The sequence below is a fragment of the Musa acuminata genome, chromosome BXJ1-4, assembly GCF_036884655.1.
Source record: "Musa acuminata AAA Group cultivar baxijiao chromosome BXJ1-4, Cavendish_Baxijiao_AAA, whole genome shotgun sequence".
NCBI lineage: Eukaryota > Viridiplantae > Streptophyta > Magnoliopsida > Zingiberales > Musaceae > Musa > Musa acuminata.
The window spans coordinates 28,823,524-28,895,612 of NC_088330.1; the positions used below are offsets into that span (position 1 = coordinate 28,823,524).

The window sequence follows — 72,089 nt, forward strand, 5'->3', positions numbered from 1 at the left end:
TTGAACAGTTTAATATATATTTATTTTTACTTCTATCTCGATTTGTATTTCTTTTATTTGGTTTGATCTTAGGTCATTAATACATTTTTACTAGTATTTGAGAAATGATTATACTTATATGTGATCCCTCCCTTTCTTCACATGGTATTAGAGTCACCACATTGATAATATGTACTTTAAGATTTTCTTAATAAAAAAAAATGATATTTTTCGACTAAGAATTACAGTAGTCGAGTTGGTGAATTTGATATTGAACTTATCAATCTGTCTAACTAAAAGATTTGAAAGACTTGTTTGGAGTCATATCTCATACAGGAGAATCTATGAGATGCGATTAATAGCAAGCTAAATTTATGTTAAAAAGATCTTTATCTCTTTGAACATATTATTGGTTGTTAATTAGGTTCAAAGATTTGAATCAAATATATTACTCAATAAAAAGAATATGATTCGACTTTAGTATTTAGAGAATAATTTAGCAAATACTATCCAATGTAATCTCTTAATTTCTTAATTTTTTTGAAGATTAAAAACTTTATATTCAGATATCCAAATGAGCCTATTCAATATGTTACATCTATTCAAGGATGAGTTCTAACAACTATCTTTAGTAGAGCTAGAAAATCTTCTCGCTTCTCATTAATCCGTAATTTGTCGGGAGTCTCTACTTCAAGGGAAGATAAAAATACTCATTTTACATATAAGAAAAGGGATAATGATTACGATAAAGAGAAGAAGAATGATGCTAATAGTAAGCCGTAGTCTTCTTCTAACAATGTGCAAATCTAAAGAAGATCAAGTGTTATAGGTGTGGTAAGAGGCCATGTTAAGAAAAAAATATCATTTTAAAATCATTGAAGAAAATATTACAAATAAAGAAAATTATTCTAATGCTACTGATGAAGATTGGATCAAATATTTTATGATTAAAATTATTATAGTGGAGGCCATGACATTTATCAACTTCAAACATGACTTAGATAGTTAATTGATCATCATCTTACCGGTGATGGTACCAAATTTATCAATCTTCGTAAAGGTTATAATGCAATTATCATGATAGACAATACTATTCACTAAGTAGAGAAAGAATGCTTCAACATAACATTAGATAAAGATAACGATTCTATTACATTGAAGAGTGTGTATCATGTTTTAGGTACCAAGAAAAATCTTTTTTCTATTATAAATATAGTTGATGTTAAAAAATTATATTCTTTCTAGTCCTTATAAAGTCAAGTTTCTTCATAATAAAAAATAAATAAATATTAATATAGTACACACTAGTAAAAGGATTAAAGATTTATATATTTTGTCAGCATCTAACTCTTATGGTGATATGATGAGTACAAATGATTATATATCAATATGACATACTAGACTTAGTCATATAAATTATCTCACATTAAAGGTCATGATATAATCTAAATTAATGGTAAATTACTTTCGAGGTATAACGTTCTATTAGAACTTATTCATAATAATCTAATGGGCCTACTCAAACTCCATCTTATTCATATTTTTATTATATACTTCTCTTTATTGATGATTTTACAAGGTTCACTTAGCTTTATTTTGTGGAAAAAAATCAAAGGTTTTCACCAAATTTCAAGAGTTAAAGTTAATAGTTGAATGTGATTTTGAAAGAAAAATTAAAAAGCTACGCATTAATAACGAACGAGGGAGAGTTCACTTTTGCTATATTCTTCTCCTTTTGCAAATAGCATAGCCTCAAAGTGAGTTCACTTGTATAAATACACCACAACAAAATGATGTGACAAAATAAAAGATTCAACATCTCATATAGACTTTTAAGTATTGGTTTTATGCAAAGAATTTACCCAAAGCCTTTTGGGTAGAAGGTATGACATGTATAACTTATATTATTAATCGAAGTCTTATTAGCTCAATCAATTTAGTCTTCAAATGAGCTCAAAAGAAACTAAATATTAAATATTTTAGAGTATTTAATTTTTCGATCTATGTTCACATACCAGTCTCAAAGAAAAATAAACTCAATGCTAAGACCATGAAATACATATTTATTAGCTATAATAAAAAGAAAAAATATTGAAAATATATGAATCCATAAAAACATAGATATTTGATATCTCAAGATGTGTTTGATAAGTTTATTCGTATTATCTTTCACAACTAGTTTCTTTTGGAAATATCAATCACAATAATAAAAGTGATATATATTCAAAGTACCCCTGTAAAGTTTAACTTATAGAGATGGAGACAATGTACATATCTATCGTTATTTCTTTTTGGAACTAATTGATGATCTTGGGCCTACTTAAGGAGTTAAGTAATGCGAGAGTACCATAGATGAAAAAACAAAGGCTTATCATATATATGAAATTTGGAATCTTATGCCAAAGCTTACGAATATAGATCCAATTACTTGCAAGTGAGTCTACAAGGTAAAACATTAGTTAGATGGAAGTATAAATCACTATAAGATAAGACTTGTTATAAGGACATTTTTTAAAAAATATGGAGAAGATTATGAGGAAATATTTAGTCTTGTAGCCAAGATTTCATTTGTCTTGGTGGTAATCTTCTTAGCAACTAATCTTGAGCGGAAGTTTTGGCAACTTTAAGTGAAGAATGTCTTCTTATATAGTAAAATTGATAATGACATTTATATAAAGCAACCACTAAGGTATATTTATATTTTTAAATCAAATTATATTTATAAGCTCAAGAAGACTCTTTATGTGTTAAAACAAGCTCTTAGAGTTTGATATGAAAAAATTACTTAATATTTATATTTCTATAGTTAGTTTTCTTCTCATTTAAATCTTAGTTTATTCATTAAAAAGCAAGAAAACCTACATATTATTATTCTTCTATATATGGTTGATATGATTATCAACGATAATAGTATAGTCGATATTTCAAAGCTTTGTGGTGATCTTTCTTTTCGATTTGAAATTAAAGTCTTAGAGGAGCTCAATATTTTTGTTATCTAGAGGTAATAAATATAAAAGAAGTCATATTTATCTCTCAAATAAGTTATAAAAAAAAATATTAAAAACATTTAGAATTAGTAAAAATAAAATGGTTTATACTCCAATCGATATAAATATAAAGCTAAGTTGTAACGATGACAAAGTTCTTTCTCATCCCAGATCCTTTTGTGCTCTTGTTGGTGAATCACTTTATGTAATCTCCAAGAAAGTTACATCTTAAAGCAGCAGAGAAATATTAAAATATATTAATTGTATCCTTGATTTAGGGTAATTTTATAAGAATTGCATAATTATGTAGATTCACTTCTAGCTATCTTTTTGTATAGTTCTACTCAATCTCAAGATAAAATAAGAAAAAAAATTACTTTATCTTTCTACAACATAAGTATATTTTTTATTTGTTACTCAAGAATGTGCTAGTTACAAGTGTCTTGCAAGCCAATCACGTGAGTGATGACACATGTGATATGCTGCACAGTCTTTTTGCTTATGACACATGTGATATGCTGCACACATGTGAATGTTGCTTGTTATATATATTGTGATGTCATTAGATATGTATAATAAAAATTAGATCATGATGAAATCATGATAATGAGATTAATTCACCTATAAACACAGACCCTAAATATTTCCGATCATAGGTTACTCGAGAGGGACATCAAGATAGCTAGACAGATCGATATACTATATACCTATTCATATGATGGAGGTGACTGGTCTCATAATTGCTTGTGTGGGGACACTACATTAAAGATGCTCTGTATGAGTACTCAACTCCTTGATACCGGAGTTATAGGTTTGGAAGTTTCAGATCTAGTATAGTTGGTCATCGAGAGTAGTAGTCAGCCTTACGAGAGCGATTGAGCATTGATAGAGGATCATTCACTCTCAATATTATGATAGAAATCTCCCATGTATTCTCACTCAAGCAAATCCCTAGCTTGGGTTATTCGAATTGAGGGAGAAAGAGTTCTTCAAGAAAATCCGATTAGAGTAAGACTTGAGTAGATTTCGTAGGAGCATGATAATACCATACCCGATATATGATCTATGGGATATTAGATAGATGAGAAACTATAGATACACGGTAATTGAGGATAAATAGGTCCAATAGATTAGATTCTCATATATTGTTTAAAAACTATGGCATAATGGCCTAGTGCGTCCATAATCGATGAGTCGAGTGAATTATCATGGAGATAATAATTCATTGAGTTAGAAAGAGTTCTAATAGGTATAACTCATAGCTTACTCGATATTGAACCTAGAAGGTCACACATATATGGTAGATGTTATGATGAGTAGAGGTTTGGATATAAGATATCCGTCAAGCCCCTATATTATTAGATTTTTTGGGTGAGACCCAATAAGAGCAAATAATGATTATTAGATAGAGATCCATTAGTACATTTAGGCAATTGGATAGAGATCTAGTACCCAATAGGGCAAGATCCATTAGGGTTAAGTTGATAGGGACCTCTATAAATAGGTTTAGGTAGTTGCAGTAATGATCATTCTAAGACTATGAGGATTCGCATAGCAAAAAGAGGAGTGTCACTACTTCATCTGCCATGTGGATCACCACTAAAGAGGAGGACATCTGACATCCTTCATCCAACCAGTTGGATCTGTATTTTTTAGGATATACAATCTTTCGTAGGTAAATCATCTCATATGTGTTATGCAATTTTTTGAATTTAGTATATCAATCTTCATACGATCATCCGATATTAGATTCTTGGGAAACTAGTTTTTATTTTTTATCCTTCCACTATGCATGTAATACTTTATTAAAGTTATCCAATGGAATATATATGGTTAAGTGTTTGATCGAAGTTGTTTACTATAAAATTACTAATTATTTTATAATGTGACAATCAAAGTGCCCTAAAATTAGTTACAAATATGTTTTATTATTCAAGAACCAAACATATTAAAATTAAATATTATTTTATCTGGGAAAAGATGCTTCAAGGAGTAATTGAACTAAGGAAGATCAAGAGCAAAAATAATATTGTAAATATCTTTATCAAATCTCTCTCTAAAATATGGTTTTGAAGATGTTCAAAGCAAATTGGGACTTATCTCCGAAAGTATATTTTAAAAGGAGTATTTAGATTTGAAGTTATATCTTTCTAGAGGATTTTAAGATTCGTATCTTCTGTCTTATCATGATTAAAAGATAATTATCTTTTAGATAAGTTGACTAAATAGTCTTTTTAGTTGTTTAAAATAAGAGATGTGATAAGATTCTCTTAGTTTAAGTTGAAATCTACATATATAGATCCAACCAAGTCTTAAGTCTCGAGGCCAATAGGGCTTAAATATAAAGTTAGATTTAAGGAATTTTAATATATTTTTACGTCTACTTTTGTCTCTTTTTTTTTCTTCTTCGAATGAAGAGGGAAGGTACCAAGTTAACTTTATTGATAAGGTCAACATAAGGTCTGGGAATTCGTTTGGAGCAAGACTAGTGGGAGCCTAAGTTCAAGGGCTTTTGCTTTTTGTAAACCTTTTGAGTATAGCAAAGCCTTCGGCTTGTAGTGGGGAAATGACATTATAAGATGACGCACTTGTTGCAAGACAAATTCCTTGTCTTCTATGGTAAAACCAAAACCTGCACAAACCAAAGGAGGGTTGAGTGAAGCCATCGCAAGTGATGAGAAAATTGAAGTTGATCCATTGATTTGTGGTTGAAGAGGTTATAGAGTAAGGTTGTGGGATGGGAAGCGAAAGCCTCTTATTTTGTACTAAATCAGATAAAATCATCACTAAATGAGATCACCTTTTCCAAAGGATGGGAGCCTTGGCTCAATGGTTGCAAAAATATCAATCAATTCTATTTAGACAAAGGTTCCATAAAGTGATAGCAATATTTTTTCTAAGAAGAGAGGAGCCAATGGAAGCAAAGAATAGTGATTCAAAAAGCCAAGATCCAATATGCCAACTACCAGAGTTTGAGAAATCAACTTTCAAACAATACTTAAATAGTATTTTCAGAGCTCAAAAGCCAATTCACATTCAAAGAAAATATACTATGAACACTTGCAAATATGGCAAGAGTCAATTTGTGAGTGAAAAGTTTTAGAAAGATACAAAGAGGTGGCAAGTTTTTTGTAGAGATGTTTTCAAAGAAAGATTTTAATTTTTAGATAAACCTTGAGGACCTCCTTAAGGTTTTCTTTCCTCGACAAAAGGATCAAACCCACTTGTACTCATTGGGGCTTTCGGCTAGATGAATTTGAAAGATTTTTTTAGTAAAAGAAGGGTAGAAGCCATGATGGTGGAGAGAGGTGTTCTATCCATTTGGAGTGATTAGATCAGTCATCGATTGGAGTGAATCAAGGATAATAAGGTTAACAAAAGTGGGTCATTTGTCGAAAGGAATATTAGACATATAGGGGTCAAGAGAGATTAAAGTATTTACTATAGAAGATAAATTAATGATGTGGACAAGTTATAAATGCCACTTCATTTGGTCCAATCTTCATACTTTTCTTTCATTCATTAACCTTTTCTTTTTAGAACATAAATACTCATCACCATCAAGAATTTGCTAGCCTTGTCGAGAGTTGTTTAATGGCCATCATCTAAATGTGTATTCTGAGTTGGAAGTGATCAGGAGGATAAGAAGAGCGCCATTATTATAGTAAGACCTACCTTAAATGTTGTTGATTTTTAGGTGAGATGGTACATGATTTTTACCAAACTTCAAATACTCATTTGAGAGTCATCTGAGTTGACATAATCTAATTCTTGAAAAATATAATTTTGCATCAAAATGAAAAATCATCTATGTAGTTTTATATTGTTACTCCTAGTCCTAATCAAGTTTTTGAGTTAACATATATGATCCTTATAACTGAGTTGAGTGATTAGTTCTCTACTAAAATCTAACATTTAAATAAAATTTTCGTAATGATATTATTATGTATGAACAAAAAGAAACAAAAACCTACATATAAATCATCTCCTGGCTTGAAGGTACATAGAAAGATATACAAAACTACATATAAAGTCTCTCAACATTTTTTGTTAGACTAAGTTCAAACCTCATAGTGTTTGGCTCATTTAGAATAAATGGTGATGAGATGATGGCTTTCTTAACCAAATGAAATTTAGAGGTACTCACTCGGTCAGACCGAGTTTGAGTCAAGTTTGAGCTAGTCGAGTCGTCGAGCTTACTCAAAATTCTTCTTGATTGAGTTATTTGTGTGGCTTCACATTTTAGTTAGTAATTAAATAAGCTGGTTGTAGACAACTATTTCAAATAAGCTCCAAAATTAAGAGAAGATGGAAGGCTTAGAACCATAATAATGATTATTAAATTCAGAAATCATATATGTTTAAGACTAATGTAAATACAGAAGGTATATAGCATATAATATAAATATACAGAATTCAGAAACTATTATTGTGTGTCATTTTAATAATCGACAGACAGAGCGTTCTCAAAGTCGTCACGAAGTTTGACAGCTTGAGATGAACCAATCGGAAGCCAAATCTGTGAATAATCAATCAGAATCATCCACCAGGCTCAAACACCTTCGGCAGTGCTGCACATTTGGCATGTAATGAATGCATCGTTCATCTTCTTGACCACACACACTCAGTAGCAACAATTCCCTCATGTCACTCCTCCAATTCGTAACCCGAGCAAAGCAACCGTGAGGTCATCCCCTCCATCCTCCTCAGGATTAAATACCAAAACAGGTTCCTCACTAGTGGTGTAATCCACTGCTTTACACAGTAAGGAAGCGATACGAGGATGACGATTGCCATAACGACAATCATTTATGTGATTCCATAAGATTCAGCACTCCTATCCGCGTTACTCAGGTTATTCCTTCGTGCCACTCATCAAAGAAACTAAATGTAAAGGTGAGTCTTTGTCACAAGAAAACTTCAAAAACTCGGAATCAATATTATGCAATGCAAGTAGGAAGGACAAGGTTGAATAAACGAATTAGAATGCCTAGACGACCCCTCGGAGATGGACAAACCATGTTAGAATTAATGTAGCCCACGTAACCAACTTGATATAGGTGATGATTTAATACATGACTTAAATGTTATTGATTAATGAGGAAGATAAATTTGAATTGAATTATAGATATTAATTATGAATTGATGTCTTGATGGAAGGCATCTTTTATGTCACTATATATATTCAGAATCAATCTAGTCCTCTCTCCCCCCGTAGAACAGAAATGATATTTTCATTAATAACATATGTCAAAATAAAGGGGTAAGGGAGAGAAACCAAAGATGTATTTATCTGAGTTGTTCTTTAGAAAATTGGAAGCTCTTTAAGGTATACATTGAGGATGGGGGTATGTTTTTTCAATTCAAATTTATATCTGTGAAAATCACTGAGTTCAAAGATCATGGGATTTATGTTGCGCATCTTGAAGTTTTATTTGTGCATAGATTTAAATGTATAGGCCATGTTTTAGGACTTTTGATTTTTTAATATTGAGTTTTTGTTCCTCTTATGATCGATTAAAATTATGATTTTGTTGTTTTACATTGATTTCGATTATAATTTAACTCATAACAATCGAATTTAACTTTGTTTATATTGTACCGCCCATGAAACTTGATTTTCTTTCATTTTTATGAAATGGATGATTATAAGTCATATAGTTTTATTTTATATATCATGAGTTAAAATTATGATTAACTTGATTGATATTTATGTTTATGTGATTTATTAGTTGCTAAAGTGGTTGAACATTAAGATCACATAAATATAAATATGATAATCGATATATTCTACTAGATTGCATTGTGTATTCAAACATAGCAAATATATATGGTTTGAATATATTCAATTGTCAAGTAAAATGAGATATAAAAAAGTATCATTACATTTGTATATTATAGTTTCGCCCAAAGGAAAATTTTGATATGCATTTACAGTTTATTTGCAAGTCAGAATCTGATTTATGCAATGGTGTTTACACTCAAAGCATTAATGTGAGATCATTTACCCCTTCATTCGTATGCCTCGTTGTTTCCTTATTTATCAGATTAAACTTCTCGATACTGATTGATTTTTCCATATGACCTTTATTATTGATTTTTATAGTATATTTTGATGGAGAAAAATATTTTATGACCTTTATTATTGATTTTTTATATTATGATTATATTTATCTATGCATAAAAAATATGAATGAATGGATGTCTTGAGTGTACATTAATGAGAGGTAATTAGATAAAAAAATTAAAAACTAGAAGATCAAATAGAGATGGTGAGTATTATTATACGTATAATAAATTAGAACAATGTCAAGATTTATTTGTCAAATTCTTTGAAAGTCATGACATATGTGCTTAATATACTGTCAGGTACAATGCAACCAAATGGTATAATAGCAAAAAGGCATAACCACATCTTGATGGATATGGTTAAGAGTATGTTAAGTCATTTACCTTTACCCATTTCATAATATACATATAATATATATATATATAAATAATAGAGTTTTTAATAATATAGTTTCAAAGATTTTATTTGAAATATGAAATAGGAAGACATCTAATTTAAAAGCACAAGTAAGAAATTATAATTTATAAGAAAAAAATTTATATTTTAGAATGACCAATGGATTTTTCATTGGTTATCTAGAAAAATCCAAATGATATAGATGTTATTATCCTATTTGTTGGGTCCAGTCCTCATGTGGGCTTGGACAAATTTGATTGTTCGAACCTAAATCAAAGAAATTAAAGAAATAGAGAGAGAAAGGACAAAACGAGGAAGATAAAGATTAAAGCGTACAACGTGCGGCGTGCAAAGAAATAGAGAGAGAAAGATTAGGTTTCTGAGTTTTCTACTTGACGATCGGTGGCCAAACGTTATCAGTTTCAACCCAAATTTTATGTGGAGAATCCTTGCACAAACTCTACAATCCTAACGGTGTTGATCTACAGTTTACCCTCTCTAAGGTACTTTCCTGCTATATCCACTTTGTGAGACCTAGAATTCTTTTATGAGGAGATCCATTTTATGTGATGAAGATATGTTATTCTTGAGCCAAGATCTATGATCTTGATGTTATTCTGGTCCTCTAGTTATTCTAGAGAAGACCTACTGTAAACCTATTATCATTACTATTGATAGTGGAAGTTTGAGGTGGACTACGGTCCCGTGGTTTTTCCCACATTGGGTTTTTCACGTTAAAAGATTTGGTCTCACTATGTGATTGATTTTTGCTCTATTGTTTATGCTGTGCTGATTGATATTTTCATTTGGATATCAAGTTGGTATTTTGATGAGGAACCCATTTTGATGCACAATGAGGAAAAAGAATATTCCGCTTTAACAGGTTTTTCCCAACAAGTGGTATTAGAGCAATAGGTTATTTGGTGCTAGTTTTTTCTTGTGTGATTGAAATGGAGTAGTCAGATGGTATGATTAAATTGAACTCATCAAATTATTCCACTTGGAGGCGTCTGATGGAAGATTTGCTCCATTGCAAAGATTTATATAAGCCTATCAAGATTAAAGATAAACCTTCTACTATGGACGATGAAGAATGAGAAGTTCAACATAGAAAAGCTATTGCCTATATTAGAAGATGGATGGATATAAACTTGTATGAGCATATTTCAAATGAAACCAGAGCTGATGTTGTTTGGTAAAGGTTAGAAAATCTCTTTGCAAAAAAGACAGTGGGAAATAGAATTTCTCTCCTCAGAAGACTTGTAAATTTGAAGTATAAAGATGGTGGTAACATTGTTGAGCACATAAGTCTATTTCAGAGTCTTGCAAACAAGTTGGTTACTATGAAAATGAATATAGATGATGAGATGCAAGGATTATTACTTCTCAGGTCTTTACTAGAAAGTTGGGAAACGTATGTGGTGACTATTTACAACTCCATGCCAGAGGAAACTCTAACTATAGATATGGTTAAAGATAGTTTGCTAAATGAAGATGCAAGAAGGAAAGAACAGGATGAATCTTCTTCTAGGGCATTTGTTACTGAATTGTTTAGGAATTAAAATATGTGATAGGAATTAAAATATTTCAGGATAAACCATAAGAATTGTTTAGGTTGTGTTATAAAGTAAATATTAATAAAGTTTTTAAGGGATTTAAGATGAAAAATTGTTCAAGGGATAAAATTAACTGTCCAAATAATGAATTAGAATGAGAACAAATAAAAAGAATTCCTTATACATATATTGTGGAAGCTTAATATACGTTGAAACTTGAATCAGGCCAGACACTAATTTTACTATCAGAATATTGAGCAAGTATCAAGGTAATCCTGAAATAAATTATTAAAAAGTTACAAATAAAATGTTAATATACTTACAAAGATTACATGCTCAGTCATAGGAGATCAAATGATCTTGAAGTGATTGGATTTTGTTGGATGTGTTAATATAAAAGAATTTATTCCTTTAAGTTTGAGGAGTAATTTTATAGAAAAGTGCAAAGTAGTCTATCATTGCTACGACACTATAGAAGTCAAAGTTTGTGACATATTTTGAAGTCATAGTTTACAGATTATGATTACAAAATTTTATTTTAGAATTTAGGATTGTCCAAAGCATTACCAAGCTATTGAAAATTTATTTTGAAAATTCTACAGTAGTATTCATCCTAAAAATGATAAGTATTATAAGGAGGACTAAACATATGGAAGTAAAATGCATTAGCACCGCTCTTATGATTATAGATGTATTAACAAAACGATTGTCTCCCAAGTTATTTAATAAATATGTCAAAAGACTGCATAATACATTATTATTGATATTATGTTATGTTCATGAATGATTATTTGACACTCTAAGCTCATTTATGTGTTTATGATTTATTCTATTTTACATTGTATAAGTAGATGAAACTTGGCCAGATTTATCTTTAATAAAGATACTATCATTGGACCATTATGAAAATATCATAGTGGATTATGTTAAGTAAAAAACTAATGTTGTGATATGTAGAAAGAAATATATCGAATTTTAGAATTAATATGACTCATATATCCTTTTTGATTCCTTTGATATTAATGATGATATAATAAATAACTTAAATTCTATTGATTAATGAGGAAGATAAATCTGAATTGAATTGTCATATTTATTAATGATAAAGAATGTTAGTCTTAGGTAGATGTATTTTCGAAATGGATATTATGGTTAGATATTAATCCTGAATTAATGTCTTGATAAAAAAAAAGCACCCTTTGTGTTTCTATTAATTCAAAACTTGTTTCTATTAATTCTATAGAATAGTATTTCAAAGTAAAGAAGTATGAGAGAGAAATAATTCAGATTTCTCGAAGAATAATTCCTCCGAATCTATTTATAGAGGTGTTTGTATTTCGAGTTGTATCATATGGATAAATCAGCTAACTTATTAATTTGATTCTTAAGTCTAAGTTACTGATAGTTGATTGTCTTAGTAGCTACAAGATGATTATTTGATAGAGTTCTTTCAAATAGGACTGTAGCAAAATGACAATATAACATTATTCAACATTTTCAAACTTCTCAAACAAATTGATCTTGGTGGATGTTTGGAATGACCGGCCCAGCCTGGCCTTTTGCCATTCCGAACTATTATCCCACCTGGTGGTGGTGGGTGATGATGATCGTTGTGTTGAGCCCTAAGTGTAGATGAGTCTAACACTTGTTATCGTGGGTTGGGAATTGACACCATATCATTGCCACCACTTAAGACTAATCGGTGATAAGTTAACATTTGATGATTATTGGTATGACTCCGTAGGCTCATGAGACTAAGGATAAGAGTAATCCGACGGGTTTATAAGTTTTTGATTCTCTTATTTTTCAATTAATATGATATGAGACTAAATATTCTTATCAATTGATTAAATACATAAGCTATGTAAAGTTTATGTTAATAACATAAATCATGTATTATTTCTTATCTATGATAATGGCCAACAATATAATACAATATCCGACAAAAATACTTTATATTTAAATCTTATTTTAGCTATGTATTAAGAAAATAAAACTGATTGTTATAAGTTTCAGTCAAACTGATCAAAGTTTCAAGTCATATACTAATTTTATCCACAAATTTAAATTTTTATATTACAGGTCAAAGTTAATATATGTAAGTTGACTCTTTTGATTCTTAGCTATATGGAATTATGCTCTTAGTATATCTCTTTTTATTTTATGTACATGAATATTTTTAATAATTTCATTATATATATGTGTGTTGATTATTTTTTTGTTACTCTTGAGGGTTCATACTTAGTTTGTATTTTTTTTAGTGCTATGAGATAATTCACTCATTCACATCTACTCATTCAATTAAACCCTAATATGATTGGCTCAACTCATTTTTCTAACTTTTTTTTTTACTCATTCAAACCAAATTTTATCTAAAAACATTAAAAGTTTATAAATTATGAATCAAACCTAATACATGTAACTTGAGACTTTCCTCTCAATATATATCTTTTGATCTCATACATATAAATATTTTTAATACTCTAATCAATCTAAGTTATACATATTGGATTTAAATCGATCTATCAATTTAAGTTTTATCGTTTGCGGTATAATCTGATGGGTTAAAAATAAATTGATGTAAGATTAATATGATTCCACACTTCTTTTCTATATCAACTGCAAAGCTATTGAATTAACTCAACTCAAGCACAAATCTTTTTGTACACCTTTTCAAATAAATCTTTAAAAAAAAATATTCTTTTTTCTCGCATCGTAGAAATACACATGATATTTATATAATAATTAAATTTTAATATTTAAAATATTCTTTCTTTATAAGGAGTCCTTCTATAGTTATGTACTAACATTCCTTCTAAAACATTTGCCTCTAAAATCCCAAAAAATATATCATCCAAAAAAAAAATTTACATGTATAATCTTAAAATCTTCAGTTTTGTAGTATTTCTTTGGATCTCTTTTTCTTTTTTTTACCATGTATTTTTATTTTTATTTTTTCTGGTGGTCTATATTTTATTATTTCTACCATCTTTTTTGCCGTATGAACAATTTGGCACAGAAGAAACAAAAAAGTGTTATACACAAAAGTTTGAGAAGCTGGAAACCGATAGCGACCCTAAATCACCCCCACCCCACAAGACAGCCTTCTCTTAGTCCACATCTCATCTTGTTCTTCGAGCTACGGGAGTCAATGTCTCGGCTCTGACCACACGGGAAAAGACATCACAGCAAGTTAAAAAAGCTTTCTTGTAACGAGTGCCATATCCTTGAGATGGCACAAAGCTGCAAACGCGGATCAGGTCGACACCTTTGACTTGTGTCACACTGCCGTCGAGGCCGAGGCCAAGGCCGCAGCAGCACCGCTTCCCAAACGGGACGTTACGGGAGCCGAGAAGGCGAGAGAGGGGGCAGATTCCGCGGACCGGAACGACTCAGGAACCGGACCGGTCGGCCGGGAACGAAGCCCGAACCGGACACGGTTGATGTCAGACTGCCTCGGCACCCCATGTCGTGTCCCTCTCGCCGTGTTGGATCTTTCAACGCCCAAGCTTCGTTTTTTGCTGCGAGAGGAGGGAGGCCAAGGGCGTGGTGGTTTAGGCAAGTGCTTTGGGTTTACCATGTTGTTTCAAGGCACTGAATGCAAAGTGGCATTTGTTTCTGTGCACAGCATTCGAGGACGTCTTTGACTCACCCAGCCAGTCTCCAACAGACAAATATAGATCATGATGTCGCTATAAAACATAGAAGAAATCCATCAATAAAAACGAGGATGGAAGTAAGGAATGCGTGTGTCCCCGATTCAATTCCCTCTTCCTCGTTGCTTGTGCCGCGCCTTGAACTACGGCGCTACCACCGTTCCCGGTCAACGGACAGGCGGGGCCCACAAGACGGCGTCGCTGACCTGTCCCACACGTGCGGGTCGGACCGCACGGCTACCGGTCCGGTCCGGGCCTATAGCATTCAATTTCGTATGTTTTGTTATTATAATCGTGTCGGTTCGGCGATCCCCAAGTCTGACGCAGTAGTTTATTCCCTATCCCTACGGTTGCGCCGAGGGAGATGGGAAGAATTCGCGGTGCAGTCTTCGACGAGGCTCCTATTTAATTCTGTGTGTTTCTGATGGGATTCTTACTATTATAATCTTGGAATCAAATCATATGAGATTTACGTGCTGATTAACCTCATGTCACATCTGCTGGTTACTGTGTTCATGACCGACGACACAGCAGTTGGGAAACATTCGTCGGTGGAGCATTCTTCAGTGCATTGGTCTCTTGATGAAGGAAACACAGTCGCCAATTGAAGAGAATGCTACCTACCTCGTTCGACAGCAACATTTGATGAAATAGAAAGTTGCAAGTAAGTAGAGCCACGATGGTTATTGATAAGGACAATTTGCATCTACGTCCTTCAAAGCAAACATGCTAATCTTGCTTGAAAAACACAGTTCGAAGAGTGCGCTACTTAGCTATTACAGGTTCACAAACGCAAAGAAAAGCTCGAAACAGACCGTCTATCACTTGGCAAACAAGGAGACAAAATGAAGAAGCAACAACCAGCATTAAGGGTTTGTTGAATACATTCTCTACTCGATTTGTATTTCTTCCAACTCCAGACAACTAAACAAAGTCCATGCAGCTCCCCACGGCTTTGTGAATCAACTGCAGCACTGTAGGTTTGCGCTGAACGATCCTGGTAGCATCGATCTGAAAACCAAAAAAAATAACAATTCCAATCGATCAAAGACACCAACATGTCTCAGAAGCCAAATGTTCCTTTGAAGACTATTGTCTTTTGAACTAACAACAACCATAACCAGGTTCTTATCAGGTTCATCAAGAAAAGAAATAGACTTTACCTCTATGAATAACCAAGATACAGATGAATGTTCAAGTAGTTTATAACCTCCATATATCTACTATACAAAAAAGGACATCAGAAAGCTTGCACTTTCTGAAAGCATCAAAGCAATGCCCAGGAGAAAAAGGAAAAAAAAAAAGAATAGTCCTGTAGGTAAATTAATCTGACATAAATGACCAACGCTCGAAAGCTCATCTCAAACAAAATGATAGATAAGACTGGATTCTGGATCTTAAAAATACTTGGAAGGAAAATTGTCCAAGGAGGAACACTGAACAAGATGCTTATTTAAAAGTAAATTCTGACAATTTTTCCTACCTTCCTATGTTATCACTGCCCGAATCTGTTAATATAGTCAGCCTCCGTGCCGTTTTCATAAAGTCACTGCAACAAGACCAGAACAAGTTCCATCAGAAAAACACTCTTGGGTCAAAAAGACATGTTCACATTTCTTAAACAAATGAGTGCCTCCTATCACATAAACACAACTGAAAGTGCAGCCCACGAAAAAACAATTATCTGTGACATAGTCCATGGAAAGAAAGAAGTTACAACCAATTACAGACTGAAAACTATGACACAGTTTGTGAAACTCTACAAATTTGAACTGGTGTACTAAAACAAGCTAACTAATCTCATGGATCCCTTAATAAGACTCAAGTTGAAGTCATCAGTTATAGAACCATACCACGGGTTGAACAGGCAAACACAAAGAAATCAAGTGGGAAAAAGCAAGAATTAAATAGGTGTAATGTTCAGAGAAATTTTGCCCCAATTTATGGAAGAGGGATGCAGATTGTTAAGTATGGTCTAAACATATAAATGTTCTTCAACAATGAAATGACAATCTAAAACCACCACAAGAGAGAATGGACACTCCAAAAACTTGATTGTGGCTGTTATCGGAATCCTAACCTGAAAGGTTCATCTCCAGTGAGTTTAACTGCACCAGCCGCATCCTTATAAATCACATGGCTCATCATCTCAGATTTCTCAATCCCAAACATGTCGGCTAGCCTTCTGTATAGTTCTTCATAAGAACCAAACACAGAGAGATCAAGGGTGCGGCCAACATCATCTGATTCCATAAAAACCTTGCAATGTCCAGTCTCCAGACCAAGGTCTGATGAATGGTGATCCCCATACCACTCAAATCTGTTACAAGATGAATTATCCACAGCCACATTTTTGTTAGTTGCAGAACCAGATGCTTCTGGAAATTTGGTTGTCTTCTCTAGATTCCCATCAGGAGAACTGTATCCAGTGGCTCCAGGGGAGACCATATCCCCAGAGTTGCTCAGAGAAATTTGCTCCTCGGTTAGTATTGGCTTCCCAAAAAGCATTAATTGTTGTGGCTTTGCATTGCAGGGATTCTTTATGCTTTGGGAAGTATTGCCAATTGTTAACAAACAAGAAATGTTTTTATCAATGGCAGGACTATCAACGGATACACCTGCTGATATTCTTGAGAGTGAAGATGTGTGATTAAAGCGGTGAAAGCCAGCATGGAACAGACCTGACTGCAGTTTGTTATGGTGGAGATCTGATAAAGATATACCAAATTGAGAATGCCTGGCTCCCTGTATGCCTGCAGGAGTACTGTCTGGGAAACAGAATAGAGGACTGGTGCAGTGACCAAGGGGATTTCCGGGGAACATTGGTGTTGAAAGTTGGCCTTCAAGGGGAAAATCAGGGTGTTGAGGGATGCGGAGCTTTTTCCTCGGCGGAGAGAAGGGAGCAAGATGGATAGCTGGCATGTTTGAGACCAGTTCAACTAGCCATGGGTTCACACGGTTCACATTTTGTAACAGATCTGGTTCATCCCATGTGACCTGCAAAGGCAGTTTGAATGATGGTTACATTTCAGCAGGGAAGTGCAGGAACAGAGAGAGAATGAAACTAAGAAAAAACAACCAGAAGTCTTAAGTCATAAAGCAAATAATTCATTTCTAGTATATGCAAAGCATGATAGTGCAAACATTTCTGGGTAATACACAAAATACAATGAAAACTTACAGAAAACAAAATATAACTTGTCAAAAGCAGCAACATAACTATTTGAGAAGGAGAGGTATCAAATGCATGAAGCCTTGATGGATTTTTTTCCCTTTTTCTTGTTTCCTAGACTGGCATATTCTAAATCAATTTTCTTTGTGTCCAACTAGAAAGCACAAGACATTTGCTTGATGTTTCTACTGAGATACTATATGTCAAAGGAGACAAGCAACCTTCTGCCAGGTATCTTTTGAAGAGACTTCCTTTACGCAAAGTCATTATTGGCTTATCACTAATTGAAGAAATCCAAGTGCTACAACATAATGATTTATAAATAGATGAATCATTGACAAATGATCCAAATTAGAAACAAATTTTACAGTAAATTTGTGAATTTTGTTAGGTGGGTTCCACAAGGAGCAAGGATGTATGATACTGAAAGAAATCAATCATCAAGATATATGTTCAAGGGACCTCATTCATCATGCCTACTAAGATAGCCATTACTTATGCTCTAGAACTAGAAACTCCATCTGGTGCCTCCATCGGTGGCATGATTATCCAAGAAACATAATGCCTATAATCCAAAATCAACATTAATAACAAGCAGATAATCATAGGTACAACCATGCGAAAAGGGACCATAAACAAGAAAAGAGGCTAACTAACAAATCACAAGCACAATTAGTATGGGAATGGAAGTAGAGAGAAGGAAAACTATTCAACACTAACCCTAATTTAGTTTGTGCTACATCAATTAAGCTATTGATCAGAACAATGATGTTTACATATCAGAAAGGTGAATAGGAAGGTTTTCAACAAAAAGAGATCAAGCACAGAAACTATGAATAATCTGTAAAAGATAAAAGAAAATGAACAAACAAATTAACACTATAGAATAACAAAATTATGTATTTTATTTTTAATGACCTATAAAGAGGATACCTGCAGAAGTCTCCAAGGCGAATTAGGCCACCGTACAGGATCTGCAATCTGAACAGAAGATATCGTCCCCATGAACCAACTAATCCGCGAGGAATCCTCAGTTTCAAAAGCCATCTTAAATCTCATCCCTGGACACCATTGGATCCTCATTGCAGTTTTTACTGATGCAGCCTTCACACAGAACTCTGGTGTACTTGCTCTAGGATAATACACAACCTCAAAAGGTTGCCCATTAGCCGCAAGTGTTGCTGCCTCGATGACAGAATCTGCCCTTACTCTTCCACTAATCCTCATAGCCCCACCAGCACCACCACCATTGCCATTTCCCCTCATCAATTTATTTTCTTCCTCCCTTAGGAAGACAGAGAAGCCCCCATAGCTAGATGCACAATTCCCACCCGGTGGGTTCCATCCTGACGGGATATCTGGACCCCCACCAATCCCACCTCGTTTAGCCCGTCGGATTCCCACACAGAGATCCCCATTCTCTGTTCTCAAGAACACAATTGAATCGCCTGCCACAAGCTTCTTCTGGTTAACAAAAGTGCTCCACCCAGTTGTCAGCAAATGCCGACGAGGTGTCCCCCTGTATATGTGCCTAAACTTCCAAATCTCACCATGCACATCCTTTGCAAGCACGGTCTGCACAGGAGGGTCAGCCGAGTAGTCCAACCTCGGGAAGATGGTCTCAGCACAGTAACGTGGGACAGAGAAGCCCCCACCATTATTGGCATCCGATTGTGTCAAAGTCTTGGCAAAAGATGCCGGCTTTTCTTGTACATCAACTCCATTTATACTGAGACCCAGTCCATCATCTTCTCCAAAGTCTGGCTCATTGGGCCTCAGTGGAACCAGGCTGATTTTTGCAAACACCTCGTCAGTCTCCAGATCAGCCATAAATTTCACAGCAGTTACACAGCAAAGGATCAGAGGTGGGATTCGCTGGGAGGTCCCAAAATCCACAAGCCCTTGGGCATGCTCCGTGTGACCCTGTGGGAAGTAGTAGACCTTGGAGTTCACTGCCGGCATCTGAACCATTCCACCGGCGCAGGCATGCCACAGCTGGGAGTCCAGGCACTTGTCACTTTGCTTCATTGATGATTCTTTCATCGATTTGCTAAATGTGAGCATGGGCAAGAGCAATTCTAGCTAGTTTCAAAAGAATGCTGCAAAAAAGAAGAAAAAAAGGAAAGAAGAAGAAAATTCTACTGGTTTCAGGCACAAGTTCTACAGAAAGAACTACACCAGGAAAAGGAAAAACATGAGATACAGCAAGGTTCCAAAAATTCTCACCTTTTAGCCAACCGATGTATAGATTCAAAAGACTCCCACCCTTTTCGCGATCTCCTGAAGATAAGGAATCAAAACAGGACTTAGGATCCCTAAGCTACAAGAACAAAGTGACCCAAAAGTAACCCCGAAGGTGGGTGGGATTCTGATACCTAAAAGAAAGAACAAAACCTAGAACTCATTCGGAACCGCAGTAATCAATAAATCGAATCAGTTTCTTACCTTTCGGTGCGCAGAACTGCTTGGAGAGCAGAAAAATCAGATTAAAGTGGAGAACCGATCGACTCCACTTGTCCTCGTACTTCCCTTCAGAATAGCCCAACAATCTGAAATCCGAGTCACCTCCACCGAACACCACTCCCTCCCTTCTCCACGAAACCTAAGGCACAAACAGGAAACAAACACCCCACAACTCAACTAAACGCCTCGATACTACACTCCCGAACCCTACAAAACCCAGTCCATGACTACCGAAATCCCTATCTTAAACCGAAAAATCTCAACTTTCGAAACAAAATAGCACCATTTCTTCACCCATGACTCCAACGGCCCGAGACGGACACAAATCCACCACCAAAGACCGCAGGTATCATCTATTCTAACTCCAGATTCAGCAGACAACACTACAAAAGGCGGAATATTTCTCCTTCTTCGTCCTCTCCCGACTAAGATCCACCCGATTCCAGCGAGAATTCAGAGGGCATCGCCCCCGAATCCGTTGCTAATCAAAAGGGAAGAGAGAGAAAGGGATCGCCGCACTGGTACCACTCTCTCCTCAGATCTTAATGTAAAGAGCCCTCTCCGCCCGTAAAAAATAGAACCCCAGAATGAGACTTTTGCATATATATTCTCACCAAGATCGAAATAATGTCGTTGCCCCTTCTCAGGGGTAATATGCAACAATTTCTAGAACTGTTCTCACTCCTATATATATATATATATATATATATATATACGAAATTAAGATCTTCTACGGGGGTATGTTAAAAAAAAAACCGAGAACAAAAAAGAAATAGAGAGAATTATTATTGATGTCATGTCGCTGTCATGGACACTGTAGAAGTGGCAGTAGAGGCATGGGAGGCAGGATCAGCTGTCCTGTGCGTCTACGCTGCGTATCTTGCAAGGGGATCCTCTGTGCGACGCGTGTACCGTCTCGGTTTCGCGCTCTGGACCACTCCGATCTTTTGGTCGGCGGACGGTTCGCCAATTCCTCGCCGATCCGGAGGACTCGGGAGACGCGCGTTTTCTTCCACGAACCGCCGGTGTTGGGAGACGGCAAACATGTTTGAGTTTTGGCAGTCATCTTGAAGAAGAATCAAAAACCCAAAATCCATCAAGAGACGACTAAGTGTTGTTTTCTTCATCACACTCGAGTCTGCTGGATGAACACAGTGAGAAGTTGTCAAGGTTCTTGAAAGGTTTGACCTTATCTCATAATTGATTGTCAAGCTGACACCAGACTATGTAGCATGATGTCAAATTTGAAGTCAGTGAAAATTTTATGATACATTTTTCTTTATAGACTTGGGTTTATGAATTAATTTGAGGAATTTTAGATCATTAATTAGCCTTTTTAGTTTTTCGTGACATTTTTTCTCTAATTATCTAATTAACGCGACATCATCATAATTTGTTTTATATTCTATGCATCACACAGCTTCTCTTCCTAGTTATTCTATAACCTAATCGTTGATTAGAATTCCCAGTTTTATATATCAACGTTCTTCGAGTTATTCACTGGCATTTATCTGCTCGTAAATTAAGCTCATAAACTGAGGTGCAAATCGAAACTTTAAAATCTAGATTAAAAAGCCATAGTATTTAACTTGAAGATACAAACCAAAAGCTATCATCTTAAAAACCTTGTACTTGTTAATTATATTGTTAGGTTTAAGTGCAATAAATCACTTCACATGTCACAGATGAACACTGAGGTTTGACTTCCGTTTCTCGATAACCCACCATTCTACTTCTGAAAGATCAATCAGATTTTACACATGTCGGATGATATGGTGCAATCTAGCTTTCTTGATTCAAGGATAAGATATCCCTTAAGATTATGTCTTGTTTCGATGGCACCTATTAGAATGATCCTTAATAGTATGGATAAGTCTTATTGTAATTGTAGATTGTTGGGATAAGTCTTATATGCTGTCGTGTCCGACCAACAGCTGATTGATTCTGTTGTAGGATCCAAGTAGCATGTTTGAGGGATGCCGACATGATTACTCCCTGTAGCCAACTTAATGCATGAAAACCCAGTTCTATCTCTTATTGACCATGTCAAATACACGAGAATAAATGGAAGATGTTGCAAGGATTGTAGCAGTTTCTACTCTCACATCCGGATCGAACTTTTTGTAGAAAAAAGTGGTGTAGAGTGTCCTTTATATATATATATATAGTACTTTGATCATAATCTCAAGCTAAAACTTCATCTTTGTACAGTACAATATGGTTGGAAGAACAAGGCACCACGTCAAAGAAACTGACAAATGAATAGAGATGAATGCGTGCAGGATCAATCATTTGTGTTCTCACTTTGTTCGCCTTTCCTCTTCCCAACACTCCCATCTCCCCCAACAGCTGTACTGAACCCATTGTTGCTTCTCTTCTTCCCCAGCCACAAGGTCTGATCTCCTCCCCCACTGTCTTGTCCTTTGTCTTCTTAGAGAGGGCCCTTCACAAACAGTAGTAACCTCTTCGGCACAGTCGGTCTCCTGTTTCATCCCAAAGAAAAAGGCATCATTCTCTGGGATATGTATGTAGACTCACTGCGCAGTGTGCCCAAGCTAAACGTATAAAAGCTAGCCAACTGCATGCATACCATGGGAGAAGACCTTCTTAAATAATGTTCTGATGCTTGGAGGTTGTTACATGTCAAAGTCAGTGGACAACGCCACCCAAACAGTTCACTTCTTTAACTTGGTTTTCGTTCCAAGTCAATCTCTCATACATGCAAGGGGGAGTTCAGCCATGAGAAGCAAAGATGGCCACGATCTTAAATCTGGGGGAAAATGGTTGGCCTCCGATGGCCACGAGCTGTGTCGGCCGGCCATGTCAGGTTTGCATGCTGGCGTTGCCGTGCGAAGTTATGGGATAAGACGTGTACGAGCCGCGCCAGCTTTTCATGCTGGCCTCCGACATGCCACGAGTGTCGATCCTGTGCGGACATCAGATGGGCAGTCGTCGTCGTCGTCGTCGTCGTCCTAATGGCTTCGCACCAAGCAACGTGATGCATGATCGCGTAGCATCATGTGGAGACGCCATATAAGAGTTCAACAATGACGAACCAAACGAACGTGTCTAAATCTGGTCGTCGTCAATCGCCGTCACAGTTGCTGTTTATGTGGTTGCGTTAAGATCTCGGTTGGTTGACTACTCGTCGATGTGTTGACTTTTGCTCGAGAGAATTTGAGATACAAGAAGGGTGAAGGAGAAGCTCAATTGTGCTTGAAGACTCCATGCTTTGGTGTCAAAATGAAGCTGAGGAAATGATGTTTGATGTGTTCCCTGTCCCTATTGATCAAACAAAGTGTAAATTAGAAAGAAAAAAATAGTGAAATGTGTGTCAGCAGTAGAAAAGGGAAATTTTAGGATTAAAAAATCTATATGATCTGATAAGTAGAAATATTTCAAATAATACATTATGTATTTTTAGATTTTTATGTAAGTTTTCTATTCCGTGAAAAGAATAATTTAAATTCCAAGAACATGCATCCTATTCATCATCTTCACCATCGGATAATTACTCCTCAGCACCCATCGGACATGACATGATACTTCAACAGTCATACATTTGACTATTTCCTAGCCGTACATTTGACTATTTCCTACCAATTAAACAAATTCAATTTTGCAGCCACAGTCCTTTGTATGTCATGTATGGTTGGCTGTACATGACAAGGATATGTCTTGTGACCTTTTCTTGTTGCAATTATTGTTTTCAATAACGAATAACTTCCAACGGCTTGATTAATAACACTTTCTTATTTTTCTTATGATTTTTCATAGTTTTATTTATATTTTTTTTCTCAGAGAAATTTGTTATTTGCAAATCCGATTCCGTCGATCTAAAGTAAGTTCTCCTCGTTGACCTCGACGCCATTTCCACGGGAAGATGTCTCCTTGCTTACATGGCGATGCTGTTGCTCTATGTCATCCAAAGACCGCAGCGTCGATCGCTCAACGATTCTGCTGTCTTTGGAAGTTCAAATCCCGAGTTCTTTCGCTCCTTGCAAAGACTCGACCAAACAAAGTCAACCACGCATCTTATCATCTTCTCCATCCCAAGCAACATAACAAAGCACCGAAGTTTCTGACCAACACATGGAATAAAGAAGGCAAAACATGCACATGCAAATAGTAAGTCACGCAACAACCATCAAACGGAGCTTTCATGTGATGGCGGCCTTAAACCTATAGCTTTACCAAAAGAGAAGCTTCACGCAACGCGTGACATCTCAACCACTCTTCAACCCACTTATTCTGTGTGCAGTCTACTGAGAATTCCATGTCCTCCTACAGACCCTACTCTTGCGCCGCAAGACTGGGAACGCACTGCATCGGGATCGCCCAAACAAGATATAAATTTATCTTGGCGTTTAGGGAAGGAGAAGGGGAGAGGAGCTTCAATATTCATTGTGGGGTGCATGCAGCTTGCAGAAAGCAAACCTGATTGTTTAATGCCGGGTAGGTCGTCATACGGGGTGGGCTGTCGTCGTCCCACGAACAAAGATTCCCGGGGTTGTGTGCAGGCGTACCCCACGTGACCGACGTCGTCTCGCGTGCGCCGCCCCCGGTGCCGCCGCCTGTTCATGCGCGTGCCACCACCGCGCTCGATCCACCGCCGATGGCATCGGTGACATGATCTCTTCCTTGTGACTCTTATCATCGAGGTCTCTACACACATGAAACCACACGACACATGAGATGTTTGTGAGACTGTAGCAAAACATATGCTGATTGTCGATGGATGCATGAGATCGATAACTTTGCTTGAACGAAGAAAAATAATTGATGTCTACAAATTTATTAGAAGCAATTACATAATGATTAAGGTGTGGCATTATAAGAGAAAATGTGCTAAGTTGGCCATTTCTATGTTCTAAATGACCTTTGAATTTGTGAGATTAATGGCACATTAAGGCTTAATTAAGTGGCTGCATGTGCTTGGATGTTATAACCCCACATTACTCTTGCCATGTTTTATGGCGCCAAGCTAGCTTATCGATGGTGCCATTAAGATGCCCCAATGGGAGAGGAGAGGAGAGGAGAGAGAAGGAAAGGAGACACGGAGGCAAAGTTGGGTTTTCCAACTTTGACTAGTCTAAACCGTGTTAATTATTAGCATTGATGATGAGTGAAGAAGATACACCAGACAACTTTCGATTTGGTAGCCATGCTCAGGGGAAACTGTTTGAATGAACGCCATCGAGTATGTCCTTTATTCTTCGTATGGTCTGATATCTTCTTTTCTTTCAATAGCCATAGCGTGCTATTTGTTTATTTGGTTATGTTCTTGATATATAAATAAATAGGTGAAATTGAGAACGGCTATTATTTAATATATATTGTTATATTGATGACATTTTGATGGTCACTCTTTTTTTATTTATTTATTTTTTATTAATATGATGTTATCGATGGCTTTTCTGCCAAACTAAGTTTCTGATTAGTTTCGGAAAGAAAAAAATAACTTTCTACTTATCAATTAATAATTGAATGATTTTGAAACTGGTTTGTTCTTTTGCTATTATTAACTTATATTTTGTTTACTCAAACTTATGTTATATTACTTTTTGGCTTATACAAATTAATTTCTTTTGACTTCTTCCAAAACTATTATCATTCATTTGCTTATACAAATAATATTTTGTCGACTTTAGCGTCAATTAGCTGTTGCCATCAAGAAAGTTTTTCAAACAAATGAACTTGCAACTTTGGAAAAATGCTACTCAATATGCTTGTGCCATTATTTTCATGTTTAGAGATTTGGAAATTATCTTGAATCTTAGCACTTGTCATGTCCAAATTGTTGATCCAATAGAGTAGGCCAAATGGACATCCTTAGCTTGATTCAAGTGAGATTACTTATAAACATGTAAATAATAACTCTTTTTGTTCTTTTGAAGGATTTTACTTTGTGACTAAATATTGCAAATCAAAGATCAAATTCTATGGTAATTACCAACCGATTGACAGGTCAACAAGAGTCGAAATACAAAGTAGTTGTTCGCATCGTTACAAGTTGTTATTGCACCTCTTATTGAGGCATACATTACTTGCTTCGATGTCGAACTTCTATCAAATGAAAGAATCATATACAGGTAATTTGTAATCTGCGAAAGAAAAAGGAAAGAACATGGTAAGTGTGCCGATTTCAAGTCATGAATTCACTTAGTCATAACACTTACCATGGGTTAATCGGAACCGCTTTGGAAGCATCAAGATGGTTCAACCTGCAAGTTCCAAGAAGAAACTCAGGAAGCTCTTCTTCCGTGTTACCCTGCATCGAAATATTGAAACAAATATTTATGTTCCTGCAGTACCAGAAAGTTATCAAATATCCTAAAACATTATGCAAAAGAAATACACATAATAGTGATTTCTATTTTTAGTGTTGTATATTAAATGTAAAGCCCGTAAAGAGTATAAAAATGTCCCAAAATACCATGATGTACTTTCATTTATACTACTGGCTTGTCCTTTATTAAGTGAAATGTCCAATTTATTTCCATGAATGTTTGTATGTTCAAGTGTTGGAATGAAACAAGAATGCAACAACTGATGCAGGTTAAGCAAGCTAAAATTTGAACTTGGAATGCATACCTGAATTAGAAAAGCCATTTCTATCACTAGATTGGTCAGATAACCAAGAACAAGACTTACAACGCCCCTAGCAACTGTCGATGAGCCAACGTCGACACCAAGCTGAAAGTACATATACATAAAATGTCATTGCTGATCTCATAATAGTGCTCCGTGATAATACCGTAAAGAAGCTTCGTATATGTTATGGATGATAATTAACCATCCAATGTAAGACTACTCATATATGCCGTAAATTGTATCAAGATGCATTTCCATGACAAGAATTTAAACATGTGGGCACTTGCCATACATAAAAACAGCAGTTACTGGGTTCAAGAGACAATACTTGATTAGGGGGCATTTAAAGGACTAATCAACTTTTCCAACATGGGTTGCTGTCAGATCTAATATCGCAGATAACCACCACCAGATCCAATGATACACATCATAGTCCATCCATTTTGCAGATATTTAACCACAATGGATTTAGCAGCAATGGCTAACTGCAGAGTGATATGAATTATGATGATCTGCAAGTGCTACTTGGTGCTAGTGGAACAAGAGAGACACAAAATAGGGTAGTTGAGTTAATAAAACTGGGTATTTTAGGCTACTGAGCCTTGTAGATAGCAGCGACAACTTGTGGATGAGTTATGATAAAGCGCTCAAGTTGACGAAAGAGGAGAAGCAGCTGGATACAATAGTTCGATCACGGGTCAAGGATAGAAGAAAAGGAGATATTGTAAAAAGATTATATAACAAAAAACTGCATGTTATGTTCATAACTTACTTTTCATGGGCTCTTATCCTATTTGTATAACAATAGCAACTCAGCAATGAGCGATAAAAATTGTTGGATGATTTTGAATTACTTAATATTCACAAGTGTCCAAGGTGCACAAAACAATCTTAAACTTGTACAAATGAAGCCTATATTGCCGTGTCATTCAGAATTTGGACAATAAAGAGGGGCCAAACAATAGCCATCAGAACTTTGGTCTGAAGCTTGAGAACCACACAAAACAAAGCCACAAAGAACAGGATGGTTAATGGTCTCAGAAAGACAACAGTTTCCCTAAATAAAGCTAAAGTGACAAACAATCACACGAGAGTGTTAAAGTAGTTCAATAGACAATCTGTGGCAAAAAGTAAAAAGTTGGAAAAGGAGTAACAAAAAGTCACCTACAAGGTTTCTCAATGCCACATCAAATTCATCTGGGTCCATGTACATGTCAGATATGTATATGTAAGCCGGATATATGTCAAGAAGACAACTCCTATTCCAATTCCAAAGAAGCAATTTAGATGATTACAATAGACTAATTTTTCCCTTTTGGTTATCTGAGGCTTTTAGTCAAAATTATCTTCTAATACTTCAAACAATAAGGAGCTTAAAGCATAAGTATCGAGATCATGTTTCATCTGTTGAAAATTAATTTTTGGACACATGGAAATTTTTTACTTCTGCCTCGGGTTTATATCTATTACTACACTCCTTTCGATATCTTCATCCAGTTTCCATTTCTCATTCTCCCTTATCCTGAGGCCATAGCCAAGGAAGTCCAACAACTCGAGGTTTATTTACTCTTCAACCGGAACCTGCGAACTAGTACTGACAAGTCATATGCTGGCCAAGTCTCACAATAGTACTGACAACAAAAGGAGTCATACACTAGCCAAGTCCCTTGACCGTAATGACATAAAAGAGTCTCCTCTTTTCGAAAAGCATCCAAACTGACACCTGCTCACAAGGGTCAACCTCTGTTTCAGCAGATTAGTATTACAAATAGCACGCATTAATTATAATGAAGTTTGGTCACTTATATGAAACATCTACTGCTGTTTGAAGATACTTTGCTGACTTATTCACCAAACTGATAAATTTATTAATTTTAACTGCAGAAATGTTACAGAAAAAAACATGGCTTACATAAGCCCATGGATAATCTACAATTAGCTGAGTGAACAAATCCTATGTATATAGTCAATGTGGTCAAACATGACAACAGATTAGTTAAATAATATGCAAAAGCTCAGACGACAGAGATGGTGCTGCCATGTTTATCTCAGTATACCTCAATATAATTGCTCCCACAGAAATAGTTGATATCAAGTGCTTGACCCACCAAACATGCTTTCTTTCCCACACTTTGCTTCACAATCCAAGAACCCTACAAGTAAGCCGAACAGAGAAAAAAAAGATTATATAACAAACTTCAGCATAATTAGTAGATATTAACACAGAACGGCATAGAAACAATTATATTGCAAAAATATACCTTAGAAATATATGGAATGAGTTTAAACCTTGAATTCCTATATGCATCATCACCTTTGACGAATCTTTCTAGGAGGGGAAAGCTTTCAAGTGGACTATCCATCATGTAATATAAAGCTAAGCTGTATGTGGTAGAACCTGGAACCTGCCCACATGACACAATATTTACATCTTATTTTTAACATTACTGTCTCACTATTGTTTTCTCCTCACTTCAGCAGATATGACAAACAGTCTTAGCCACTAACCTGTATGTGTACAATAAAAAAGAACTCACTGCCACCGTGTGCTGAATATTTCTGCAAGAATCAAAATCTAATTTGATCGCATAGAAAACAAAAGAATAGGGTCACAACATATTTGTTTTTGAGAAACACCTGAACGATTCCCCCAGGTCGACCACCGAGGTCATCTTCACGTTTATCAGATTTTAACCAATCAGCAGCTACCATTTGCATCAAGGTACCATTGGCTTTTATCTGTTGGACAAGAAAATAGATTAAAATAAACATAAACTATTATTACTCGTAAACACACAGGACCAGCTCACAAAACAAAATTCAGTATCTCAAAGTTTGAACAAGATCATAAGTCATTTTTAAATAGGTAGTTCACAATATTAAGTTATTTTGTATATTCCATTTATTTGGCAAAAGAAACATGCCACCAATATTTTAGTTAGTCAACTTGTCTCCTAAACAAATCTGTGTGTGTGTGTGTGTTCTCATGACATGATTTATGTAGGTAGAAACAAAACTTGATCACAGAATTAGAAGTAATTACCTTTAGATGATCATGTAGGTAAGATTCACCACGAATTAAAAATGTTGAAGGATCTGTCATTGCCCAACTGGAAGGCAAACTGCAACATGGGTCTTTTGGAAGTGTGGCTCCATAACTACATGGCACACTTTCTCCTGTTGAGGCTTCCTGTAAGTCAACATAACCTCTTTTTTGAACTGCAAAGAAGATAAGAGAATGAATACAAATGCAATTAAGAACTATATAATAAGGCATGAGTATATATGAAGATTTAAAATAAATCTAATGAATCGACCTGCAATATCATGCAACTTTCTCACGAAAACTGCAGCTGTTGACAGCTTGGAATGGCGCTGGTCTTGCACTAACTGTTTTAAGAAAAAAAAAAACCAGGAAAAATTAACTGTTTGACCATGCAGGCTCAAGTTTAGATAACTAAAATGACAGATAAAGTTAATGTAAGGACAAATAGAAATCTAAAAGAGGATTGCACAGACATAGAATTACGAAATCAATGAAGGATAATTTTCTATGATCAAAACTGCAATTCTCCACAAGTCTTGGCAACAAATAAATGACGATGAGAAAAATACACGATTTTTTGGGGCAATACTTGCTGCATTTCATAAGTGCCAAAAACAAGATTGGATAGAAATCATGAACACAGCACCATACTTGAATAACTTGCAATGAAGATCTACATTAAACAAGAGCTTTTCAAAATTAACATTGGGCAAAAACCATAACCTCTCACAATTTGGTGATTGGATATGAAACAACCAAATTGCTTATCATGCAACCAAAGAATTATACCAAAATGCAAAGGTCACATAAGCTTCGCCAAAGTATCTAGCCACAAATATTAGATGGGAGGAAATTCAGGACTACAAGAAAGGTGATATTTTGCATGAGAAGCCGCAACCTAAATCCTTGTTTCTATGTTAATAAATATAAAAAAATTGTGCAGATATAAATGACCATTGAAAGGATAAGGAATTTATATCACCGACTTAAGGCTGCTTATATGAAACATTGGATGAATTCTTAGACAAGCTCGGAGATACAGTTGGTATGATAAATTCCTTATCCTTTCAATGGACATTTATATCTGCACAAGTTTTTATAGTTCTTAACAGAGAAACCAGGATTTCTCCATTGACACTTCTTTTTCCCCGAATCAGGATACCTGGATTTGGATGCCTCATCCTTCTGGAAAGGCAACTTCTAAGTCTGCTTATGATTTCCTAATACTTGATAATATTGTTCCTGCTGTACTATGGGACACGTGGTGATTGTTGTGGTCTCCCAACTATGGAAGCTTTGCCATCATCGCCTCCCTAGTTCTGATTGGATAACAAGTCTTGATATAGAGGAACAGCAACCCTGTTTCTTATGTGGTGGGGAATTTGAATCAATCAACCATGTCTTTTGCATGTGTAACTTCTCTGTGATGGTTTGGAACCTCCTTCAACTCCACCTGCATATTACCTTTTCCTACTTGCACAATTGGCCTAATGGGGGATGGCTTAATGATGAGAGTATTGATGATTGCTCCTATTCTAACTGTCTTGAGAGCTTTGATTGATAATTGTTTGTGGTTTATTTGGAAAGTTAGGAATGACACAATGCACAATCATAATCATATAATTTGCAAGCCTTTGAGCCCGGTTTATAAGGCTGCTGCACGCACTTATGATATTTCTCATTTTTCTGATGGTAGGAAATGGATATGTCAACTGCAAGTGAAATGGGAGTTCCCTCCTCTTAGGTGGAACAAGAGGAATGTTGATGGCTCATGGAACCATGACCTTAACGAGGGGGAAACAGGATTTGTGTTAAGAAATGAAATTGGGAACTGCTGCTTTGCAGGCTGCAATTATACACAATATCAAAATCGACTAATCTGTGAATTTTTGGCTTTGAAACAGGGACTTGAGATTTGTTTGAAGGAGGTTGTACAGAGAGTCTTCGTTGAATCTGCTTCCTCCATCGTTTCTCTCCACCGTTATTGATGTATTACAGCACAAATCTCTACTGCTGTGGCAAATCATAAATATTTTGTTTACAGGATATCAATGCTTTGATACCCAGTTTTCTGATGTAAAACGTTGTCATGTGTATAGAGAATCCAGTAAGGTTGCTAACTGGTTAGCTAGATCCTCTAAACAAAATTTTTTGTGGAAGGATGAGTAGCCTACACCACTCTTCACACTTCTGACCTCTGATGCTAGAGGTTTAGTTTGTACATGTTTGCTTCATCAATACATTTTTTTTCAGGAAAAATAAAGCCGTAGCCATGCTGATCCACAAGATCCTTCACGAAAATCTTGACTTAGCTAACCACCACAATTGCTTCTCTAAACTAATGGAGCTATGAACATTATGTTCTTGGTGGTGGGAAGAGGATTTCCAGGTCAAAGAAAAGATGGAATTCTAATGATGCATTATAAAATGAGGAAGATCGGATCACATCATATGAGAAGGCATCGATGGGAGTGTTGACATGATCAAATTGTGAGATGCCAGGGACATTTTATGATGCAATGTAATTGGTCAATTTTGCAATCCTTTGTATTGTCAATAGACTGCCAAAATGGGGGAATTAACACTGCAATGCTTAGTTGAGTTAGTTTTCACAGTGCAACAAGCCTCCACAATAATTTGGTGGAGAAAAGGTCTTGAGGAACACATTGACATGGGCATCCATAGGTGGTAATCTGAGACACCCTTGAATAATAATTATGAGGTAGGTAAAGAAAAAAAAATCAAATGTGCCACTCTACGTGCAGAGTTTTAGGAAGCTACTTTTTCCTTCCTAACTCTTGGACCTTTTGTTGGTGATCACTTAGGTTATAAGCTTTCAACAGCTATCAACAAAATCCTTATATTTCAAATTTGCAATTGTTTTATTACCTTGTATCCCTTTCATCTATGAACTGAAGACAACTAAAATACTTGGTTTAATTGTTGAATTTTTTGATAGAAACAATAAACACCAAATGTTTTAACTTCAATACATGACAATACAACATATATAATTGGATATAACTTATCATGAGTTAATTTATCACCTACATGTATCTCCATGTCCAGTCAAATAACCTATACAAATGATTTTTCTTTGTCTATACAATTTAATTTTATAGTGTATTACACAATTAAGGAAATAAACTTCCGATGGTGATACACATAGAAATAAGATTGCATCTTTAAATTGAAATGTTATATATGAATTTGAAATGACTTGATTTGAGGAATTCGACAAAAGCTTCTAAATAGAAAAGTAATTAGCAATTCAAGTACTTTAGCTAAGAGATTAATTTTTTGTCATTTGACATACTTGGACATTGTTACTATTTGGTCAAATAAAATAACAATTAAGGGTCCAACTGTCAAATTAATGCAAACTTTGTTGACAATCAAAAGCTACTTGATCATAGTTTGTGTTGATTGAGACCTTCAATGCATGGTTCGACATTTCACCTGGACCAATTTGAGCCTGGACCAGAACATGGATAGCTCAATTTCATGCAATCCAGGGGTAGTACAGGGCTTACTACTGTGCCCTTCTCAATGCTTGCGTCATTGCCTCTTAGAGCTTCCTAGGTACTCCGGTCCTCCTTTGCCTCCTCTTCCTCCTCTCCTACTCATCCTCCTCCTCTCTTCCTCCTCCTCCTTGCTAGTATGCCTTTGTGTAACAAACTCATAATAGAACAGCCAGTGACCAGCACAGTTCCGATACTAGAAATGAATAACCTTGGTTCAATGACCTTTTATTTTCAAGTGTTTGAGGTGTAGACATGGCCTCAAGTGTTTCTGGACTAAATTAAAATTTCTAGGTCCACAGACATGTTAATACATGTTCTATTACTTCAAATTTGCAAATTAAACTTTAAGATTTTATTTTTCAAAGTGTCTTCAACCTTGCATTACAACATCTTTGCATGGGTTTTTTCATGTTTGAAACTTCTGATCCTATTTGAAGGAAACCATACCAACCTGACCCGTACCATTTTCAGTGACTCATGGGTTCATGGGTTGGATTCAGACGAAAGATTTTGGACCCATTGACAGGGCAGGTTTCAGTCGAGCATATGTTGCCCTAAACATCAGTTTCATCCTAACCCAATCCAACTTGGATGTTCTAACATACACAGCAAAGAAATATAGGTCACTATATATAGCAAATTATTAACAAGCAATATAAGGTCTGGTTTGAATCAAGAAACCCTGATGCATTAGTGGGTTGCATAGTCTTATCGATCCTTACTACTGCATTTCAAATCGACCCAACACAACCTAACCTATTGACTCTCCTAAAAAGTCTAAAAAATTTAGATATATGTCATAATATTATGACAAAAATCAACAAGCACAACTATACTATTGATCAGGAAAAAAATGCTACTCTGGTTTAATACAGTGGTCTAGAAAATGTAGAGGTAGAATATAATAACAAGTATTTGATCATTCAATAACTAAATAAAATTGGATAATAAAAGGATGTATCTAATAAGCATCCAGGAAATATCCTATGAATACAGATATCCCAACAAGATGAAGTACACAAGAAATCCAAAGAATCCAAATTTCATAGACAGTAACAACAAGAATCTCTCTAAAAACTTAGCATTGCAAATAATGCCAAAATCTCTTTATGCCTTACAAGGAAGGCATCAACACGGCAAGAAAAACATAGGCATTTGGCAATTAACCATATAAGACAATGGATCTTTTAATTTTCATGAGAAATACTTGTAGACTATCTTGGTTTAACTTGGTTTAGTTATTGGATCCAAGGTTTGTCGTACCATGATGTACCGTCCGATATGAGCGGTATGTACCAATTCAATAGGGGATCGGTATTGGCAGTAAATACCGATTTGTTGGTACATCCCACTATACCATGTGTCAATGCATCGGTATGGTTCAGTACGTATCGTACCCACAGTCAGTTGGTACACCGGTACAGACCGGTAAGACGAACCATGATTGGATCCTCTAGTTGTTGCAACGTTTTTGGTTTTAAGTCATGTCTAGTGACTTGTACATAAGCTAGTCATATTTTTAATAGAAAAAATTTTATTTTTCATTATAATTCTAGTGTTGTACTCACTTCATCATAATTTGGTTCAAAGATCCTCAATTTTTTATCCTAACTTAATTAATTCTCTAGGTGGGAAGGTTTAACCAATTACCAATATGTGTTCCCAGGTAGCTAGACTTTATTACCCCTTTATGCAGTTGCTATATGCTACAATAACAATCAAAAGTTCAAGGATTATTGTGTCAAACGGCATACTAGCATGGATCAAAACATACCATGCTAGAAAGGTATGAGCATGTATCTGTTGATTTCTGAAGAAGGTGCTACTATATGACAGCCAATTTTTGGTTCATGCTGCATAGGCATAAGGTCAAAGCAACAGGCAAGAAAGAGATCATTTTATGCCAGGATTTGTCAGCATACATCCCATTGCCAGGATGATCAATGGAATCGATGTTTTATTATCAATATCTAATCAACATTATTTGGAACTCACCAAGATTGCACACTTGAGGGGCAATGAGAAAATTATGTTTCTTGAAGGTGCATTAGTTCACGCAACTTCGCAGTCCAATTTATAATGTCTTTAATACCTATTAGGGTGTTTGATATGTTTATACTGTTAAAGAGAAATAATTAGTGGGTAATTAACTATGTAAATAGTATGATCAGTGTATCTAATGATGATTTCATCGTAATTTGACCTATATTGGATCAAAATTATATATTTAATACTTCTTTTATATGTTTAATATATTTATGGTGGTAAAATAGGTTTAATTAGATTTTAATAAAGTTTTATAATGCTGCAATTAGTGATTTTAATGATGATTTAATCGAAATTGGGTTAATTCAATGTTTTTAATACCTATTAGGGTTTTTCATATGTTTATAACGTTGAAAGAAAAATAATTAGTGAGTAATTAATTATGTTAATAGTGTGATTAGTGTATCTAACGATGATTTCATCGTAATTTTACCTATATTGGATCAAAATTACGTATATAATGCTTCTTTTATGTATTTAACATATTTATGGTAGTAAAATATATTTAATTAGGTTTTAATAGAGTTTTTTAATACTATGAATAATGATTTTAATGATGATTTAATCAAAATTTTGATTGATATTAAATCAATTCAATGTCTTGAATATCTATTAGGGTGTTTGATATGTTCATAATGTTCAAAGAAAAATAATTAGTAGGTAATTAATTATATTAATAGTGGGATTAGTATATCTAATGATGATTTCATCGTAATTTGACCTATATCGAATTAAAATTATGTATTTAAAGCTTCTTTTATCTGCTTAACATGTTTATGGTGGTAAAACAAAATTAATTAGATTTTAATAAAGTTTTTTAATGCTGCGATTAGTAGTTTTAATGTTGATTTAATCAAAATTTGATCGATATTATGTCAATTCAATATCTTTAACACTATTAGGGTACTTGACATGTTTATAGCTTATTTGATTTAAATTTGGTGGAAACATGACACCAAAGAAACAGACATATGATGATGCTTGGCTCATGCTCGAAAGATGGATAGAAATCGCCATCATTGGTAATGTATTTATTGTGACTACATCGGCAAGGGTGGAGGAATCACTCGGGTGAGGATGCATTTGATCGACGGGTATCCTAATATTGCAAAATACAAGAAGGTTCCGACAGAGATCCGTAAATCATTTCAAAACAAGTTACAACAAGCAAAAGAAGATATAATAAAAAAGAAGGCAAGAGCTGAGGAAGAATACTGTAGGGCTACGCATCAACTAGTTTATGATGACTATGAGAGTCGCGACAATAAAATCAACTCGGAACTCATAGCTAGTATTCGTGCATTACTAGAGCATCAGTATATGTACGACGAATAAATGAGGCATCGACTATCTCGACTACCTGACTCACAATAGGAGCATAGTGGTGGCAATGGAACTACGCCACAAGGAATCCAAAGGTCGGCTAGTATAAGGCAGCCAACTGCCCCTTCTTAGTTAAGCCGAACTAGTAGCATGAGGCATGGTAGACTCCGTAGTTTTATGAGAGGTCTTGGTAGGAGGTCCGCACCAGATATTGTTGATATTGATCCACAACCCTATCCTCTACAAACAGTAAAATAGACGCGGATTGACGATGCATACATAAAAGAAAAGAAGTGGGATATTGGGAAAGCAATTTCAAAATGGTTCAACTTCTACAAGATTCCAGCAAATATAGCTCAAGGTCCATATTATCAGAGCATGGTCTCCTCTATTCAAAAGTCTAGCATGGGGATCCAATCTCTAATATCGAGAAAGATCCACGATGTGTATTTAGATGAGGAGGTGACAAAACTTAAGGATTTGATCAAATCCTTCAAAGGGTAATGGGACGAATATGGGGCGACATTGATGTGTGACGATTAGACACAGCCAACAAGAATGAGTATCATCAATTTTCTTATTTATTATAATAAGAAAATTGATGATACTCAACAAGAATGATTTTAAAGCCGAGCAATACTTACAGATCATTAATCGTAGGACTGAAGTTCATATGGACCAAGATATCCATAATACAAGTAAATTTATATTCAGTGTAATTTAATTTATAATTTTTTGTTGTATAAAAAATTCCTACTAACAAAATTATGTCTTGTAGCGTATTATCTAAACTCGACAATTCAATTTCGGTATACTCTTGGAACGCGAAATGATTTACTATCGATACTAAGAAATGTTATATATCGACTCTTGTCAAACACTAGTAATGTAGCCGATACTATTATAGAGAGCCGATTATTCCGAGATACAATTGGTTTATTCTTCAATGTTGCAATTGTATCATGTCGTTACATTATGGATTTTGGTGAGGAAAAGTTACACATATTGATTATCAACTATATTTGATATTAATTATTTGTTATGCAAATAAAGTCTTATTTATATCTTTTTATAGTCGAGTGGTGGCTATAATTTGGAGGGGACGTACCAAATTTAAGGAAGGTTGTCGTTCCTGTACTTTAACAGATGACGGCATCTAGTGGTTGTGAACATAATTGGTCAACATTCGTATTGATTCACACGAAGGTCCGCAACAAACTATCGTATAGATAGTTGGAAAAACTGGTATATGTCCACTATAACATGCGGCTAAGATCGCGGTGTGCCGAGCTGGATAAGGGGCTAGAGGAAAACTAGATTGATCCCATCGAACTCTATTTCTATAATGAAGATTCAGAATCGATGTTAGAGTGGGTTGAAGTGACAGAGAACCAAGAGGATCCTCTACTTAATGAGGTAGGAGATTCTCAACGTCTTTCACATTTTATCACTAAGACAATAGAATAAGAGAAAGCACATCCCCAATATATCCCTCGGTCAGAACGTGGCGGAAGGAGCCAAACAATATCGAGTCAAATTGCACTAGGAACTAGAGACACTTAACCATCACAATCGTCCGCCGAGTGTACAAAGACAAAGGCAAAGGGAAAAATAGTAACATCGGTCGCACTGTTGCAAAGAATCGAGTTGGACGATGAGACACCTTTGCAATCGCATTCAGTAACTCGCTCGGTCCAGAGACATGGCAACGACGTGGACAACAGTGCCTCGACCGACAATGGCGGTAATGTCGAGGAGTGGTTGGTCCCATTTACACAATTTATGGGAGGTGCATGGATCGAAGAGTAGTATTTCACACATGCCACCCAAGATTCAGATCATGGAGCTCAATGAGGTACTAGTCAAGTTTATGCACGGAAGGCGAAGGACAAGCCAATGGATGATTTTCAATAGATGCGATAGAGCCTACATAACGTAGACACAAAATGAAGTTCATTATATTCACAGTTATCGTATTATGGAGAATCTTACGGCCAACAACAGTACGGTGATAGTTGGTCGTACTTCTCCAAGCAACAATATAATACGGAGCAGCAGATCAGTAGCGAAAGTAGAAGTTCTGACATTCACTAATACATGCCTCATGAGTTGCCCACGACACATATGATTCATGACGATTAACCTGCTAGTCATTGGTGGCTTGCAAGCCAATCACGTGAGTGATGACATGTATGACATGACACACAGTCTTTTTACTTATTATTATTATGACATTTTCTCACTTTATATTGCTTGATGCATAAATAAATTGTGATATCCATGGATTTGTGTCATAGGAATCGGATCGTGATGAGATCACAATAATGAGACCGATTAACCTTTAAACATAGACCCTAAATAATCCTGGTCATAGGTTACTCGAGAGGTACATCTAGATAACCGGACAGACCGATATGTTGTATACCCATCCATATGATTGAGGTGGTTGGTCTCATAGTTGCTCGTGTACAGATGCTCATTGGAGAATAAGTTCACTGATTGATCCACTCACGGAATGCTAGATGGTTGATGATACCTCATTGTCAAACAACGATTTCGTCATTCCAATGGTGTATCTGGTTCTTAGACTTGAGACACCAAGGATATTCTGTATGAGTACTCAACTATTTGATACCAGACTTATAGGTTTTGAAGTTCAAGATCTAGAACAACCGGTTATTAAGAGTGATAGCCAACCTTACGAGGACTATTAAGCGTTGATAGAGGATCATCCACTCTCGGTATCATGAGAGGAATATCCTATGTGTTCTTGCTCAGAAAAATCCTTGGTCAAGGTCATTCGGATTGAGAGAGAAAGAGTTCTCCAGGAGAATCCAACTAGAGTGAGACTCGAGGAGAAACCATATGGACCTGACAACACCATGCCCGGTGTACGGTCTCCATGATATTAGATAGATGAGAGACTATCGGTATACGGTAACTAAGGACAAATAAGTCCAAATGATTGGATTCCCTTGTATCGTTTAGGGATTGCGGCGTAGTGGCCTAGTACGTTTGTAGTCGATGAGTTGAGTGAATTATTATGGAGATAATAATTCACTGAGCCAGAAGGAATTCTGACGGGTATATCTCACGACCAACTCGATATTGGGCCTAGAGGGTTACATACATATGGTAGGTGTTGCGACAAGTAGAGATTCGGATATGAGATATCCACCAGATCCCCTATCTTATTGGATATCTAATAAGCCCCTGAATTATTGAATCATATGGATGAGATCCAATAAGAGTCAATGAGAGATTATTGGATAGAGATCCACTAATCTAAGAAGCTCGACCCAATAGGGTAGTTGGATGGAGATCTAATACCTAATAGTATAGGATCCATTAGGGTTAAGTTGATAGGGGGCCTCTATAAATAAGAGAGAACCAAAGGGTCATAGGCTAGGCCTTTTTGGTTGTCATCTCCTATTCTCCCCTCCCCTTCTCCTCAGATAGTAGGTATGGAGATTTAGGCAGTGATTTGAGGAGCATCTTCGCAGCCCTTGCCGTGTGGATCACCGCTAGAGAGGAGGACACTTGACCTCCTTCATCCTCTCCCACATATCCGTAGGAATTTAGGGATATACGATCTCCCTAGGTAACACAACTATCTCACACATTTTTTTAATTTCATAGGTTTTTGGCACCAATCTTCGCACGACAATGACCACCTTTAGAAAAATTTTGGATTTTTGTTTTATGTTTTTCCGCTACGCATATGATGTCGCCCCTATATTTCCCTACAATGGTATCAGAGCCAGGTTGTTCGTGCGAAAGATTAGTTTTGAACTACGTGTTGTGTTTTAGAAAGGCTTTTGACGTCAAAATCATTGACGCAAAAGTGAGAAAGGGCAGCAACTATTGCTGCCCTTGCTACCCTCGCAAATGGTAGCCTTGACTGCCATCTGCGTGCAGGTAGGCCGCCTGCGGGGATAGCGCCCGCGGGCAAAGGAGGCACCCCCTCCCCTCCCCCCCACCCCCCACAGAGGCCGCTGCTGGCGGGGTGGCAGCGGCCACAACGCGGATGCAAGGATAGGGTTAGGATTTTTGGACAAAAGATATTTTTGCCCTTGTGAATTTCAAAATTTTAATAATATGTCCTTTCTATCTAAATTACCTAAATACCCTTCACAATTCAGAAAATTCCTTACGTGTCCTAAATTTTAGAAAAATATTAGTTAATTAAAAGGTTTAATTAACTATTATTATTTATCTAGTAATCCTATATAATAATATGTATATGTGATGTATGATGTGGATGGATAATCATCGACCGTGTGATGTGATATATGTATATGATGTGATTATGATCATTATTATTATTGGGGACCATGAGCCTTTAATTTTTCTCTCATTTATTATCGGGCTTGCATGCCTGTGATTAAGTTATAATTATACGAGGAGACGCAGCAAGAGCATGGAAGCGATAGCGGGACCCACGAGGTTGAGATGGACGATCACGACATATGGAGATACGTCGAGATGTCAACAGAACCGATGAGGACGAGATGGACGATCATAGGGCATGGAGATGCGTCAATGCACACATATATTGTGATGTGAGTGATTGAGCCCATTGGCTCGGGCCTAATCATATTAGGCTTTGGTCCATGATCATTTGGTGTAATTGCTCATGTGATGTGTAATTGCTTATATACCTACTAGATATCAGTGATTTAAAAAGCGCTAGGCGCCAAGGTCCAAAAACGCGCGAGGCGCTAGGCACTCGCCCAAGCGCTCGCTCGAGCGAAGCGAGACGCTAAAATATAAAAATATATAATATAATTAATAAATATAATTATTTAAAATTTTAAATAAAAATATGCTATTAAATTAAGAAAATCTATTAACAGTATTGAAAATTAATCATTTCAAATAAACTTAATATTAACAGTATACTGCATACTGAGCTTGCTGACTGAGAAACGAGGAAGCAGCGGCGGCAGTGACGAGTGGCGACAGCGGCAGCGGCAAGCGACGAGCAACGGTAGCGGCAGCGGGAAAGGGAGCAGGAGCGACGAGCAGCGGGAGGCGCGAGCGGCGACAGCGACAGCGGCGAGCAGCGACAGCGGGGAGCAGCGGCAGCGGGAGCAGGAGCGGCGAGCAGCGGGAGGCGCGAGCGGCTCCCGCTGCTCGCCGCGACAGAGGCAGTGTTTGCGAGCAGCGACAACAGCGAGCAACGACAGCGGGAGCAGGAGCGGCGAGCGACGATAGAGGCAACGTTTGCGAGCAGCGACAGCGACAGCGACGAGCGGCGACAGGAGCGACGAGTAGCGAGAGGCGCGAGCGGCGACATAGGCAGCGTTTGCGAGCAGCGACAACGGCGAGCGGCGACAACGGCAGCGTTTGCGAGCAGCGAGATCGGGATCGGGAGTGGCAGCGGCAGCGAGTTAGGGTTGGGTAAGGGTTATATCGGTTTAGTTGGTTCGATTGAACCAACCGAACCAGGACCGAACCAGACCTAAAATCCTGGTTCGGTCGCCTTGGTTTACCCAGGCGCTCGCCCGAAGTGCCTAGCGCCTGGGCTCGGGCGAGCGTCCAGGCGGTGCCTGTTTGAAGCGCGCCGCCTGGGTGATTAGCGAGGCGCTCGAGCCTCACCTCGCCTCGCTCGAGTGCCTAGGCGAGCGCCCGAGCGCCTTTTTCAATCATTGAACCAAAATTATTCTCACGACGGAGAAAATTGTGTACATCCTTAATATAGTGATGATACCTACACTCGAGAAAGGGACAAGCGAGGAAGAGATCGCTCGCTATGTGAAGTACAAATATGACTCCACTCTTGGTTAGTGTTACATGTTGGGCTCTATGACCCTTGAGTCATAGAGACAAGATGAACAGATGGATGTCAGATCCATTCTCCTGCATGTCCGCAAATTATTTAAGGAACAAGGAAGGACTCGACGACATAAGATATCCAAGAGTCTCTCCCGCGTCAAGATAACTGAGGGGACACCAGTTCAGAACTATGTCCTAAAGATGATTGAGTGGATTGAGAAACTCATAAGTCTAGGAATGGTCCTAGAGGATAACCTGTGTGTGGATATTGTGCTTCATTCCCTACCAGATTCCTTTTCTCAGCTTGAGATGACTCTCCCTGAACTCCTCAATATACTAAGGGAGGCTGAGAGCACTATCAAGAAGGAGAAGCTAGTTGTCTATACTAGTGAGACCAGAAAGAAAAGGAAGGCAGAAAAATCCCTTAAGAATGGCAAGGGTAAGGGCAGACCAGGTAAAGCAAAGGTTATTAAGAAAGACCCAACAAAGAACAAAGGTCAATGCTTCTACTGCGATAAAGATGAGCACTAGAAGAGGAACTACAAATACTACCTTCCAGAGAGGGCAAAATAAAAGCTTGGAGAAGCTTCAGGTCCATTTATGATCAGTCTCCATTTGTCAGAATCTTATGATAACACATGGGTATTGGATACCGGCAGTGCTTATCACATCTGTAATTTGTTGCAGGTTCTGGCAAGACCTAGGAGATTAGCGAGAGACGAGATGGACCTTAAGATAGGCAATGGAGCAAAATTTACTATAGTGGCTGTTGGCGAGGTCATCCTATATATGCCTGGTGGAGCTATTATTGTATTGGATACATGTTATTTTGTTCCTTCTATTATCAAAAATATTATTTCCATTTCATGATTGATAGTTAGTAGATATAAATTAGTTGTTAAGAACAATGGTTGTTCAACATTATTAGATGATAAGATCATCACGAAAGGAACATTGCATAATGATTTATTTATGTTAGACACTGCTCTCCACATATCATGAATGTAAGTGTGTCCAAGAGGAAACGAGATGAGGTGAACAGTGCATACCTGTGGCATTGTAGGCTAGGTCATATCCATAAAGGAAGGATTCAAAAGTTCCTAAAGGATAGATACCTAGATCTATTCGACTATGAGTCATATGCAACTTACGAGTCTTGCCTTCGCGGAAAACTAACCAACTCTCCATTTAGTGGAACTAGAGAGCGAGAGTCATTAAGTTGTTGGAACTCATATATAATGATGTATGCGGTCCCATGTCAACTCATGTCATAGGTAGTTACTCCTACTTCATTACTTTTACTGACGATTTCTCAAGGTATGAACATATGTACTTGATGAAGTACAAGTCCGAGGCCTTCGAAAAATTCAGGAAATATAAGAATGAAGTGGAGAATCAGACTGAAAATAGTATCAAGACTCTTCAATCAGAACGACGTGAGTACTTAAATACAGAGTTCACCCCGTTTCTCAAGGACCATGGGATTCTGTCCCAATTGACACCTCTTTATATACCTCAACTCAATGGTATATCCGAGAGGAGGAATCGCATACAATTAGACATGGTGCGGTCCATGATGAGTTTCGCCGACCTAACCATCTCACTTTGGGAATATGCCCTAAAGACCGCAGCTTACCTTCTGAACAGAATTCCAACTAAGTCGGTAGTGTCTACTCCAGATGAGATATGGAAAGGGAAGAAGCCCGATCTTAAAGTTTTTAAGATTTGGGGCTGCCCTACTCATGTTAAGAGACACAATCCCGACAAGTTGGAATCCAAGATGGAGCGGTGCAAGTTCATGGAATACCCCAAGGAAACTTGTGGATATTATTTCTATCACTCAGAGGACCAAAAAGTCTTTGTAACCAAGAGAGCAGTGTTCCTTAAGAATGAACTTATTCTTGGTGGAGACAGTGAGAGTGTGATAGAGTTGAGCGAGGTTGGAGAACCTAGCTCAAGCACAATTCCACAGCCCGAGTCTGTTCAGGTACCCGGCACACATGTTCCGATTTTATGTAAGTTTGGCAGAGTATCTCATCCTCCTGAGAGATATGTGGGACATATTAGAGGAGAGGATATTGAGGATATTGATCCTCAGACCTATGAGGAGGCTATTACGAGTATAGACTCTGGGAAGTGGCAAGAGGCCATAAATTCTAAGATGGATTTTATGTACTCCAATAAGGTTTAGAACTTTGTTGATGCACCCGAGGGTATTGTACCCATTAGTTGCAAATGGATCTTTAAGAAAAAGATCGGAGTATATGGAAAGGTAGAGACCTATAAAGCAAGGCTAGTGGCCAAGGGGTATCGTCAAAGGCAATGTGTTGACTATGACAAAACCTTCTTATCCATAGCCATGCTAAAATCCATCTAAATTCTATTAGCTATTGTAGCACACTATGATTATGAGATCTAGCAAATGGATGTGAAAGTCGCGTTCCTCAATGACAACCTCGAGCATGAGGTGTATATGATATAGCCTGAGGAATTCGTGTCCAAAGAAAGTCCAGATAAGATGTGCAGGTTGCTTAGGTCCATCTATGGACTGAAATAAGCTTCCCGAATTTGATGAGGCAATCAAATCTTATGACTTCGTTAAGAACGAATATGAGCCTTGTGTGTACATGAAGGTAAGTGGGAGTGCTATAACCTTCTTTGTGTTATATGTGGATGACATCTTAATCATTGGGAATGATATAAGAATACTCTCCACAGTAAAGGCTTAGCTATCTAGACACTTCTCTATGAAGGACTTAGGGGAAGTATCATACATATTGGGAATTCGGATCTATCAGTTTTGAATATCGGTCTGTATCAATGTACCAAGCTCTGCTTGGTACGGTACATACTGGTATATATCGTCGGTATACTAGAGCGTACCGATAGTATATCCTAAAACCTTAAAAATACCTTCACCTACCACGCTAGGGCGTACTAATCAGTATGCCTCGATAACAGTCGAAATCCGGGGCGGTATCGGTTGATACGCCTTGGTACTGGTCAAAACACTGGTACTGCCCGATAGAAGACGATCTGCATACCGTATCCTCTCGGACCGGTACGTACCGCCTATACCAGGCTGTATATATCAAAATTGAGAACCCTGGGATCTATAGAGATAGATCCAAGAGGATGCTTGGCTTGTCCCAATCCAGGTACATAGGCACCATTATCAAAAGGTTTTGCATTGAAAATTCCAAGAGAGGTCTCATACCGATGAGACAAGGGATATCACTTTCTTGGAGTATATCCCCAAAAACTCATGAAGAAAGGGCAGACATGGATAACATACCCTATGCCTCAGCGATAGGATCTATCATGTATGCTATGCTATGTAACAAACCTGATATAGCGTATGCTCTAAATGTCACGAGCAAGTATCAAGTAAATCCAGGCTTGGAGCACTAGAAAGCAATAAAGTATATCCTTAAGTACTTGAGAGAGACTAAGGATATTTTACTAGTATATGGAGGAAGTAGCCTCAGGGTTGAGGGCTACACAAACTCGAGCTTCCAGTCCGATGTCGATGATAGTAAGTATAATTCAGGGTATGCATTCACCCTGAATGGAGGAGTAGTATGTTGGAAGAGTTTCAAGCAAGATACTATTGCAAACTCGACCATAGAGGCGGAGTATATTACTACGGGAGAGGCAGCAAAGGAGGAAGTCTGAATGAAGAAGTTCATCACAGATCTGGGAGTCGTGTCGAGCAGCGAGGAGCTGATTCCCTTGTATTGCGACAACTATGGGGCGATTACTTAAATAAGGAAACCCGAGTCTCATCAAAAGTGTTCTGAGAATGTTCTAACTTATTAGAGAGATTGTGGCCCAAGGAGATATAGTAGTGGAAAAAGTTCCATCCGAAGATAACATCGCAAATCCACTAACAAAGCCGTTGTCTCATATTGTCTTTGAGCATCACAGGCATCTGATGGGGATCCAATACATAGGTGATTGGTTTTAGGTCAAGTGGGAGATTGCTAGTCATAACTCATAAGTGCCTTGCAAGCTAATCACATGAGTAATATCACGTGTGACATGACATACAGTCTTTTTGCTTATTATTATTATAATCTTTTCTCACTCTATATTGCTTGATGCATAAATATATTATAATGTCCATGGATCTGTGCAATGGAAATCGGATCGTGATGAGATCACGATAATGAGACTGATTCACCTTTAAACACAGACCCTAAATAATCCTGATCATAGGGTACTCGAGAGGGACATCGAGATAACCGGACAGACTGGTATACTGCATACCCATCCATATGATGGAGGCGGCTGGTCTCATAGCTGTTTGTGTGGGGACACTAGGGCTATAGTATAGGTGCTCATTGGAAAATAAGTTTACTGATTGATCCGCTCACGAAATACTGGATGGTTGATGGTGCCTCATTGTCAGACAGCAATTTCATTATCCCAATGGTGAACCTGGTCTTTAGACTTGAAACACCAAGGATGTCTTGTACGAGTACTCCACTCTTTGATACCGAACTTATAGGTTTTGAAGTTCCAGATCTAGTACAGCAGGTTATCGAGAGTGACAACCAACCTTACGAGGGTCATTAAGTATCGATAGAGAATCATCCGCTCTCGGTATCATAAGAGGAATATCTCATATATTCTTACTTAAATAAATCCTTAGCCAAGGTCATTTGGATTGAGAAAGAAAGAGTTCTTCGGGAGAATCTGATTAGTGCGAGACTCGAGGAGAAATAGTATGAGCCTAATAGCACCATGCCCGGTGTACGATCTCTATGATATTAAATGGATGAGGGACTATAGGTGCACGATAACTGAGGACAGATAGGTCCAAAGGATTATATTCCCCTATATCGTCTGGGGATTGCGGCGTAGTGGCTTAGTATATTCGTAGTGGATGAGTCGAGTGAATTATTATGAAGATAATAATTCACTAAGCCAGAAGGAGTTTTGACAGGTATGACTCACGACCAGCTCGAAATTGGGCCTAAAGAGTCACACATATATGGTAGGTATTGCAACGAGTAGATGTTCGGATATGAGATATCCATCGGAGCCCCTATCTTATTGGATATCCAATAAACCGCTAAATTATTGAATCCTATGGATGAGATCTAATAAGAACTATTAAGAGATTATTGGATAGAGATCCACTAATCTAAGAGACTTGGATAGTTGAATGGAGATCCAATACCCAATAGGGTAGGATCCATTAGAGTTACGTTGATAGAGGACCTCTATAAATAGGAGAGAACTAAAGAGTCATAGGCTATGCCTTTTTGGCTGCCACATATTCTCCTCTCCCCTTCTCCTCAGATAGTAGGTATGGAGATTTGGGCAGCGATTTGAGAAGCGTCTTCGCAACTCCTGCCATATGAATCATCGCTAAAGAGGACACTTGACCTCTTTTATCCTCTCCCACAGATCTGTAGGAATTCAGGAATATACGATCTCCCTAGGTAACATAACTATCTCACACATGTTTTTTACTTTTGTGGGTTTTTGCACATCAATCTTCGTACGACGATGAACACCTTTTAGGAAATTTGATATTTTTGTTTTATATTTTTTCGTTGCGCATGTTGTCGCCCCTAGAGTTTCCTACACACAACCTACGACCATCACCACATTGATGTACCAATGGCATACGGTGTATCAATACACTATGTCGTGTGATCAATTTTAAGATTGGGTCCAACAAACATATCATATTGATATACAGATACATAAGATCAAAGACCTCGATCCACCACCCGTGGAGGCCCATCGTTTGTTTTGGTGGTAGAATCAGATATATATCTACACAAATGATTACTTAATTCATTTGAATCTTAAAGTTTAAGTTCTATACAAAATAATCTAACAATTCAAATAATTTTTGTAGATAATTCAATATTAACAGAAGGACGATCCCTAACGAACCGAAATTATGAACCTTGCACAAGGCTATTCCTCAAAACCCGAAAAAGATATGTAGCACTATTCTTACTTAATTTACATTAATTTTGCTAAAACTATACTAAATGTATATTTATTTCTAACTTAAAAACCCTATCCTAACATTTTTTTTTCTATTTTCAGATATTTTCGAAGGGTTTTATGCCTATTTTAGGCATTTCGTTCGGTACGCCTCAGTACGTACCATACCGAGCAAGGCTCGGTACGCTAGCACAGAACAAAATTACGAACCTTGATTGGCATTATTGTAATTGTCACCAAAGGTTCTTCAATCATTTTGTACAGGCTAGGATATTAGCAGATCATACTACGTAATGATATACCACAACACACCATATAAAGAAGTTGTTGCCCAGGTATCTAAAAGTCAGCTTGATGTTGTGTAATGAATAAAGAAAAAGAAAAGTACAATGTACTGAATATATCTTCTTCCAAGCTGAAAAACAGTTAGCAGAAACAAGGTTTCATGATTGGAAATTTTCACAAGAAGCACACACCTGGGTTTGCAAGCCATCATCAGAAGGCCACAAAGCTTCCACTTCATTATACTCTGATTCATTGATAACATCAAAAAACTCATCAGCTGCATCATTCAGTTGAAGGAATGATCCACCTGCTTTTGCATTTTTGGCCGGCGATCTTTGTGTCTCATCTGCAGAATCCTCACTTTTACTAATTTCCTCTGCTGGCTGCTCTAGTTTCATGTGTTCCCTCTCATTCTGTGGCAACCCTATCTCCCTTGTTGACTCACCTGATGAAAAATCAGAGCAAGCACAGCTACCAACTTTTGCACGGAAGAATTCTCGGAGAGCTGCAAATTACATAGTTAATTCTGTCAACATATACTCACTAGATTGTTCTAATAAAAGGTGAGACGTGAATAAAAAATAAAATTCATGTTCTAGATTATACCCGCAACTCTCCCTAACATTCGGATTGTAATATACTCTGCGGATGAGGTGAACAAATAAGACTTCCAAAATTTCCAATCAATTGCAAGCATGTGCTTTACAACTGATTGTTTTCCTTGGTTCACTGGAGATATTACATATCCTCCACCTACAAAAGAACATAGAGTACCAACACTTGGGGTTCGATAAGATAGGACAAAACATGAATACACGAACAAACAAACATGACAGCCTGAGTTTTAAGCATACATTACTTTTAAGGCAGGCACGAACGTAGCCTCTCTCAGGTTGACATTTTTGGTGGGAAAAAGAATGATAGAGTATTACTGTCACAAAGTCAAAATATATATGATGTTATATTTCTGTAACTTAAGAATTACCAATCATTCACGAATGCCATTACCATATGTTCCATCATCTTCCCTTCTCCAATAGCGCCGTAGTAATAAATCCCTTTTTTTCATTCCCCTGCAAACTAACACTATAATGTGAGTGATTATTGAATAAGTAGAAATAGATGAAATTTCAGTAATCTAAGAGCTTTGAATCTGACCATGGCAACCAATCACTACGCAATTTTTTGTGAATGATATCAGTGTGACCATCCAAGTGTTCAACAACATTACCTTCTAGTAAGCAAAAATCCCATCTGCAAGAAAACTTCATAGTTTACTTCCTGAATAGAGTAAAACAAAATTCTTATTTTCTAGAAATAGAAATTGCCAAACTCAAGGACGTAATATGACTTCTCATTTCATTTCCTTTATGGCTGATGCCGTGTTTCTCTTGTTTCAGAAATATGGTACAAGACTACAAGATTTCAGTATATGCTACTCATAACATTACATAATCTAGATCTCTTATCTGTTAAAAATGTCGGACATCATGCTCTGATAAAATAGGTTGCAATCACATCATGACAACAATATCTAAAATTTTGGTAAAGTGACTTCTCAGTGAGGAGATTATCAATATTTTCTCAAACTGATAGAACATGCAGGTGACAAAAAGTAGGGATCTTTACTCTGATCTTGATGGACCAAGAGACATAACTCTCCGGAAAACAGCCTCAGAGGTTGCATCAATAACACCTACTGCCATTAAAGCTGGATGATCATCCCAATGCTGATAAGATAATCCCCATTAGCATCCCAAAAACTTGATAAATCATTATTGTTTGCCAAAATAGGTACCATTCCATGAGAATCAGCATCTCTTGTCTCCTTAAACAGCCGTAAGCCTATGCATAAAAGCTGCAGTTAGAAATGAACCTTTGGTAAAAGAAAAAGATAAATGATTACCATTTTTGCAGCCAACTATTGTCCATGTGGAAGGTGCAATTACATCAGCTGTTGTAGGATCCGCAAGAACAGATGTGAACACAGTCCAATCTAAGAGCAATTTGTAGGAAAATAATTTAGTGGAAGGTAAGCAAAATGGAAGAGCCAGTAAACACAATAAGATTTTTTAGAAATTTTGTAACAATCTCAATATTTTGGTCAAATAAATTTTTGCTTAAATGTGCCAAATTGGTTCTAATAGTTATTAGTAATGGATCTGCTGGGTCTTTGGAAGAACAAGAATAAGAAAATATGTGATGTTATAATATGTATAGCTTTCCTCCTACTTCAGAGTTGTCCTAGTCAGTGTGCCAAAATCTCGGACCATGCTGACATATGGTCACTAGAAAACAACAATTGAAACATGATGTGGTCCATGATAGCAATACTTGGTAGGATGCTAGAATTTTGTCAAAGGAATTTGACATTTTGTATGATCAAACATTTTTGTTGGAGAAACTAGAGCTAAACTAAAAGAGGTTAAAAGAACATATACACTGACCTAAAGGGTGCTTCCTGCCTCTCCCATTTGCATGACGCAGCCTATAAAATCATAATATTGATAAAAAAATAAATTTTCAGAAGAAAAAGGTAAAATGACTTCATTAAGTCCATAATCTAAAGAAATCACTAGACAGATATTCTTAAAGCAATCAATAGACAGATCAGGGATCCATACATGAACTAAATGCACAAAAAGTAATAACATTATCAAGAACAAGTGTCAAATAATTGGCAAGTTGACATTGTCCACCCCCATGAAAAATTTCTTCCATTCTCTGTTAAAGGGCTTTGGTATACAGTCTATGTACAATAACAACATACAAATTTCTGCCCTGTGGATTCTCCATGGAATAAAGAAGAAAATAACTCAACCAATGTCTCATCAAGGCAATGACGAGTAGTAGAGACCATCAAAAGCCACAAAGACCATCTTTTTAAAGCCATAGCAGTTGTTCCATGCTGAATGGAAATTCTCTAATTACATAAAAAACAAATGTAGTTGCCCATATTAGCATCTAGAATGATCAATTTTTAAGGCCCTTTTTCATACCAGAAGAGTAGTCAGAACACGGATAAATTTAAGGAAGAAAATTGAGCAATCAATGAAAAACATGAAAATGTTAGTTACAGGAACCAATCCTTTGCAAGCTAATGCATGCCTATTCCATACACAAGCAAAAAATTGCGTTACAGTCAATCCATAGAAGCTACAAACATATAAAATCAATTACTGGTTGAGAAGGGCTGACGTTAAACCTAAATGATTGGCATCTTCTCTTTGAACAAGCTACAACATTTTCTTCTTTGTTTGGGTCCTCCTACAAGTGTGGAAAGATGTTATATATAATTGTCAAGGAATATGAATGAGGTAAAAGAAAGCATCGAAACCTTTAATGCTGCTTCCATTATAGATCTGATCCATCTTGCAGCTTCTTCCGAGCTTCTGGCACCCAACTGCAAGGTTTGGCCATTCTTCATATCCATGAAAAAAGCAACAAAAAAAAACTACTAATAGAAAATGCTAGAAAAGTAAGTGAAATTCCAACACACCTTAAGTTGATCTTTGTGATTAGAGGCACTGCACAGCGTAAATACATACATGACCTGCAAATTACCATGCAAATCTATAACTGGGTGATGAACTTTGCGATAGTGGAAATTATCATGTAACTATATTGACGGGATTAATTAATTTTGAGTTAGTAATATAAGTCAGGTTTATGTTGTACATTTCTAAGCATATTCTCTCTCCCATTATCTGTGACGCGTATGCAGAAGTCAATCACTGCACTTCTAATAGGTTCCTGATAACACAGAAAATTCAAGATATGATTTGGAGTATTTATGCATAACAAATTAAAAAGAAGAAAAAAATAACATTCTGCAAAACTCAAAAATATTATCAGCAGATACAGACAGCATCACAATAAGTTGCCAAGAAATGATTGAACAAGAAAACACGTATCATGATTTGCAACATTGTTGCACAGGTTCAGCCAGTTTATTGAATAATAAGAAGAGAAGTTACCATACTCTAGGGTCCAATATTTTGATCAGATGTGAGTCCTAGTCATACCTAATCAGCCTATTAAGGTTCGGTTAGATCCTACAAAGCCAGAGCCCTGCATGGGTAAGAAACATATCTAGGTATTCAAATTTCACTCTAGATTGGATAAATGGCAAGATGACCAGTATCAGATCCAGAAACAATGCACAGAGTTGTACTATAATTTGTGCATATCACAAATGTATGTCCTGATCTGTCACAAATTCTTATAATAAGAACAAGTCATGCATGTTGCTTACAATCCTGTTGACTAAAGACAATCTGTTAACACATGATTCACCTGCAGGTTGGTAATAGGAATGTGAAATCATTAAAATGAAAAACTCTTTGCAACTAGGTGGATAAAGCTTCAGCAGACTGGTGTTACATATCATTGCAAAATCAGTTAAGAAGCGGATAATTTTATGACTATATAAATAGCACAAAGGACAAAAAGGAACAAAAAAACTAAAAATCTGTGGTTTGATGATTGATCTCAACTAGGAATTCGCAAGCTCAAAAAAGTTATAATGAATGAACTGTCTCATCCTGGTCCTGTTCGATCATTTATCCACTTGTCTCATGGTAAATCACTCAAATGTCCACGAGGAGGAACAAGATGAAGAAATAGAAAATGAAAGGGTCATTTCACATAAGATGACCGACAATAACATTAAGACTGCATGCCTGTCTATAATATCATGCTCATCTAAAAAGTATAAAGCCCTATTTCATTTAGCCTTCTATTCTGGAAAATCCAAAAGAACACGAAAAGAAAATCATATAGGAAATCTGCTTTTAGTTTTCAATGAAAAACGTAACTTAAATGAAAACTAAGTAGTAATATGGCAGCATCCTTTTTGCCTGTCTGATTATGTCTAGCGATTGTCCCCAACGAAGTCTTCTTTATTACACTCATCACAGCGACCAATCACAAGTCATCACCGTCCAGTGCCCGCCATTATTAGCCCCCTCCTGTAGTTGCCCACCGCCTATCATCTTTCCTTGACGCCGAATTCACCTTCGCCATCATACCCACCACGCATTGTCACCGCCCACAGTCCAACAAAAAAAAATCTACCACCACCCTTCATCACTAGAAGAATCCCAAGACACATGAATCGGTTGAAGATCCTTCATCATTTGGATCCATTTATGCTCAAGACAGTAGTCGGATCAAACCGAACCAACAAAACAACCAAACATCTATAAGGATCTCTGAAAGACAAAAGAAGAGCAAAGAAATAACCTGGCTTCTCTCTTGCTGATCAACAAGATCGATGAAACAACTAAAAGATGTCATCTTTTGCCGTAAAGAGAGTAAGCCAGAGGGTCAAGCACCTACCTTTCGTCCAGACCACCAAGAAACCAAGTGAAGGGACATCAAGAAGGGGTCGTACATACCTCTTTATTTGACGCGGGTACGTTCTTGTAGCAATTGAGGGCGTTGCCATCAAGAACGAAGTACCTCTTCCTCGAGTACTGCAACCCAAGTCGATTAGACCGGACCAGGTACAGCCACCCCTGCATCCTTCGATCCTGAGCTTCCTCCGACGAGATTCCCATTGGAGATGCCACCCGCTGCCGCTTAGAGGTCCGAGAGCATGGAAAGTTGCGATCTTTTCGGGGCTGCTCCAATGTTTTCTTTCCTTCCTCCGTTGGGTTCCCTTCTGCTGACGAAGAAAGGGGAGGTGAAGGTGCAGGTGCAGGGACAACCTCAGCAGCAGCAGCAACAACAGCAGAAGAGAGACAGCAAGGTGGGTAGGCCGCCGATAGGGAGGGAATCAGTCGATTGGAAAATTGTATTATAAGTTTGCTCTGCGCCGGTGATAACATGGCATCTGCAATCCACTGAGAGATAGATTGGTGACACGAATGTCTGTGTCATGTGACCCCACCTCTTTATGGACTATGGGAGTGGGGGAAGAACCCAAACGAGCCAAAACCAAAAACAATTCCAACCCATAACACAGAACCTCCTCCGTTGGGGAGTTGCCAAAACAACTCAAACAAACCAACAACACCTCCTCTCCTCTCCTCTCTCCCATCCATCAATTGGGTGAATTTTAGGAGGACAAAATAGGAACCAAAAACCCCTAAACTTAGCATTTTTGTTGTGGGAAATGATTGAACTGAACCTTACTCAGAATAAATAATGATCTCCCTCTCCCTCTTCCTTTCTTTTCCATAATATTTTATGCTATAGGAATATTACTGCAACTTTTGGTGGGCACAAAAAATAGGGTCAGATAGGACAAAGATACTTCTGAAACGAAATCACTCTGCACCAAGCTTTCTCAAAATATCACTTGTCTGAGGCGAATTATAGACAATGGAACCAAAAATATGAACACTATAATCTAATTCATCTTTACGTAAGTTTGACTAGTCTAACTCACATGTTTACAAGTTAAAAGAGCAATGAATTTAAAGAGATACAATATATATATATATATACATACATTTAATATGATTAGTGATAGGACAATCAACCAACCATACTAACATGGCTTTAACTCGGTTGAATTGTGGTTAGATCAACGTCAGCATCTTATTGTGGTAGGTGCATCTCCTTTAGATTTTGGTCAATTTTAGGGTTGTCCGTCACACAAGACTACAATAAATTATGAGGTGTAGTTAGAATTCAAATTTTCATATCACCATGAAGATAACATTTTCTTTTATTATTATTATTTTTTGTTGAATAAGCTCACGATCACTGTACAAGAATTGGTAATGGAACTACTAAATTTTTGGTTCTATTTTTCTAGCCCAACTTTGATAGCTTTGGTTTATGAAGTTTATGGGGTTAACTAATCCATGCATTCGATTTATTATATTTGTAATCTCTTAAATAAATAAATAAATAAATAAATCTTGTCGAAGGTCCATGAAATAATCATATTCCTAAAGGTCACATTTCTTGCCAACGTTGGCTAAATTGATGTATGCCGCTTTGAACTGTAATAATTGCGAGAAATTAATAATACCGATGGAAGGAATTGGATGGCTCCAACCATCTCCATCGATGCGTGGAGACTACAAGTCAAGTTCAACACGTCTCGACCCATAAATACTTTAGTAGAGGAGGTTGTCGAGTTGTGTCACTTTGAATGCCATGTTTGTCGGGTCAACAGCAACTTGAATTTTTCTAGACATAAATATTTCTATAAGATATCATACGGTAAAGTAAATTTATTTATTACCAATTCATGTTTTGGGGATTTATATATATATATTCGATTAAACACTAATTTATCTTGAAAACATACATCTTTAAAGTCGATAACCAAACCCAATTTGTATAGTCTTGACTATTTCAACCCTTAGTGATGAAAATTTTTTTTTTTTATTTCACACAAATAAATATTTTTAGTAGCAAGATAAGATGCGTATGGTTATGATGAGGTCCTACGACTAGTACAATTTAGTTGATTGCGCATATGGCAGCATTAATTGAAGACCATGCTGAGTTGACTTCGAATTAATTGATCATCAACGTCACCCTTGCAATGAAATGGATGTGAAAGGCTTCCCCATGCTTTGTTCGTGTATGATTTTATACACCAACAATGCAAAATGTCGATTGATTTTTAATGCATTGACTTTGAAAATGCAAAATCTCATCCATTCCCACATATTTAACCTTGAAAAGGTCATACAATATAGTTTTTTTTTAAAATACGATGATCATAAATTTTAAGTAAAGTGGAGGTTCGATCAACTTTTTTTAAATACGATACACCGTCTAAAAAAGAGAAATACCATTCATTCCCAACATGAGTCATGCAAAAGTTATATGAATGTTGTTTCATGAAAAAAATGATAATCATAAGGTTTGTATCAAATAGAGGTTTGATATGTTTTTCTTCATACCTTATTGAAAACACAAAATGTCATGAATTCCCAACATATATTATGTATGAAAAAGTCATATGAATGACATGTCGTGAAAGCATAAATTTCATCCATTCCCAATCTACTAGACCTTGAGAATTTGTATGAATGTCATTTAAAAAAAAAAAAGAGATGGGTATACAATTTACATAAAGTAGAGGTTTGATTGATTTTTATGCCCTGTCTTGAAAACACAATTTTTTTTTGAGAAAAAATATGATTATCATAAAGTTTATGCAAAGTGGGGATTCAATCAATTTTTCGTACATCATCTTGAAAATACAAAATATCAACCATTCCTAACATATTAGCTATGGTTAAGTAGTATAAATGTCATTTTGTAAAAAAATACATGATGGTCATAAAGCTTGTGTAAAGTAGAGGTTAGAGTAATTTTTCATGTATAGTCTTGAAAACTTAAAATGTCATCCATTCCAAACATATTAGCCCTATAGAAGTCATAAGAACATCGTTTTATGAAAAAATATGATGAGCATATAGTTTGTGCAAAGTGAAGATTCGATCCATTTTTAGTGTGCCATCTTGAAAATATAAAATATCAATCATTTTCAAAATATTAGCCTTGGAAAAGTCATATGAACATTGTTTTGTGTAAAAATATTATCTATTACCAACATATTAGACCTAGAGAACTCGTATGAACATCGCTTTATGAAAAAATACGACAATTATAAAGTTTATACGAAGTAGAGTTATGATTTATTTTTTGCACCTTATCATAAAAATATAAAATGTTGTCCATTCCTAACATATTAGCCTTGGAAAAGTTGTATAAATATCATTTCATGAAAAAAATGTGATGATCATAAAGTTGATTCAAAGTGAAGCTTTGATCTATTTTTGGTGCACTATCTTGAAAATATAAAATATTATCTATTACTAACATATTAGCATGAATGTTGTTTCATAAAAAAAAATGTGATGGTCAGAAAGTTTCCACAAAGTGAAAATTCAATCGATTTTTCACTCACTATCTTGAAAACATAAAATTTCATTCATTCCCAATATATTAGCCATGGAGAAGCATTATGGACATCGTTTCATGAAAAAATGTGATGATAAGCAAGTCTGCATAAATGACAAGTTCGATCGATTTTTTGAATACCATCTTGAGAATTAAAATTTTCATTAATTCTCAACATATTAGCCCTAGAGAAGTTGCATAAACATCATTTCATGAAAAAACACTATGGTTATAAAATTTGCACAAATCATAGGTTTGATCAATTTTTCATGCACCATTTAGAAAACATAAAATGTCGACCATTCTAAACTTATTAGTCTTGAGTTCCTATGAACGTCATTTCACCAAAAAATATGTGGGTCTTAAATTTGTACAAAGTTGAGGTTCAATTGGTTTTTCATACATCATCTCAGAAACATTAAATGTTGACCATTCCTAATATATTAGCATGGAGAAGTCATATAAATGTTATTTCATAAAAAAATATGATGGCTTATGCAAAGTGAAGGTTCGATCGATTTTTCATGCACCATTTTAAAATCGTAAAATGTCGATCATTCCCAATATATTAGCCCAAGAGAAGTTATATGAATATCATTTTAGAAAAAAAATATGATGGATATAAAGTTTGTGCAAGGTGGAGGTTCCATCATTTTTTACACATTGTCTCAAAAATATAGAATGCCAATTGTCCCAAACTTATTAGCCTTAGAGAAGTCCTATGAACATCATTTCGTAAAAAAATAAGAGGGTCTAAAAATTATCAAAAATTTAAGTTTAATCAGTTTTTGTGTAGCATTTCAAAAATATAAAATATGAACAATTTCCAACATATTAGCCTTCAAAAAATTATGTGAATATTATTTCACTAAAAAAAATATGACGATAAAAAAGTTTACATAAAATGGAGGTTCAATCTTTTTTTATATACTATCTCAAATATGCAAATGTCAACTATTCCCAATATATTAGCCTTAGATGAGTCATGTGAACATCATTTTACAAATGAAAAGACTATCATAAAGTTTGCACAAAGTGATATTTTGGTCGATTATTTTCATACCATCTAAAAAATATAAAATTTTGATCATTTCAAATATGTTGGCCCTAGAGAAGTCGTATAAGCCTTTCATGAAAAAAATGTAATGGTGATAAAGTTTGTACAAAGTAGAGGTTCAATCGATTCTTCATGCAACATCTCAAAATTTAAAATATCGATAATTCCCAACATATTAGCATTGGAAGAGTCGTATAAATATCGTTTCATGAAAAAAAAATAATGGTCAAAATTTGTGTAAAATGAAGGTTTGATCAATTTTGTGTTCATTATCTTGAAAATATGAAGTTTTATTCATTCCCAACATATTAACCCTAGAGTAGTTGTATAAACATCGTTTTGTGAAAAATGAATATTGTTTTGTGAAAAGACATGATGGTCATAAAGATGGTACAAAGTGAAGGTTAGATTGGTTTTTGTGCATCATCTTAAAAACACATAGTGTCATCCATTCATTACATATTAGCCTTAGAGAATTTGTATGAATACCATTTTGTAAAAAAAATATGATGATCAGAAAGTTTGCAAAAAGTGGTGGTTCGATCAGCTTTCCACGCATTGTCTTGAATATGTAAAGTTTTATTGATTCACAATATATTAGCCCTTGAGAAGTCTTATGAATGTCGTTTCATTAAAAAATGCAATGGTCATAACATTTGCATAAAAATGAGGTTCGATCGATTTTTCATGCACAATCTTGAAAATGTAAAATATCGACTGTTAAGATATATTAGCCTTAGAAAAGTTGTATAAATCTCATTTTATAAAATTTACAGAAAGTGAAAGTCCAATCGATTCTTCGTGCACCATTATTAAAAGATAAAATGTAGGCCGTTGCCAACATATTAGACAAGCAAAAGTCTTATGACTATCAGTTTACAAGAAAACGTGATGTCACAAAGTTTGTGCAAATGTGGAGGTTTGATATAATTTTCATGCACAATCTCAAAAATATAAAATATTGACTATTCCTAATATATTTTGCCCATGAGATGTCATATGAATATTATCTTGTGAAAAAAGTGACCATCATAAAGTGGAGGTTTGATTGGTTTTTTGCTCTTTCAAAAACATAAAATGTCAACCATTTCTACCATATTAAACCTGGAGAAGTCATATGAATATTGTTTCATGAAAACATACATTGGTTATAAAGTTTATGCTAAATGGAGGTTGATCGAGTTTGGGCACATCATCTCAAAAATATAAAATGTCGCCCATTCCACACTTAATAGCATTGGAGAAGTCCTATGAATGTTGTTTCATGAAACACAGTAAAGGTCCTAAAGTTTATACAAAGTTGAGATTCAATGCATCTTCTCGAAAACATAGAATATTCACCATTCTCAACATATTTGCCTATGAGAAGCTGTATGAAAGTCATTTTATGAAAAAAATATGATTGTCATAAAGTTTATAAAAAGTGGAGGGTCAATTAATTTTTCGCGCATTATCTTAAAAATGTAAAATGTCTACCATTACCAACATATTAGCCCTGAAAAAGTCAAATGAAAATCATTTCATAAAAAGACACGAATGTTATAAAGTTTATAGAAAGTAGAGGTTCAAATGGTTTTTTATACATGGTCTCTAAAATGTAAAATATCATTCATTCCAAACATAATAGCCATTGAGAAGTTATATGAGCATCGTTATGAAAAAACATAATGGTCATAAAGTTTACACGAAGAGGAGATTTGATCGGATTTTTGTGCCCCATCTAGAAAACATAAAATGGCAACCATTTCTAAATTATTAGCACTTAAGAAGTTGAACATAGTTTTGAGAAAAAATATGACACTAATAAAGTTTAATAAAGTGAAGGTTTGATCGATTTATTACTCACCATCTAGAAAATATAAAATATCAACCATTTCCAACAATTTAGCCCTAGAGAAGTCATATGAATGTCATTTCATGAAATAGTAATGATAATAAAGTTTGCACAACTTAGAGGTTTCATTCGGATTTTTATTCACCATTTTAAAATATAAAATGTCAACCATTCTCAACATTTTAGCCCTGAAGAAGTATGAACATCATTCGCTTAAAAATGTGACGGTCATTAAGTTTACGTAAAATGGAGGTTCAATCGATTTTTTACATATCATCTCAAAAACGTAAAATGTTGACCATTTCAAACTTATTAACCTTGGAGATGTCCTATAAATATCATTTCACAAAAAATGCGAGGTTCTAAAGTTTGCGCAAAATCGAGGTTCGATCAGTTTTTCGTGCACCATCTTGAAAATACAAAACGTCAACCATTTGAAGAAAAAAATATATGGATATATTAGCTCGAGAGAAGTCATATGAATGCCATTTGAAGAAAAAAATGTATAGATATAAAGTTTGCAAAAGTGAAGGTTCGATCATTTTTTTGTGCACCATCTTAAAAACATAAAATGTTAACCATTCCTAACTTATTAGCCCTAAAGATATCCTATGAATATTGTTTCATGAAAAAATGGGAGGGTATAAAGTTTGCACAATGTTTAGGTTTAACGATTTCTCGTGCACCATTTTGAAAATGTAAAAATATGATGGTCAAAAAGTTTGTGCACAGTGGAGGTTCGATCAATTTTCATGCACTATCTCAAATATGCAAAATGTTAGCAAAAAAAAATGACCATCATAAATTTTACACAAAGTAGAGTTTTGATTGGTTATTGATGCCTCGTCTTAAAAACATAAAATGTCAATCATTCCCAATATGTTGGCTCTAGAGAAGTAGTATGAGCAACGTTTCATGAAAAAAATATGATGGTAATAAAGTTTGTGCAAATTAGAGGTTTGATCGATTTTTTGCATATCTAAAAAATTTAAAATGTCAATAATTCTCAATATATTAGCCTTGGAGAAGTCATGTTATATCACGAAAAAATATAATGGTCATAAGTGGAGATTTGATTGATCCTTTGTGCACCATCTTGAAAATGTAAAGTTTTATTTACTTCCAACATATTAGCCCCTGAAAAGTCACATGAACATTGTTTCATGAAAAAAAAGTGATGGTTATAAAGATTGTACAAAGTGGAGGTTAGATCGATTTTTCATACACTATATTAAAAAATATAATATCATTCATTCCCACCCTATTAGCTTTGAGGAAGTTGTATGTATGTCATTTCATGAAAAAACTATGATGATTATAAACTTTACAAAAAGTGGAGGTTCCATCGAATTTTCATGCACTATCTTGAACATGCAAAGTTTCATTCATTCTCAACATATTAGCCCTAGAGAAGTCTTGCGAACACTGTTTTATAAAAAAAAAATGATGGTTATAATGTTTATACAAAGAGGAGGTTTAATCAGTTATTAGCACACCTTCTCAAAAAAATAAAATGTCTACCATTGGGATATTAGCCTGAAGAAGTTATATAAATATCATTTCATGAAAAAAATATGACGGTTATAATGTTTGCACAAAGTGAATGTTCGATAGGTTCGTAAGGTACCACACTAGAAGACAAAATGTAAATAATTTCTAATATATTAGCTCTACAAAAGTAGCATTATAAAGTTTACATTTTACATTCAATTGAATTAAAAGATAAATATAACATTCATACTCATACGACTCCTATATATCTTCTTTCCAATGGACGAATATCAATTATCTTTACTATAACTCTTTCTTTTTTCAAGCTCGGGAGATAGCATTCACACTCTCTTTTTACGAGAGATCTCTCACCTCCTATAACTTAAAATTTTAACTTAACTCAAGAGGAAAAAAAGACTTAAATTATGCTCAAAATGATATCTTACAATACTTCACTAGCTTATAAATGGATGCTCCATCAGCCAAACTTGAGTGGAGTATTTATAGGTCCCAACAGTTTCAAGAATGGAGCAAAAAATTTAAATCCCAAAATTTTGGGGTACGAGCAGTATTATCGCTATAACTTTAAACATAATTATAATTCTAAACTTTGGTAGCACTACCATCATAATTTTTAAATTTTAGACAATATTATCACCACCTAAGTGGTACTATTATCGTTATAGGTGATATCACCATTGAAAAAGATAACAAAGCACAAACATTACTTGTCAGTTAACTCAAGTGGTACTATCGTTTAGGTTTAATGGTACCATTATCGAGGTCTAGTTTAGGCAACCGGCCTTCTAATGGGTTCAATTCGGCTTGATTTCAAGCCTAATATCTTTCTTGACAAGTAAATTTTATTTTAATCTAATACTAGCTTAAATTGACCAAAAATGATTTCGATTAAGACCTTAATAAATCAACCATGTATCTGGCATCTTTCGTAGGTTGTACGCTCTTTTGATATATCATCCGATCTTTCAATACATCATTTGAACTTCCAGCTCATTACTTTTTCCTTCGATACATCGCCTATTCTACCGGTATGTTGACTTTTCCACGATATTGAATCTTTCAATGTAATATCTGATCATTACAATACGATGCCCAAACATTTAGCACGAAGTTTAATCTCCAATGCATCGACAAATTCTCTAGCTTGATATTCAATTTTTGACACAATAATATTTGTGACATAATATCCAACTCTCATACTTGATAGTTGGTTGTTCAATTATACGATCAAAGTATTTTTTTATATCACTTATCTTAAAAAGTATATTAGTCTCATAATTTGATCAATTAATTTTATCATCAAATTATTGGATTCAATAAAACCCATAATATTGTAACACAAATGAGAAACACTTAAAAAAAATAAAATATATGAAATATCACTTATCTACCACCCTAGTGGAAAATTAGGGTAATCTTTTTTAAGATAAGATTACACTCATAAATAGAGAGAAAAGAGAACAGGTACATGACCTGTTTTCTACTAAGCCATTCTCATTGGATCAAACCGATAAATCCATTCATATGGATCGATCCACTCATAAAATGAGCAGAAAAATAGATTATAACTTTTGGAGGAATATTGTTAAAATTATTAAAATTTTAAAAATTAAAAATGACTATTTGGGAATAATGAAATGGTATCGTTTGGAAAATACTCAAGAGATATTGTTCAGAAAAATGGGTAAAAGAATACTATCAAATTAAGTCTCCACCACTTAAGAAAAAGAATAATAACCATGGGCATATGACGTTTTATATCTTTTGGGATTTCTTTAAAAACCTAGCTCTATCTAAACTCGCCCTCTTCGTCTTGCTGATTGAACAGCGCCATCAAAAATGGGCGACCGCCCCAAATAGGCCATCTTTCAAATCGGCCATGGTTCGGTGGCCAACGGCAAATTAATGTTGGCTCTTCTCCGGTCGTCTCTTGGAACGATGACTTACCATGATCTCTGCTGCTTTTGTGCAGGAGGTGGTAAGTTACCCCCTATATTAGCGACGATGCAGAGGTTGCTCACGAGCCGATGGCACCGGTTCCTTTCCTCTTCAACCCCACCCGTCGACACTAACCTTCGTCAGATGGTCCTCCACATCGTCGCCTCGGGCGTTGGCAGCCTCGACGACATGGTAACGGCTCTCGACCGGTCAAGCATCGTGCCTACCCCTGCCTTCATAAACGAGGTCATCGACGCTTGCAGTAGCCAATCCGGCGTCGGTAATAGCATCAGCAGCAGGAGGTTGCTCCGCTTCTTCTCCTGGTGTCAGCAGCGTCAGAGACCTCAAGAACGGTACGGGGACGATGTCGTCAACCGCGCCATCCGGGCCTTTGCCAAGATGAAGGACCTTACGGCCATGGGCATCGCCATCTGCGATCTACAGAAGGAGGGCCGGAGCGTGGCCCTGGAGACATTTGCCCTCGTCACTGACACCCTCGTGAAAGCTGGCGAAGAGGAGAAGGCCGTTCGCCTCTTGGGTAGCCTGGAGAGGGCGCGGTTACTGCAGGACCACCATGGCAATGACGGAGTGGTAGGCGGCGCTTGTTCCGGCATCCTCATCGTTGTACATGCCCTCTGCGCTAGAGGGAACCCGGGCATGGCCCGGGGAGTTGTCTGGCGCCACAGGCGCGAACTGCTGTCAGCAGGTGGGGAGGCCACTCGCATCATTTATCAGAGCCTCCTTCACGGATGGTGCATCCGTGGGAACGCCAGGGAGGTCCGCCGAGTCATGGACCAGATGAAATCGCTTGGTTTTTGTCCCAGCCTATCATCATACAACGATTTGCTTCTCTGCATATGCAAGAGAAACGTCAAATTCAACCCTTCTGCAATCATTCCAGAAGCCACTAATCTGATGACTGAGATGAGGACCGCTGGTGTTCCCCCGACAACCGTCAGCTTCAATATCCTACTATCTTCCCTTTCTAGGGTGAGAAGGATCAAGGAAGTTTACCGAGTCCTATACTTAATGCGACAGGGGGAAGCTGGATGCCACCCCGACTGGGCAAGCTACCACATCGTAGTCAGGCTTATGTACCTGTCAGGAAGGTTTGTCAGAGGTAATACGCTTGTGGATGAGATGCTTGAGGCAGGTTTGCTGCCCAATGTTCATTTCTACCAGAGTCTGGTGGAACTCCTATGCGCTCTGGATAGGGTGGATCATGCCCTTCAGATGTTTGAGCGGATGAAGAAGTATTGTGGACAGGGCAATGAGCCTACATACGACTTGCTAATAGCCAAGATCAGCAGATGCAGAAGGTTAGCAAGCAACCAATCTATGGGAAGAGGCAATTGAAAGGAGCATCATACTCCAGTGTCCAAGAGATCTGTTGAGTCCTTTGAAGACGGAGGTGTTCAGACCAGTGGTGCCTCAAAGAAGTTAAAAGTTGCAGGACCATGAAAAACATCACAGAGATGGATCAAAGATTGGAACCAGAGAAAGTTTAAGCAGGAGAAGGGCTACACAACTTAATGGTAAGAGCCCGAATCATGCTTACTTCCTTTCTATTTTCCCAAACCTGAGATGCATGCTAGCAAGTTGGTAGTTTCTTAACGATTTCTGTTGCATCTTTAGTTTTATCATGGCTGATGACCGGAACAACTGCTAGTTTCTGGTTTTCCTTTCCCTACATCTTGCCTCATTTGTTTGATAGCTTTAAAAGTGATAAATAACTTAATTTACAAATTCGGTTCTTCACCTTTAAATCAAGAAGTTTGCCTTATAACCATCCCTTTTTGGCTGCCACAATAGCTTCAAAGAGGTTCACTCATGCGTTAACTGATTTATTTTCCTGGTTGCTGTGGTTTGAAAGAAAAAGAAACAAGACAACTAGTGCTTAATGGATGAGAAAGCATTTAAAGGTTAATCAAGGTTTTTCTTTGTTCTGTTACCTTTGGCGGATGAAGACTTATATATGAATATCAAGTTTTGCTTAGTGCCCAATGTCTGGTTGTGTTAATGTCTTGAAGCAGACTCCCTTGAGAGTTTTGGTTCAAAATATGTTTGAATTGCATTTTTGTATCAACTAGTTGGTTTTGAGATTTTTATCTCTACTGAAGCCCCATTCAAGGTTAAAAAGGTTATGTTCAATCACAGCAGAAGAATATCTTGATCTAACATCTAATGTAGTGAGTTTTTCAGATATCTACTGACAAACACTTAAATCTTGATAGGTATTTAGGACTACTAGGAATATTGTTGATGATAAAAGATCTGTTGTAGAAGCTTGGACTTGGTCCTTTGATGTGTATAGCAGGACATGGAAAAGCCTCAAAGTTAGGTTTTGTTTCTACTTTACAAGCTAACTTTTATTATTGATGTTGAGCTTTACTTCTTTATTCTTTAATATAAGCCTGTTACAGAGTTCCAATCTGGCCATGAGCCTTGTGCAACATGTACCAATGAGAGAATCCTACAACAAATGGTCTCAACAATTTCTATCAGGAATCCGGCAAGAAACAGTAGATCAGAATGCTTGTGAATGTCTTGTTCATAACAAAATTGCATTCAGGAATGTGAGGGAGAGAGATAATGATCCAGAAGACCTTCCCCTACTAAAATAGGAGTCATCAGACCTTGTACAATGCCCAAATAGCTGTCCACATGGACTGCATGACACCTTGTGGATAGTCTCTATCAATGAGTTTATGGAAACCTCTAGAAACATATTTATGTGCCCAATATTTTACTTAGCATTTAACTACTGCAATATTATAAATAAGAGGCTTAGTGGACTGACCAAAGAGGATGTGAAGACATCTCTTTGCAATTAATTCTATATCTTTTAGGATTCTTCTACAGTTATATTAGTTCAATATATTTTCTTAGTTTATAGTATGGGAGGTCTATTCTCTATCTTGAATTGCAGAAGCATGCATTAGAAAGAGTCTGACCATTAGAAAGAGTGCGATACTCTGATCTATTATGACTTAGCTAACAATCTTCGTATTTTCTTATCATCTACACTAGTAAAATCAATATGCTCTCATGCGCTCACCTAGACGCTTATACAAGTTGAGGCAAGGCGAGGCTTGAGTGCCTCGATTAGGGTTTGAGTGGGTGCCTTTAACTAGGCATAGCTTAGGAGGCAATGGGTGGCCCTATCACTCACTTGGCCCAAATCAGTTTGACTAACCTTGAGCTGGACCCAAATTTATTGATTCGGTTCAATCAAGCACATAACCTAACTTACTAACCCCTCTCACACCACACACCTCACCTAGCAATCTAAACGCCGTCTTTGTGTTTGTGTGAGGCAGCTAGATCCTGTCTTCCGAGCACGTTTGTAAGCCGATGGTGCCTCTTGTCTCATGAATGGAGGTATCTTTGCCTCTTTCTCCCTCTCTCTCTTTTCGTCCCTGCCACCTTTTGATGGTGCTAATCATCATGCTCCCTACTGTGTTGGCCCCTCCACCTCCCGATGATGATACCTCTCTCTTGCCTCTCCCTCCCCTTGACCCCCCTCCTCTCTTGATAGCGCCAAAAGTCAACGGTACAACCCCTTCCCTCGCTCTTTGCTTCTTCTAAACAGAGTCGGACCCCGCTTCTCTATCTAGGCTCTCTCTCTCTCTCTCTCCCCTTGACCCCTCTAGAGCGCTTCTCCCTAACAAAGTCATCTCCCCTCTCCCTCAACCCCTCTCTCCCTCTCTTTTTTGGTGGCTCTCAACAGCACATACGATTGATGGTACCCCCTTCCCCTCCTCTTCTTCTTTCTCCCTCATCGTCTTCATGAGCAACTTCCCTTTCTCTTAACGAGCCTTCCCCTCCCATCGATGCCCCTTCATCTTCCTGCTCCTTTCTCTCTCTGATAGTCCCCATCTACCATCCAACCTACATCCTCTGTTGTTGTTAGACCCCAGCCCTTGCCTTCCTCTACATGCAGCTGATCTCTTCCTATTCTTAGCCCCCACCTCTTATTGGGTTGTTACTTATAGTAATGTTAATTATAATTAATAATATGTAATTCTAGTTGATAATAGTTTATGAAATAAGTTAATTATTGAATTTGTAACAGTTAGGATTTTGAATTTTCATTGCTAGAATTTTTGTCAAAATTCTTGGACTTTTGATGTTAATTTTATTTTGTTTAGCTATTTTTGTTATTATATTTGGACAATTTAATACTTTAATGCTTTATAGATGGTTAAATGAATGTAATTCAATGTTCTAGTGGTGATATTTTGATTATGAAATCAATGTGTTGATTGGTTGGCAAAATATGCCCATTGAACTTTTTTTTTGTGGATGGATCATTGTCTTGATCCTCCCTCTTCTTTCGTGGGTGCTGATGCTATAAGCATTGGAATACAACCTTATTTCTTAAATAGAAGACCTGTTTTTATCTTGGAAAAAATAATATTTTGATTATGAAATGATATAAAATTTGTATAATCTAATTATTATGTTAAATATTTTTTTTCTCCATAATCATCTTATTTACAATTTTTATATTGACGAGCGCCTTTGCGAGGGCGAGTGCCTAGTGCCTCATGTGTTTTAGAGCCTTGGTGCATTTTAGATCCCGTTACCTCTGACAACCCCACTGCACAACAATGCCATGACCTATCCATTACTGTGACTAGACATTTGCCACAACCATCATATTGTGGTGCTTCTTTGTCTTGGTACAATAATGAGAAAGCAGCATAATATGAATGGTGCTCACCCTTATAGTGACATCATCTTCAAGCAAATTTTTTGGATAACATCTGCAGCAATGGTGCTCCTATGAGATTCCATGGTGACAATTACTGCTGATGAATCCTCTACTAAAGCCACGAGCATTAAAGAAATATTTTTACATGGACTATCTACAGTGCCATCTTCTCTCAACTTATGCAATTACAAGTCCATCAAAGGGATGTATAAGGGCTCGAACAAAGTAGTATACAAGAGTTCTAGAGAAAATTTCCAGTCTTCATTGGATAATGGGCTGGAGTATTAAATAATATCGCCATCTCCACCTTTACAATCTCTAACTAAAAATTCTAGTGTATCAAACAAAGGCTCTACCATCTTCCTTCTTTGAGGACAACTTTAAAGGTTTCAATAGCCCCCAAATCATACCTTAGAAGTTGTAGCAAGTTGAAAATTTTAGCTTTAATTTGACATGACAACCCTAGAACAGCAAGTATATGATTATACAACTAACAGCTATTTGATCTGGGAACCGTATCCATAGTTAGGGTTGAGCTCCAATATATAATGATGAACAAGGACAACAAGAAAAGGCATTGAAGATATATAAACTTGCATGGTGGACAACAAATTCAAGATGGATCTCTCTTATAATGCAACAGTTAATTGCACGCCATTCCAATGACATGAAGTTCCTAGATTTTTTTTGTCGAAGCAACAACATAAGGAGTTGATGACTTTATCTAACTTAAGCATCAAGTTTTTTATTGTTATATATGAAATCATGTGAAGATGAAATAAACAACAAAGAAACTAAAAATTATTATCCAATCCCATAATTCCTAGCTCCATTTGTGGAGCAAGTTGGATTTTAGGGGTATGGAATTGTTACAAGGAGCTATCTCTGCTATGAGACTATGTAACCCGTGTAGTACCTATGGAAGTTATATTTTAAAGTGTTAGTCTCAAGTAGTATTTTTAAAAGCATTAGGCACTAAAAGGAGCCAAGTTCCCAAAATGCTCGGGGGGGGGGGGGGGGGGGTCGGTTTGGGGAGAGGGGGGTGTTTATTGTAATGTTTCGTTGGTTCAATCATACCAACTAGGTACTGTTCAATTGAACTAGAGTTGGCCAATTGGTTCGATTGCTCTGCTTCAATCGGACGCTTGGGTTTGCCTAGACGGTGCTTCACTGAAGCACGTCACTTGGCTTTTGTGTGAGGCGCTTGGGCTTCGCCTTGCACAAGCGCTTGGGCATCATTTTAAATCACTAGTCTCAAGTTAATATCCAACATGTATCTGGCACAACACCATATAGTGGAGGTCTTGTGAGAGTCTTATTCTTACTATAATCGTGTTAAAGTAGGAAAGTGAGAGGGATAAGCATCCATACAACCTTTTCCTACCAATATGGGCATGAGGAAATCTTGTTCAATACACTATTCCTTTCACTGGACCACAAGGATAGGTCCAAAAGGAACTATAACTGTGAACCCAAATAATAGTTGGATTGCCCCTATTTTAGGTAGTCCGATTTGACTAATAAAGAAAAGAGAAAAATGATTTAATAGGTCTAGGGCTCGCATTTGGAGCCCTCTTCCTCGACTTGCACTTGCGAGTCATATTTACCTCCCACCACCTGAATTTGGGAACATTTCCTCCTCTTCTTTCTTTGTTACTTCCTCTTCCTCTTTCCTCCTCTTCTCTTCCTCCTCTTCCTTGTTCCTCTTCATCCTTCTTCCTCTTCCTCCACCATCATCTATTTCATCGGGACTGTGTACACCAGAGCTGACTGACACTGATAAGTACCTGTCTGGCCAGGGCTTGATACACACGACAAACCTTTCTTTACATATCTTTTGTATTTTTCAATATTTTCCTGCAATACTGTTAGTTTAATTTAGTGGCTTCAATCTCAAGGTGATAGCATAGGAGACCACCTCTTCACCTAGAACTAAAGAAGTGCAACTTTGAGGTAGTGTTACTTGTAATAAACCTTAAACAAGTAGGCTTGTGATGTAGACAAGTGAAACTAGCCCACTTATCTGATTCAATTTCTTTCAAGTCTGTTTTCATTGTCACAATATGATTCTAGATGGTTAATAGTATAATTGGTGATCATGCTATCATTGCCTTTGTTCTTGTAGTTGGTGGATAATTACAACTGATATGTTCTGGAAATGCTGATATCACAAACTGACAAAGAAATGGTGGTTCATCATGGTGTATTTGCAAACCAGAACTGATCAAAACATCAATTGGAGCTGCCAACAAAATTTGTGAATGAATACACTTGCCATGAAGTTAATGAGATGCTTATTACCGACCATCAAAACCAACCTGAGCTGTTTCCGGCAATGTATGACGTAATGCATACCCACATATTGCACGGCATCGGAAAAAGTAGGCAAAGTTCCCTGCCTTGTACAATTCAAACACAAATGCCAAACTCAGTGGGTTGATCTAGTTTTCCCTGTGAAACTGATTGTTGTTAGAGGTTTGTAGAGTAGATACATCTTAATGAGCCCCTAACAAGGCAACAAGATGTGTTATGCTGCATTATATTTTATTGTCTTTCTGATTGAGATTACCTACATGTTTGCAGTTGTCCTATGTATCTATCATTATACCTTTGCCTTCAACATCAATCCCAAAATAGAAAATCTAAGTGTTTGTGATTGATCTTTAGGAGTTTGAATATATTGTTTCCATATATACTTGATCTGAAAAAATATATATGTAGCAAGACGAGTGATAAGCATACTCTTCTGTGGTGGTTTGAGGCTGTAAGATTTGTGAAAATTTTAATGACACCATGATTGGAAAAAAAAAAGGCCCCAATCTTTGGATATATATTATCAAATCTAGGATTTAATTCTATCTTCACTTTTTTAACTACTATACATTTAACTAGTTAGCCTAAATTTAGAAGGAGAGAGCCCAAACTAAAAGAAACTTTGATGCTTTGGTCACATTTCTGAAAGAAAAATCACCAAGTTCATCTTAAGAATGTTGTTTTAGACTAGGAGGCACTAAATACTGAAATTGAATCAGTCTTGCTAACAACATCTTCTAAGAACAAACCTTTAGGGCACAAGTGGATTTTGGAAGAGAAGCTAAGACCCAATAAATAATGGAAACATTTACATACAATCAACACAAAAACTAGGTTCAATTACTTTCATACCTATACATCTATGACATGTATCATCATTATTTGGTCCTTTGTTTGCTTTAATCCTATAAGTTGTTTATTCTAGGGTTTTTAATTTTGAATAATATTGTCCGATACAGACGATACGTATCGGTTTGACAGCATGCCAATACGCGA

At 36.4% G+C, this 72,089-nt stretch overlaps 3 protein-coding genes across 4 annotated transcripts; 1 reads left to right on the forward strand and 2 right to left on the reverse strand.

The window, feature by feature from the left end:
- Positions 1 to 15,351: 15,351 nt before the first annotated feature.
- Positions 15,352 to 20,900, reverse strand: LOC135651769 (auxin response factor 18-like). The gene is made up of 6 exons (XM_065172186.1): positions 20,262 to 20,900; positions 20,043 to 20,096; positions 18,750 to 19,915; positions 16,725 to 17,641; positions 16,128 to 16,193; positions 15,352 to 15,655 (listed from the first exon to the last, which is right to left on the reverse strand). Exons 3-6 carry the CDS (start codon positions 19,878 to 19,880, stop codon positions 15,607 to 15,609), a joined length of 2,163 nt encoding a protein of 720 aa, XP_065028258.1. The 5' UTR covers positions 19,881 to 19,915; positions 20,043 to 20,096; positions 20,262 to 20,900; the 3' UTR covers positions 15,352 to 15,606.
- Positions 20,901 to 26,198: 5,298 nt separating this feature from the next.
- On the reverse strand, positions 26,199 to 54,728 carry LOC135651775 (protein ENHANCED DISEASE RESISTANCE 2-like). Of its 2 annotated transcripts, XM_065172200.1 has the most exons (23): positions 54,245 to 54,727; positions 52,524 to 52,598; positions 52,345 to 52,398; positions 52,183 to 52,248; positions 52,051 to 52,112; positions 51,293 to 51,333; positions 50,752 to 50,841; positions 50,644 to 50,690; positions 50,475 to 50,575; positions 50,004 to 50,099; positions 49,854 to 49,918; positions 49,705 to 49,776; positions 49,452 to 49,598; positions 49,037 to 49,350; positions 30,191 to 30,263; positions 29,917 to 30,092; positions 29,511 to 29,612; positions 29,382 to 29,432; positions 29,135 to 29,278; positions 28,931 to 29,026; positions 26,874 to 26,975; positions 26,459 to 26,550; positions 26,199 to 26,383 (listed from the first exon to the last, which is right to left on the reverse strand). In XM_065172200.1, coding segments are annotated over exons 1-23 (2,499 nt in total). In that variant the 5' UTR covers positions 54,677 to 54,727; the 3' UTR covers positions 26,199 to 26,382. The 2 variants fall into 2 exon arrangements, with proteins under 2 accessions (XP_065028272.1, XP_065028267.1); XM_065172195.1 differs by lacking the exon at positions 26,199 to 26,383 and having other exon boundaries at positions 26,455 to 26,550; positions 54,245 to 54,728.
- A 9,196-nt stretch (positions 54,729 to 63,924) lies between these two features.
- LOC135651784 (pentatricopeptide repeat-containing protein At5g61370, mitochondrial-like) lies at positions 63,925 to 71,348 on the forward strand. Its single transcript, XM_065172208.1, is given in 4 exon segments — positions 63,925 to 64,007; positions 64,098 to 65,397; positions 65,399 to 65,598; positions 70,906 to 71,348. Coding segments are annotated over 2 exon segments (1,377 nt in total). The 5' UTR covers positions 63,925 to 64,007; positions 64,098 to 64,129; the 3' UTR covers positions 65,508 to 65,598; positions 70,906 to 71,348.
- The last annotated feature ends 741 nt before the right edge of the window (positions 71,349 to 72,089 follow it).

Excerpts from the sequence above, each read along its gene's own strand:
- LOC135651769 (XM_065172186.1), bottom strand. The coding sequence starts at position 19,880 with ATGCTCACATTTAGCAAATCGATGAAAGAATCATCAATGAAGCAAAGT. Across the intron at positions 17,642-18,749 it reads CGCCTTGGAGACTTCTGCAG|GTCACATGGGATGAACCAGA; the intron begins GTATCCTCTTTA and ends CTGCCTTTGCAG. Across the intron at positions 15,656-16,127 it reads GGCAGTGATAACATAGGAAG|ATCGATGCTACCAGGATCGT; the intron begins GTAGGAAAAATT and ends TTTGGTTTTCAG.
- LOC135651775 (XM_065172195.1), bottom strand. The coding sequence starts at position 54,676 with ATGTTATCACCGGCGCAGAGCAAACTTATAATACAATTTTCCAATCGA. Across the intron at positions 52,249-52,344 it reads ATCACAAAGATCAACTTAAG|TTGGGTGCCAGAAGCTCGGA; the intron begins GTGTGTTGGAAT and ends CAAACCTTGCAG. Across the intron at positions 51,334-52,050 it reads AGAAGATGCCAATCATTTAG|GCTGCGTCATGCAAATGGGA; the intron begins GTTTAACGTCAG and ends ATGATTTTATAG.